General features: G+C 45.0%; 1 protein-coding gene across 1 annotated transcript; it reads left to right on the top strand.

The window, feature by feature from the left end:
* Nucleotides 1-297: 297 nt before the first annotated feature.
* Nucleotides 298-32688, top strand: ADGRG5 (adhesion G protein-coupled receptor G5). Its single transcript, XM_083370732.1, has 13 exons — nucleotides 298-324; nucleotides 9147-9236; nucleotides 10474-10570; nucleotides 13193-13340; nucleotides 14329-14457; nucleotides 15444-15560; nucleotides 16635-16677; nucleotides 20891-21003; nucleotides 23008-23129; nucleotides 24792-25054; nucleotides 27477-27576; nucleotides 31032-31309; nucleotides 31840-32688. The coding sequence occupies exons 2-13, from the start codon at nucleotides 9176-9178 to the stop codon at nucleotides 31938-31940; spliced, it is 1572 nt and encodes a 523-aa protein (XP_083226858.1). The 5' UTR covers nucleotides 298-324; nucleotides 9147-9175; the 3' UTR covers nucleotides 31941-32688.
* The last annotated feature ends 39401 nt before the right edge of the window (nucleotides 32689-72089 follow it).

The following is a 72089-nucleotide window of genomic DNA, read 5'->3' on the forward strand; positions in this document are numbered from 1 at the left end:
GTTGCACCCTGAATACAATTAGGGGGCCTGGGGGAGCGGGAAAGGTGTTACCCACAAAGAGGAGAGTTAAGTGGTACAGCTTATAATTTTGTCCTAATTTTGATTCATTGCACTTCCTTTTCTTCATTCTTTGCAAATCCGGAAATGATCTGATGCTTACAGTGAGAGAGAAAATACTTGAAGCCGATTACTGTAAAACGAACGGGGGAGAGTCAGCATGTATCTGAAGACTTTCTGACCAAGGCTTACCAGATCAGGATTGACTCCAAATCCTTGCTGATAACCAGGTCCTGATAAATAAATCTCCTTCACTTTGGCGTGAGGGTAAGTTGAGTGTTGACTAATACCAACAGGAATGCAAGTATCAATTTGGATTCTAATATACGAAAAACAGAATAGCGAAGGGGTCTTGAATAGGATGACCGATGATAATGCAATGGGAAACGCAGCGATCAGTTTAATGTTTCTCCACGTGCAAAGGACTAGGGTTTTTCAATCTAGGCAACTTCTATGGTGGGTGGGGGTTAGCAACTCTCCTCCGTTCCATGGCTGGGCTCCTTCACTTGACTTGATTGAAGGTTGCTTGTGATTATTAATTCTAATTTTTAACATAGTTTTTTTTGTGAAGATGTTTTAATAGGAATATTAAATGTTTTTAATACAAATATTAGAAAAGAAGCAATGAGAGTAAGAACAAATAGGGAAGTAAGAAAGAAAAAAAATGAAAAAAAAGGAAGGGAGGGAAGGGAAGTAGGAAGGAAGGAAGGTAGGAAGAAAGGAAGGAGGGGGGGAGGGAAGGAAAAAGTAAGGTTATAAAGAAGCTGCCTCTAAATCTTTTTGGCACAGTTAATTATGCATTTATAATTTACCATCTACCTTGCAGAGATGAAAGAAACCATATACAATAGTTGATTGCCTGGTGTTGCTGCTAAGATATAAATGACCTCTAAAGTTCCAAAGGTTAAAATTTGAGATATTCTATGTTGTTCTGGCCCTTTGAAATTAACGTCTCTTGTTGGTCTCAAATGTTTGTATATTTGTTGTATGTTGCTACGGTCTTATCTGGCCTTGGGATATTTATCTCCAGCTTTGCAGTTCTCTACCCCTGCAATGCCCTGATTTCAAGTGAGGGGTAACTAACAGTTATTATACACCTTGACCCCTTTGGATAGTATTGAATTAAAATATTCTGTTATAAGCCAGAAGTGTGCAACAGTTGCCAAGAAAGCTAATACAATCCTTGGTTGTATAAACAGAGGTGTAGAGTCAAAAATCATGTGAAGTATAGTACCGCCACTTGTCTGCAATGTGTAGGGTCTCCTGCTTGAGCAGAGAGTTGGACTAGAAGACCCCCAAGGTCCCTTCCATCTCTATTCTGAATTAAATTAATCTTGGTTCTGTTAAGGATCACAACCCTGCCTCGCTCATGGACAAGATGGAGACATCTTTAGGAAAAAGTATATTGCCACAGCATGTTTGTGCCAGGATTAGCTGGAAGGGGCGTAGGTCCCTTGCAAGTCAACAAAGCAGCTTTGTGTATTGGTGTCAATGCACTGCATATACTTCTAGTTAGTTGATTGCATGCAACCGTACATTGCTTTGCAAGTATTCATCGCCCAGGCTAGAAACCCTGAGTTGTAAATCAATGACTTGTGAGCATGCATGAGTTCATTACTGTTAGCAAGAAATGGTGTGTCACACAGATACAACTAAAGTTGGTCCCTTAGTGTAAACATCTCCCTGTTCCTAGAAATCTTGATTGAGCAAACCATGATAAGAAGTAGAGACCTCTATCTAGTGGCTCATCTAGTCACAGGCATGCCACAGGCATGGAGGGCAGCAGCTTAGAATAAAAGAGGAACCGGAAAGTTCAAAAAAGTTAATTTAAAGTTCAGTATGAAACGAATGCAGGAAAAAACAGTTAAGTTGCATGCTTACAAAATAGGAAAGGGAAGGAAATAAGAAATATAAACAAAAATGGTTGGATCTAACAGACCAGAGTTGCTTAATGCAAGCAGGAAATTTAAGATATAGATTAAATTATGTCTAAAAGAGCTGAACGTAAGGGGAAAAAACCGGTCAACTGGATTATTATTATAATTAACTTAGCCATTACAATTTCTAAAAATTCTTTATGGGCCAAGTGTGATTTTACACACAAGGCCCCAAACGAGCTAAGATTGGCAACTAATTCATTCCAATTTAATTCTAGTTGTAGTTCTAGTTCTAATTCATAGTTTCTTTCAATATGAAAGGAACAAGAAGGAACTCAAGGAAATGATGCTCACTAAGGAAGTAGAAGCAGAGAAGGTGGCATTAGGCTTAAATGGGCTTAGATGATTTGTGTCTCGCTGTGTTGTGGGAGTCTAGCTATTGCTTTTGGGTTAAACGATAAAATTAAGCAGAACTACTTAATTCCTTCTTAGCTTCTGTTTTTACGAAAAAGGAAGAAAAGGCCCAACCCACAAAAAGCCATACTGAGGGACTTAGAAGAGCGATACAAGTCAAAATAGACAAAGTGTTAGTAAAAGAATACCTGTCCATTCTGGACAAGCACAAATCACCTGGGCCAGATGGTTTACATCCCCAGGGTTCCGAAGGATCTGGCAGATGTAATCTCAAAGCCACTGAATGTGGGGAACTCACACTATCATAGAATAATAAGTTGGAAGGGACCTTGGAGGTCATCTAGTCCAACCCCCTGCTCAGGCAGGAAACCTTATACTATTTCAGGCAAATGGCTGTCCAGTCTCTTCTTAAAAACTTCCAGTGTTGGAGCATTCACCGCTTCTGGAGGCAGGTTGTTCCACTGGTTAATTGTTCTAACTGTCAGGAAGTTTCTCCTTCGTTCTAGTACAGATATGTCAAACACAAGGCCCGGGGGCCGGATCCAGCCCATGAAGTGGTTTCATGCGGCCCGCGAAGCCATCCTGGAAACAGTGAGGAAACGGCCCCCACTGCCTTGGCCCCGGCCCAGAGACCCTCCTTCTGCCAGAGACCCTCAGACCTGTCCCACTCCTGCCCAGGCCCCCATAGGCACCCTTGATGCGAACGATGTAGAGCTGGCCACGCCCACCCAGTAGGCCATACGCACTCTGGCCACGCCCACCCAGTAGGCCATGCCCACCCAGGCCACACCCACCCAGCCCCTTGAGGGCAACCACAATGCTGATGTGGCCCTCAATGAAATTGAGTTTGACACCCCTTCTCTAGTAGTATAGTATTTGACTGTCAGTTGGGGGATTATCTAAAGAGTCACAATCCCAAGCCAGGTTCAGTGCAGATCTAAGGCACTTTCAACCAAGTACTGGCAATGGACAAGGCCTGACTGGAAGGCTAGTAGAGCAAAGTTATAAGTACTAACCGAGATGAAACTTACAGATCAGTTCAATGTCATCCTGAAAAATATTCCTAGCTATTTATTTAACTGGAAAAAGAAGCCAAGCAAGAAAGTTTGTACGGTAATGCAGTACAGATAATAGTGTTCCAATATTTGAGGGGCTTCCACAGAGAAGAGGGGGGTCAACCTATTCTCCAAGGCACCTGAAGGCAGGAGAAGAAGCAACGGATGGAAACTCATCAAGGAGAGAAGCAACCTAAACCTAAGGAGAAATTTCCTGACAGTGAGAACAATTAACCCGTTTAATAACTTGCCTCCGAAACTTTGACTTTGGGTTTTGCTATTAGATATGCTTGTTGTTATAGAAATTGCTATTACATACTAAGTACGTAAAAGTAAAAAATTGAGACTGTAAAAAGTTGCTATTTTATGCCACCATGCTAAAAAAAGTCAGTTTTCTTTCTTTCCCCGCCCCCCTTCATCTACATTTCTTTCTTGTGTCCGTTTTCCCAGTATTTTAATTTTCTTTTCCATTTTATATCTTGATAAGCTTAATAATAACCCTCTCACACACACACAGTAGTCATAAAATCAGGTCAGTCACGTGACCAGCCAGTTTTACAACTACAGGTGGTCCTTGACTTAAGGCCACAATTGAGCGCAAAATTTCTGTTGCTAAGCAAGACACTTGACAAATGAGTTTTGCCCCATTTTATGAATTTTCTTGCCCAAGTTGTTAAGTGAATCACTGCAGCTGTTAAATTAGTAACATGGTTGTTAAGTGTATCTGGCATCCCCATTGACTTGACTTGTCAGAAAGTCACAAAATGGGATCACGTGACCCCGGAAGACTGCAACCGTCATAAATATGGGTCAGTTGCCAAGCGCCTTGAATTTTGATCACGTGACCCTGGGGGTGCTGCAACGGTCATAAGAGGGGGGGGGGAAACGGTCATAAGTCACTTTTTTCACCGCTGTTGTAACTTTGAACAGTCACTAAATGAACTGTTGTTGAGGATTACTTGATGACTTACAACATCACCCAGCTTTTCATCTCAACCCCAAACCACATCAGTGATGCCCTCGACGTGACGTCCCGTTGCCTGGAAGCGGTCCAGGAATGGATGGGGAGGAACAGGCTTCAACTCAACCCGGACAAGACTGAATGGCTGTACATACCGGCATGCCAGGATACTCAGAGTATTCCATCCCTTAATATCGGGGGTGAGTTATTGCCCCCCGTTGATAGGGCCCGCAACCTGGGTGTCCTCCTAGATTCACAGCTCTCCTTAGAAGATCACATAGGAGCTGTGACCAGGGGGGCCTTCTCCCGGGTTCGACTGGTGCGCCAACTACGACCCTATCTGGACCTGGATGCCTTGCGTACAGTCACTCATGCACTTGTGACCTCTCGCCTTGACTACTGCAACGCTCTTTACATGGGGCTGCCCTTGAGGGCCACTCGGAAGCGTCAGCTGGTACAGAGTGCAGCTGCACGAACACTTTTGGGGGCTTCCCGATACTCCCATATTACACCTCTCCTCCGTGAGCTGCACTGGCTTCCAGTTGCCTTCCGAGTGAAATTCAAGGTGCTAGTGATGACATACAAAGCCCTACATGGCATGGGTCCGGATTACCTACGGGAGCACCTACTGCCAGCATCTACACCCCTCCGTCCTGTGCGCTCCCACAGAGAGGGCCTCCTCAGGGTGCCACCGGTCAGAGAATGCCGGCTGGTGGCCCCCAGGGGGAGAGCATTCTCAGTGGGTGCACCAACCCTTTGGAACTGCTTGCCTCCCGAAGTCCAGATGGCCCCCGACCTCCACACCTTCCGGCGTGACTTAAAAACCTACCTATTCCAGCAAGCCGGCCTGGCCTGATAGATTTTGGGGTTTTATTTGTTTTCTATTGTTGTACTGTATACTTATCTTGCTCTGTACACCGCCCCGAGTCCTTCGGGAGAAGGGCGGTATATAAAAACAAACAAATAAATAAAATAAATAAATAAATCATGGGCTCCATTATAGTCATACGTCAAGGACTACCAGCAGATGCTCTGTTGCATTGCCTGCTCTTCCACAAGTTAAAATCAGTTTCTTGGGAAAGGGAAACCATCCACGCCGTGGTTGGAAAGCCTAGGAATTGTAATCCCCAAATATTTCAAAGGCATCAAGGTGAAACTGGCTGTTCTCTGGATTGGTTTTAGGAGCTCCAGTTGGGGAGGAGGGTTGTCAATGTCTGAATTTGCAAGATTGCATAGGAAAGAAAAAGGGGAAGGACTTCAGATTTAGAGCAAAAACCCTTTGTGGTATCATTAAAACAGGAAACCGCAAAATTCTCCTTTAGTGTGTTTATGCTGCATCTCGAAGAAAGTTGGGGAACTCAAAAAATGTCTTTCTCCGTCTCAGTGTGAAATTAAGTTTGAAACATCAATCTAAAATCATTGCAAGAGGACAAACTGACCTCCATTAACTCACCGAACAAACCATATTGGGCTCAACCCCATTAAGCGTGTGGACTACAAACCCCATCGTTGTACAGAGAAGGGCAACAAAGATGATTGGGGGACTGGAGGCTAAAACATATAGGGAACGGTTGCTGGAATTGGGTATGTGTAGTTTAACAAAGAGAAGGGTGAGGGGGGACATAATAGCAGTCTTCCAATATCTCAGGGGCTGCCCCAAAGAAGAGGGAGTCAAGCTATTCTCCAGAGCATCTGAAAGCAGGACAAGAAGCAACGGATGGAAACTAGTCAAGGAGAGAAGCAACCTGGAACTAAGGAGAAACTTCCTGACAGTTAGAACAATTAACCAGTGGAACAACCTGCCTCCAGGAGTGGTGAATGCTCCAACACTGGGAGTTTTTAAGAGGAGACTGGACAGCCATTTGCCTGAAATGGTCTAGGGTTTCCTGCCTGAGCAGGGGGTTGGACTAGATGACCTCCAAGGTCCCTTCCAACTTACTTATTGTTGTCTTCCAGTAGGGGCCTGGATGCTGGGTATTGTAGTCTAGCATGTCTGCATGGCACTGTCATAGATGGTCTCAAGAGTCCTCCTCAAACTGATAAAGAGACAGAACAAGGCATCCAAGAAGCAAAGCTACTTGTGAGGCCGCAGAAGTCTTATAGAATCAGAGCTTCAGGAAGTATTATTTCTCATTCTTTTAAATGTAATTCTTTTTATTATTACAAATAATGAATCAACAAGCAGAATGTAGGTGGTGCTCAACTTAAAACCATTCCTTTAGCAATCCTTCAAAGTTAAAACGGCTTACTGGAAAAAAAAGTGACTTGCAATCAGTCCTCACACTTATGACCATTGTAGCATTCCCCACAGTCACATGATCAAAATATGGGTGCTTGGCAACCTTCCCAGCTGGTTTCCTACAAGCAAAGTCAATGGGGGAAGCCCGATTCACATAACAACTGCACGATTGCATTGCTTCTCTTAACAACTATGGCAAAATAGGTCGTAAAATTGGGCACAACTCGGTTTAACAGCTGCCTTGTTTAGCAACGGAAGTTCTGGTCCCAATTGTGATCATAAGTTGAGGATTAACTGTGTGGTTTTTTTTTTTTTAGCCTTGGGTGTCTAAAATGCATGTCCAAAAAGTACGGGGGTCTCAGTGGCACGGTTGCTGGCGCCATCTTGACTTTTTGACCTACCCTGTAGTTGCATTTGGGCTAAACGTTCTTTCCCGACTGATTCACCAACTGAATTTACATCCCAAGCAGCAGGGCCAACCCGTTAATGTGAACACAGCACTTGTGGTTTGCCACGCTGAGCTGAAGTGGAGTATAGGCAGTTCACCTCTCAAGATCTCTTTGAACAAGTGAAGGTGTTCAGAGCATTTGACGTCAGCCTCCTTCTGCATTCAGAAAGAAGTTTAGTTTTGCGCATCTGCCACATCCTGGCAGAGTGGGTGGACTGCAGCTCCTTTCTGGGCGGGCATCCTGTGGAACCAAGCAAAGGGGACTTTCCTGCCCACCCTGGAGAACAGCCTCCCAGCAGAGATGCACATGGCACCTACTTCTCTGGGGAACTAAGAAATTCTTAAAACCTGGCTAGGGTCCCAGGACACGCCTGGGGTTAATGCATGAGTGTATTATTTTGCCTCCCACAAAGGAGTTAAAACAGGATTGTCCAACCTTGCCAGCTTTAAGACCTATGGGCTTCAAATCCCAGAACTGGTCCACAGGTCCTAAAAGTCGCCAAGGTTGGGCAATCCTGAGCTAAAATGTGGTTTTGTGGCCCTGTGGAGAGCGGTCTGGGCTGTCAGAGCAGTTTTAAGTTACATTTGTTTTTATGGATTTGGGGGTGTACTCATGGCAAACGACGGCTTATTTCTTGGGTTCCATTTTGGAAGTCTAGAATGTAAGTAAAAAAGGGTGAAGCTTTGATGGCATAGTTACGGATGCCATCTTGAATTTCTTGACCTCTCTTATGGATGTACATTCCCTACTGATTCTTCCACTGAATTTATATATTGAATCACAGGGACAATGTGTTAAGTAAACATGTTTTGACCACCACCCAGAGTCTATTGGAGTTGGGCAGCTATAATAAATTCAGATCAGTTGGTTGCAGAAATTGGGCATGTCTAGTCTAACCAAGAGAAGGACTAGTGTCAACATGATAGCAGTCTTCCAATATATGGGGGGCTGCCACAAAGAAGAGGGCGGTCAACCTATTCTCCCTTTCCAAAGTGACTCTGGGTGGCTGTTTGCCACTGGGGTGTCAAGAATAAACTCTTGTTAAAAATCATGGAATCATAGTGCTGGAAGGGATCTTGGAGGTCATCTAGTCCAGGGGTGTCAAACTCAATTTCATTGAGGGCCACATCAGCATTGTGGTTGCCCTCGGGGGGCCGGGTGGGTATGGCCAGGGTGGGCGCGGCCTAATGGGTGGGCGCAGCTGGAGTGCGTATGGCCTGCTGGGTGGGCGTGGCCAGCTCTACATCATTGGCATCAAGGGTGCCTATGGGGGCCTGGGCAGGAGTGGGACAGATCTGGGGGTCTCTGGCAGAAGGAGGGTCTCTGGGCCAGGGCCAAGACAGTGGGGGCCATTCTCTCACTGTTTCCAGGATGGCTTCGGGGGCCACATGAAACCACTTCGTGGACTGGATCTGGTCCCCGGGCCTTGTGTTTGACATGTCTGATCTAGTCCAACCCCCTACCCAAGGCAGGAGACCTTACATCATGCCAGAAAAATGGTTGTCCAATCTTTTCTTGAAAACCTCCAGCATGACAGATAGCAAAGCTCAAGTTTGCAGCCAAATTAGAGGAACTGTGCAGATGAATTCTAGTATTTGAGAGGCTGCCACAAAGAAGAGGGGGTTAACTCATTTTCCAAAGGACCTGAAGGCAGGACAAGAAACAACGGATGGAAACTGATCAAAGAGAGAAGCCACCTGGAATTAAGGAGAAACTTCCTGACAGTGAGGACAATTAACCAGTGGAACTGCTTGCCTCCAGAAGCTGTGGGTGCTCCATCACTGGAGGCTTTTAAGAAGAGACTGGACAGCCAGTTGTCTCAAATTGTATAGGTTCTGGAGGTTGGACTAGAAGACCTCCAAGGTCCCTTCCATCTCTGTTATTATCAAGGTATAAATCACCTTAGTAGAGGGCGAAGGACCGTGCTTCAGAGGATGCATGATGTGCATGAAGGAAGGAAATAAAACACGACACATAATCTTACTAAATACATTTTAATTCTGTTATTCTGTTAATCAATCAATCCATGCTCTATCAACTTTCAGAGCCAGAAACATGTCCCAAACCTAACTTTATCTTGGTTGTTTTTCACAGCTGTTTTGAGCGTGCTGCGTGATGTAGCTATGGATTCCCGAATATGCCTTTGTTTTCTTGCCTGCTTGGTTTTTGTGAATGCAACATCAGGTAAAGACCTTTGGTGGGCTAAGGAGAAAGAGACAAGATTCTGATTTCTTTGCAAGGGTCGTGCCTGAGAACTGCAGTGGGTTGTTGAGGATGCTTCCATGCTAGCTAATTAATTCATGGTTTTATTTATTTATTTATTTATTTATTGAACTTATACGCAGACCACCTCACTGCAACAGTGATTTTTTTTTTAGTCTGGCAACTGTTTTTAGACACTTTTATATGCAATTTACCCAGGTTTTCGTGTGTTTTTGTTTTGTTATGCCAATTCTTTACAGAATTACAAAAATTGTTTTGTTCTGCTAATCCTTTTATTTTTTTAAAATCTTCTAGGATACTTCTGAATTTCTATATCACTTTTTTTTGTGGTAGCAGGTGGTAATGTCCCATTAGTCTGGCCTAATATCAGAGACATTATGTAGGGTCATTTAGGACTTGGATGTCAGAAAATCCCAGGATTATGAGTTAGACCAGTATTTCTAAACTTTAGCAATTTTTAAGTTGTGGGACTTCAACTCCCAGAATTTCCTAATTCAGTACTCCGCTCTCAAATGTTTAGAAGTCTCAATATTTGGTAAACTTTGGGCATATTGGATTTATTGAATTTATTTATCAGGGTTTCTTGTTCAGCTCCCAAAATAATCCATAAATCAGACTAGACTTTTAGCGAGTCGTTGAGGAGGTTTACCTGTGTCTTCTCTAAAAGAAGGCAAATGACCAGCGGTCTGCAAGGAGTAGAAATCCTTCTATTCCCCACCGTCCAGTCAGAGCGGAAGAAGCTTCTTGGATGAGAAGTGAAACATCTTTAAAGAAAAACAAGAAAGCCCAGTTGCCTCCTGAAAAAAAAGCATCTTTGGGACAGCCAGGACGACTGGATGACTGAGAAGTTCCATAGAGAACTGTATCCCTTAGCGATGGAAGTTTGCATCCCAGTTGTGATCATAAGTCAAGGACTACCTGTGATCTCCAACCAAGCAAGCCTTTCTGCAAATTGCAGGCCCAACATATCTGGTAGACGTCCTCTACTAGAAGAAGCTTCACATAGAGGGTGAACTCAGCTCTGAAGGTCTTTAATCTCACTTGAAGGTCACAACCACCATTTCTGTTCCTGCCCATTTCTGTTCTTCATGCTGATGTTGTGATACTAATGGGGACTCTTTCTTTCTCCTGTCTGTCACTTCTTCTTTCCCACATTCCATGCTGGCCCTGGGACCCAACATGGAACCAACCATCAAAGACCCACATGGCATTCAGCAGACAGAAAGAGTGGAAGCAGATATGGAGATCTATGCAGATTACGTACACTCGGGGTGCCCTCCTGACGGGAGAAGGAAGTAGGTTCTTATTATTTGCATTTTAATGTTATAAAAGTGGGAGGAGAAAGTTTACCTTTTGGCTAGTCCAGGGGTAGGCAACCTTGCCTCTTTTACGACTCGTGGACTTCAACTCCCAGAATTTCTGAGCCAGCATGGAGGAAACTTTAACCCCTTCATGACTTGTGGACTTCAACTCCCAGAATTCCTGAGCCAGCATGGCTCAGCTTGGAAGCCTCTCCCTTTTCCCTCAGCATGGCTGGCTCAGGAATTCTGGGAGTTGAAGTCCACGAGTCATAAAAGAGCCAAGGTTGCCTACCCCTGGACTAGTCTATATACAGTAGCTTCAAGGAAGCCATCTGAAAAACCCAGAGTTTGTACAATTTTGGTTGGGGAACATGGGATGCCGAAAAAGAGGACTTTTATTTCCACGGTTCCCAGAGCAGGGAAAACACTGGCCCTTGAAATCATGATCCTCTGTACTATTTTATATCTCAGAGTACAAGTAGTCCTTGACTTACAACTGTTTAACAAGGCTTCAAAGTTACAGCGTCTCAGAAAAAGTGATTTACGACCTGTCCTCACAATTATGACCATTGCACCACCGGGGCAATCATGTAATTGCAATTTGGGCGCTTCACAACTGGCTGTCATTTACAACTGGTTGCAGCGTCCTGTGGGTCACATGACTACCATTTATTATCTTCCCTGCTGGTTTTCGGGGAAAAAAAATCAATTTCAGAAGCTGGATTTGCTTAACCACCACGATGCCTTGCTTTACGACCACTGTAAAAATGGTCATAAAATTGGGCTCAGTTATGTAATGACTTGACTTACAACTGTATGAATTTACGACCTGAATTCTGGTCAAAGTTGTGATCAGGATGATTTGCAGTGAATATATTCAAGTCTTTAATTTCACCACTGAGTAACTGGTAGCTGAATGCCTTGCTGATGAAGACATTTGAAATGATCTTTCTTGCTTTTGTTTATTTTAGAGCCGAGGCGCACATGCTCCTCTGCATAGTTGCAGATCTTTGTTGCTGGAAAAAAGGGTTGTAGCACTGCTTTGCAAGTAGTCGGAAATTGTATAGGGCAGTGATGGCGAACCTTTTAGAGACCGAGTGCCCAAACTGCAACCCCAAACCCACTTATGTATCATCAGGTGCCGGGTGGTGTGGCCCATTGGGTGGCGTGGCTGCAGTGGTAACGGCAGACTGGGTGGGACTAAAAAGTCCAATCAATCAATTCCAACTTTGCGAGATCTTTTTTTTCCCCGCGAGAAGTTGAAATTGATGGATTGATTGAACCTTTATTTTTTTTGCACACAGCGGCAGAGGCCTAAAGTGAAAACCCAGCTGAAGGCCTAGGACTGGGGCGACGGTGCGCGTGGCCACAGAGAGGGCTCTGCGTGCCACCTGTGGCACGCGTGCCATAGGTTTGCCACCACGGGTAAAGGGTCTCCTGTTTGAGCAGGGGGTTGGATAGAAGACCTCCAAGGTCCCTTTCAGCTCTATTCTGATTGATTGAAATAATAGGTACTGAATTGCTGGCAATATCCAGGTGGAGCTGACACAAACTCTGGTGACTTGCAGTCTGATATTGTAGAAGGAAGGCAGCATTTTATTGCAGGATCCAATCTGGGTCGGTCACCGGGGCGAGAGGTTTTGCCTTCTGAGCTTGCAGACTTGTCCTGGAGCCCACCTTCAAGGAACCTCTCTCTAGCAGGGGTTGTGTGCTGTTCTTTATGTGGTATTTATAGTCCCTATTGTAAGTGGCTTTTTAGACATTGATTGGGGTATGTTGATGGCTGGCTTTGTAGTCGTTAGCTGTCCTTTGCTTGTGCTGCCCAGCCCTCACCTTCTAAGTACATGATAGGCTGGGAGTAAATTAGCACTCCTGTTGACTGAGGAGGGGCCTGTTTCCCAGGCTTCAGTCAGTTCCCTGGCTGTTTTGTGCCTGCTCGGCCAACAATCTTAGTAGTTGCAAAATTGAATGGCTGTCCTTGTTTATTGCAGTGTGAGGCGACAAAATGAGTCAGGGTCTCTTCATCTGACTGCTCGCTTGTGTTCTTGTAACAGCATTTTATGTCTATCCCTATATTTAATTTCACCTTAAGCTCAAGGCAGCATTTCCTACCATGCTTTCCAAATATATCAAGATTTCTAGTTTCTTTTAAAGTCTGAATGCATGAATAAATCTGAATGTATGCATGTGTAATTTCTGACTACTTTATCAGAGGAAAAGGAGGACTTTTGGGGATATATGTGATGGAATTAAAATGTTATAGAAAACATTTGTTAATGGAAACCATAGAAGAAATTTATCCCATACAGAGAAAACAACTATCTAGTCCGGTGCCTTTCAACCTTAGTGACTTTAAGAAGTTTGGATTTCAACTCCCAGCCAGCAGGAATTCTGGGAGTTGAAATTCATCCATCTTCCTTGCCAAGTTTGAGAAACACTGCGGTAGAGGAATGAAATAAAAGAGATGCTTATGCTTATGATTACCAGTTGGATCGCCGAGGTCTATGTTGTTCTACCAACTCTACAAATTATTTAATCTGAAAATTGACCACTGAATTACACCAGAATATATTCCTCTCATAAGGCCTGTGGTTTCTTTCTTTCTTGCTCTTATAGCGTGACAAAGAAATTGGAGGAGACCTTGATGAAAGTCCATTTCCAGAATGAACGTCACATTACTGCTCACTCTGATATTCAAACATTAATATACAGGTTAAACTCCGCTGAATTCAAAGGGTTAACTATCAACAGCAGTGATTTACTAGTAAGTATTTTTCCTTTTCCACACTCTTTAATTTTGTGTTTCTCAAGTTGGACAACTTGGAAGATCTGTGGATTTCAACTCCCAGAATTCCCCAGGCAGCATATTTCCTAGGGAATTCTAGGGATTGAAGTCCACCCAGCTTAAAAGTTGTCAAGATTGAGAAACGGTGGTTTAGTTATTTGATCCATCTGAATAGAGAAGAGGGGAGGAGGAAGGATATTCAGTGCTAGCCCATTAACTTCTCCTCTGAATCACTCTGTTCTTGGTTCACACACACACACACACACACACACACACAGCCTGGATTCACAGCAAATCCTAAATCCTGCACTGAAAACCCACTACTGCTGTGTTCAAATAGCATGCTGCTGCATCCATATACAGAATATTATCATTAATGTGATTAACATGAGCATGTGATTAATTATTATTAAAGACAAGGTCTCCCATTGCATCCTAAGATATTGGCTACCTTCCTAGGCTGATCCACAGCCAGCCAACCTCACTTCAGTCTTATCCAGACATGATAACAGGATAGGATAGGATAGGATTCTTTATTGGCCAAGTGTGTGATTGGACACACAAGGAATTTGTCTTCGGTGCAGAAGCTCTCAGTGTATATAAAGCTATAAGTGATAAATCATGGTCATAGTCATCGTAAAAATACATTCATCATAAATCACAAGGTACAACACTAAGGGATAGTCATAGGATACTAAATAAATAACATAAATCATACTAGGAAACTAAATAAAACAATATAAATCTTAAGACACAAGCAACAAAGTCGTAAGTAAATAAGGAGATAGGTAATAGGAAAGATGAGAAGAGTAGTAGTAATATTAAATAGTAAATCACTTACTAAATGATGGGAGTTCCAACACAGGGTTTTAAATCTTGAGAATTGGGCATGTAAAGGGGAAAGTCTAATATACTGAAAGCGGCGTTGTTGATACTAATTTGCATAAATGTCTTTCATGCCGCACAGAACGATGCTTCAAGCACATATCGGCATTCCATGCATTTTCCAAAAACGCTCATGGACAAGGCCCAAAGGACCCCTGCAAAGGAGATGAGGCTTATCTGCATTTACCTGAAAGCTTCTTGCCTCTTTCAGGTAGGCCCTTGCTACAACTTTTAGGAGGTGACAGAGGTGGAAATTTGCCATAGGATGTCCATTCGTCAGTGATTTGAAGTTCCCCGGCGTTTGGAGACAAAAGATACCCAAGTGGCAGCTTCCTAACCCCATTTTGGCCTTAGAGCAGAAGTTGAGGATACTCTTGAGTATTTACAATTCTGTTGGTTTATGACCATAGTAAAGATCTGATTGATACACGCTTAGCTTTGGAAGGGAGGAGCAGGTAAGAAAGAAGCTCAAGGTTGCCCTGTCTTGATTTTCTTGAGTATACGAAATGGGTATAGAACCTGGGGAAATCCGGAGATCCAGGCAGTTCAAATGTGTATAAGGATTTATTACAAGCTTAAGCTCTGCACAAGAATCTGAACTACTAACTGTCAAGGGAAATTAGCGGGAGTTAAGGATCGAAAGGAACTCAGATCTGGATTTAGATCTCTTGTGGGCACTCAGGGACTCATGACTGATGACTTGTTTGACCCCTCCTTCAGGTTCAGCCTGGTCATCTCGTACGGAATCCTGACAGCTGTTCAAGATTTTGCTGTTGTAAATCGTAACCATACATAAAAGACAGGAGAAGGAGAAAGACAGTATAGATGTGATCCTGCCTGCTGGGAAGTGTGGTCAGCAGCATCTTGTTTAGAATTCATCTGGCCCTGTGACCAAAACAGGTTCTCTACTCTTAATTTGAGTATCAGACTAGGATAAGAGATTTCAGGCCCTCACTCAGCCATAAACTTTCAGGTTGAGCTTATTATACAGTACTCTAAAACCATATACATATGTTAACCAAATCCAATTGTCCTGTTTACATAGCACGCTCGGCCCAAACAAACCATGGCTTAAGCAGATGGCCTGGTTCATTCAACGCGCTAAGTCAAAGCTCAGAACCTCGAATACTCGGAACCCTGAATTACCCCCATTCCATTCTAATGTAGCCTAGCACGTTTCTTTTCCTTGTATTTCAGGATAGACAAAACAGCTCCTTGCTGAATGGTGTGATCTTAGGGGCCAGCCTTGGGAACATGAGTGTGGCCAACCTCGTTGAACCTGTGGAAATCAGGTTTTGGCATAAGCATTCATTGGTGAGTAGTGACACTGCCACGGGCATCGTCCTTAATAGGTTCTTAGCGCTCTGGCGGAATGAAAGCCAACTGTCCCCAAAACAGAGTTGAAGTCCACAAGTCATAAAAGAGCCAAGGTTGCCTACCCCTGGACTAGGGTAATCTTCTTGGAAGAAGTTATTCTGTGGTGTTGCAAACATTGCTCTAGGGCAGGGGTCGGCAACCTCGGCTCTTTTATGACTCGTGGCTGTGCTGGCTCAGGAATTCTGGGAGTTGAAGTCCACGAGTCATAAAAGAGCCGAGGTTGCCGACCCCTGCTCTAGGGTCAGACTAGGAGAATCCTTGGTAAAAGAGCCATGTTGCAGTATCAGTAATGGGAAGTGAAAAGTTATGAGATGAAACCAAGAAGAAGGCTTGTCTGGAAAGTAAAGCTGTGGCGGATAGCAGAAAGAAATAAGAGTGCCAAAGTCATATAACTCCACCAGAAAATTCCCACCAGAAGCAGAACAGTGTTAATGTCATTTTTCCTGGGGTCTTTTCCCCCCCTAGTTTCAGACCCTAGATCAGGGGTCTCCTACCTTGACAATTTTAAGACTTATGGACTTCAACTCCCAGAATCCTGCTGGCTGGGGAATTCTGGGAGTTGGTCCACAAGTCTTAAAGCTGCCAAAGTTGAACACCCCTGATTTACGTTCTTTTTTTTTCCCCTCAGAAAGGACTTAGGTCACCACAGTCTCCTGAGCTCTGAAGTTTGGAAATAGTCAAAATATTCCAGATATTTCAGAAGGCTGCTCCCAAAAGTCAGTTTTCATTAACTGCAGTGTTGGATCAACAATATTCTGCAAAACCTTCACAGTCCCTTTTGAGGAGTTGTGTAAAAAGTGCCGAGAATGGAATACCTTTTAAAAAATATCTGTTTCAGTAAAAACCCACAGGAAACAGGTGTCACAAGCCTAGTTGAAATATCCCAGGCTAGACCTTGAATGATGATGGGGAAGAATGTACAGTAGCTACAGGTCATTGTCCATTTGAATGAGTCCTGCAAAATTGCCATAGCATCAACGTTTCTCTTGTTTTCTCTCTCAACCATTCTAGGTTAATTTCAGCATGACCTGTGTATTTTGGGTGGAAGGAACAGGTAATGTCAAAATGCAAGCCAACAGCTAAGCTCAGAGAGCATGTAGGAATCCACAGTGCAATTATTTTTGTCTATCTCAGGGCTTTTCAACCAGTGGTATGGGTACCACCTGTGGTACATTGGCACCTGGCAGCTGGTATGTAACCATCCCAGAAAAGTGGTAGTGGGGGAGGGGAATGAGCTGAATCGGTGGCAGCACCGCACAAGCCTGAGCGAGAGACGGCTGGAGCTGCAGGGCTGTCAGGGCTCAGCGTAAGTGCCAAGATCAGCGCCAGGCTCCAGCTGGAGCTCAATGCTGATCCTGTCACTTCTGAGCCCAGAAGAAGCGCCGATCAGCTGGAATGTTGCAGCATCTCCAGGGTCTTGTGATTGATATTCAGATGCGTGGCAACTGATTCATGTTTATGACGGTCACAGTGTCCCAGGCTCATGTGAAGTGACCAAAACCTGCTGCAACCACCCAGCAGGAGTAAAAAACAAACACCCCCCCACCCCACCCCCACTGCCAATCCTAAACAGAAATGTTCACAACAATGAAAACCTCGGACAGGAGGAAGAGCGCCGCCGGGCGGGCAGGCAGGCGTCTTGCTCGGCTGTGGCTTGGGGGGCACTTTTTTCAGTGCCGTTGTAACTTCGAACAGTCACTAAGCAAACTGTTGTAAGTCGAGGACTACCTGTACTTCATCACTTTTTTCCTTTTTTTGTTTTTGTCATCAATTTTTGACCCCTTGCTAGGCGACTGGTGGTACTCGGATGTTGCCCTATCCTAAAAGTGGTACAATGGGTGAAAAGGTTGAAAAGTCCTGATCTATCTTTCCCACCTTCTTGTAGGTGACACCATACCATCTCCCCTGTCCCTATTTCTATCCTGATTTGGCATAATGGTCAGTCGGACAACCTGGAAGCCTAGGGCCTCCTTCTTGAGCAGGGGGTTGGACTAGAAGATCTCCAAGGCCCCTTCCAACTGTCTTATTCTGTAATTCTGTACCCCCAATCCATAGTTTGGTGATGCCTTTATTAGGATGACCTGAGGTGAAAGAGTTTGATTACACCTTTTACAACTAACATATTTTATTAAAAGGCATACATTTTTGTAAGGCGTAGCTTAGTTAGCCAGATGCATGGAATAAGCTTTCGTAACGCCTGTAACTTGCAAACATTTATGCCTGTTTATGACATACTTACATTATTAAATAAAGTGTGTGCAGATTCCTCCTGATTTTAGGCTACTAAAATGGGTCATACCCTATCATGTCAGATTAATATCTGTGGCGTATGTCTGAGAAAGGCAGGAGAAAACACACAGAGCTCTTTTTCAGGTAGATACATAGCTCTATCTCCTGTTTGGTGATCCTTCTAATTTTATTGTTAATACTGCTGATTTTCAAGACATTTTGCATTGCATCTTTTAGACAGTAAACCTGCAGATGGAATTTGTGCTTTAAAACTTTTGGTCAATGTAACTTGGTTTGTTTGTGTATGTGTGTGTGTGTGTATACTCATGTACATGCACCTACAAACACTTTTTGAGTATAATTGATGATGATGATAAATAATTGAGGAATTTACTGGACTCCTGACAGAGTGGTGTCGAAGATGCTTGTCTCCTACTCAGAAGGTTGAGAGTACAATCCCAATTTTAGGAGATGTTTCTCTCCTAAAATTACAAGAAACAGCAAAGGAAAAAAAACATATCTGCTGCAAACTCTGTATGGTGTCAGGAAGGGCATCCAGCTAGCAAACTCTCAGCTCCATCCAGTCACCACAACTCTACCCCAAATTAAGGGATTACAGGGTCATAAAAAGTATTTTTTATTTATTTATTTATTTAGTTACATTTATATACCTCCCTTTCCCTGAGGACTCAGGGCGGTTTACAGGGAATTAAAAAATCCACCATACAAAAGTTAAAAAAAAAACCAAATTAAAAAATATTAAATTGACCCTGTACACTTAAAACCCCAATTAAAAATTTCTCCTCAGCCTGGGCCCGAGAGCTCAAAGAGCCAGGTCTTCAGGCCCCGGCGGAATGATCGGAGGTCGGGGGAAGTTCTCAGCTCCACCGGCAGCTGGTTCCAGAGGGCAGGCGCTCCCACTGAGAAGGCCCTATCCCTGGGTGTCACCCGCTGGCAATCTCTTACCGGCGGAACCCTGAGCAGACCCTCCCTGTGGGAGCGCACTGGGCGAAGGGCGTTTGATGCCGGCAGCAGGTGTTCCCTCAAATAGCCCGGACCCAGGCCATGTAGGGCTTTATAGGTAATAACCAGCACCTTGAATTTCACCCGGAGGGCAACCGGAAGCCAATGCAACTCACGGAGTAGAGGTGTTACATGGGAGTATCGGGAGACCCCCATTACAACTCGCGCGGCCGCATTCTGCACCAGTTGAAGCCTCCGAGTGGTCTTCAAGGGCAGCCCCATGTAGAGAGCGTTACAGTAGTCCAAACGGGAGGTCACAAGCGCATGAGTAACTGTGCGTAGGGCGTCTCGGTCCAGATAGGGACGCAACTGGCGCACCAGGCGAACCTGTGCAAAAGCCCCCCTGGTCACGGCTCCTATGTGGTCTTCAAAAGTGAGCCGTGAGTCCAGGAGGACGCCCAAGTTGCGAGCCCTATCAACGGGTGGTAACACCTCACCCCCCATCGTTAGAGGTGGAATAACTTGGTTAACCCGAGATGCCGATATGCACAGCCACTCAGTCTTGGCGGGATTGAGACGAAGCCTGTTTCTCCCCATCCAGACCTGAACCGCCTCCAGGCACTGGGACATCACGGAGAGGGCATCACTGGGTTGGTTCGGGGTGGAAAGAAAAAGTTGGGTATCATCAGCGTACTGGTGATACCCCACCCCAAAACCACGAATGATCTCGCCCAGCGGCTTCATATAGATGTTGAACAGGAGAGGCGAGAGGACCGACCCCTGAGGAACTCCACAAATGAGAGACCTCGGGGCGGATCTCTGCCCTCCTGTCAACACCGACTGTGAGTGGCCCTGGAGGTAGGAGGAGAACCACCGTAGAACGGTGCCTCCCACTCCCAACCCCCTGAGACGCCGCAGCAGGATACCATGGTCGATGGTATCGAAAGCCGCTGAGAGATCTAATAGGACCAGGACAGAGGAGCAACCCCTGTCCCTTGCCCTCCAGAGATCATTCACCAGCGCGACCAATGCCGTCTCCGTGCTGTGTCCGGGCCTGAAACCCGATTGGTACGGGTCCAGATAATCAGTTTCCTCCAGGAACAGAGGGAGCTGATGCGCCACCACACTCTCAACAACCTTCGCCAGAAAGCGAAGGTTGGAGACTGGACGGTAGTTGTCTAAAGCAGCCGGGTCCAAAGCAGGCTTCTTGAGAAGGGGTCTCACCACCGCCTCCTTCAAGGCGGCAGGGAAGACACCCTCCTTCAGAGAAGCAGTTATTACTGCATGGAACCAGCCTCGTGTTCCCTCCCGAGCCGCATAAGCTAGCCAGGAGGGGCACGGATCCAACAAACAGGTGGTGGTGCTCAGTCTCCCCATGATCCTGTCCACATTATTAACCTCCTGAGAACTGTTGTGTATTGCTATATAAAAGGAAATCAAAATCTCCTGCCTGTGACTTATTAATGAACAAGCCAGTGGATCAACTAGACTCAGGTCCCTTTATTTTGGAAAACTTGGCCAGGTTTGGGAAACACTGCTATGGATAGTGAAGATGAACGCAGCCTGTCCATAAAATATTTTCTTCCTGGATCAAGATGGCAAGGAAGTAACAAGCAATAGGGAGAAAGCAGAGCTGCTTAATTCATTCTTTCCATCAGCCTTCACACAAAAAGAAATTATAGCACAACATACCAAAAAAACACACACAAAAACGGCAAAAGACAAACTAGAAACAAACATTAAAATAAGCAAGAAAATGGTAAGAGAACACCTATCTGACCTTGATGAATATAAATCACCAGGACCCGACAGATTACATCCCTTGAGTTAAGAAAACAGAATGGCTGGCTTTATCAAGACCACCTTGATCTGAGGACCTGGTTCATTGCTAAAAGTATGTGCTAAAATAATGCTCTATGCTAAAATTATGAATCTCGGGGCAAGTTGAACCACAAATACCCAATTCACCATGTTAGTTGAGCCTATATTGCGCGTTCTTTAAAAAAAACACACACCAAAACCAAAAAGAGCCAGCTAGAACTGTTTTTCTGAGCAGGGTGGTTGTTTTTCCGCAGGAGAAGACAACCTGGGGGAATGGAGTCCAAAAGGCTGTGAAACCAACACCAGCCAGGAGGAGGATGTCATTCTCTGCAAATGCGACCATCTCACCTATTTTGCTGTTCTTCTGGTAAGCCTGTTGCTCTTTAGGTCTCTGGTGCACCGACTCCTTCTTGAGAAGGTGTTCTGGGAAGTTGGGATGCTTGGGATGCAACCTTTTGCTCTGTTGAAGGCTCCTGCGTGGAAATGAAGTTCTCCTGACCAGAGAACCTCAATCTCATTCCGTAGGGCAGTGATGGCGAACCTTTTGGAGACCGAGTGCCCAAACTGCAACTCAAAACCCACTTATGTATCCGTGGGTGCTGGGTGGGCGTGGCCCATTGGGTGGATGTGGCCCATTGGGTAGGTGTGGCCCATTGGGTGGGCGTGGCTGTGGTGGTAATGGCAGACTGGGTGGGACTAAAAAGTTCAATCAATCAATTCCAACTTTGCGAGATCTTTTATTTTCCCCGTGAGAAGTTGAAATTGATTGATTGGTTGAACCCTTTTTTTGCACACGGCAGTGGAGGCCTAAAGTGAAAAGGTTTTATAAAACCCAGCTGAAGGCCTGGGACTGGGGGGGACGGCGCACGTACCCACAGAGAGGGCTCAGCATGTCACCTTTGGCACACGTGCCATAGGTTTGCCATCACGGCCATAGAGTCTTTTGGCAGCTATCTTCTAGTCTCACCTAAAACACTGCACAAAGTATGCCCCGTTTAATTTAACTTTACTTACTTAGCATAAAACTGAATCCCAAGGGAAGGCAACAGAGAAGTTATTTCTGCCTGCTGTTTGCACACTCAAGTCATTTCACTTGCTGGAGAGTAACGGTCTAAGGTAGGAAGGGGTAATTTTGGAGGATAGAGCAACTCTAGAATTTGGGAAGCATGTGATGAGTGCATACCAGGCATAGCCACTCATGAAGCACCCATTGCCTAGAAGGGGCACCAACTGTTAGGGTGTTCTTTGCCATCCCAGAGAGAACTTTGTGGACTCTTGGACAATCCTAGAACTCATGAAGATGAGTTGCTCGAGCAGGGTGGTGGTGGATTATAACAGGCTTTTCAACCAGTGGTACGGGTACCACCTGTGGTACATTGGCACCTGGCAGGTGGTACGCAACCATCCTAGAAAAGTGGTAGCGGGGGAGGTGAATGAGCTGAACCAGTGGCAGCACCGCACAAGCCTGAGTGAGAGACAGCTGGAGCTGCAGGGCTGTCAGGGCTCAGCGGAAGCGCCAGGATCAGTGCCAGGCCCCAGCTGGAGCTTGGCGCTGATTCCGGCGCTTCTGCTGAGCCTAGAAGAAGCGCCGATCAGCTGTAATGTTGCAGCATCTCCAGGATCTTGTGATTGACATTCAGATGCTTGGCAACTGATTCACATTTATGATGGTCACAGTGTCCCAGGCTCATGTGAAGTGACCAAAACCTGCTGCAACCACCCAGCAGACAGGAGGGGAGGGAATAAAAAACGAACACCCCCCACCCCACCCCCGCTGCTGATCCTCAACAGAAATGCTCACAACAGTGAAAACCTCGGACAGGAGGAAGAGCGCTGCCAGGCAGGCAGGCAGGTGTCTTGCTCGGCTGTGGCTTGGGGGGCACTTTGTTCACTGCCATTGTAACTTCGAACAGTCACTAAGCGAACTGTTGTAAGTCGAGGACTACCTGTACTTCATCACTTTATTCCTTTTTTTATCAAGTTTTTGACCCCTTGCTAGGCGACTGGTGGTACTCGGATGTTGCCCTATCCTAAAAGTGGTACAGTGGGTGAAAAGGTTGAAAAGCCCTGGATTATAAGACCTCCAAGGTCCCTTCCAACTCTTATTATTCTATGTTCTATGTTCTAACACATTGTTAAAGGTAGTGAATCCTTCTCTGTTGGCCATGCTCCTCAATTGGATACTATCTAAAAGATGTGTAAGTCCAGGTCACGTTCCATCCATCTCGGATAGTGTGGTGTGTGCTGATGGGGGATCATGGAGGTTGCCATGCAGGACATCCAGTTGGTAGGAGTTAATTACCTGCGCAAGAAATACGCATCCATTTCCTTGTAATTGGCTGTGCCATTTCTTCTTTCTCCCCTTATTCAGCAACTGTCTTCAGAGTCTCCGGATGAAGAGTTACTGGCCCCTTTAGAGTATCTGAGTGACATCGGCTGTGGAGTCTCAGCGTTGGCTTGTTTGATCACCATCTTCTTATACCTCTTCACCAGGTAACCCCAGAACTCTTTCAGGGTCAGAGAAAGAGGCTATCCCAGGGCACAAGAACAAGGAGAGGTCATTTCTGCCCTTAATTTCTCGGTTGCTGCGCGGGGTCATCTTACTGAGATGGCATATCACTGTTTAAATAATTTAAAGTAATTTAATTTAGAAAAGTAAAGCAAATGAAAATACGTAACAGATAAAGTACAATAAAGCAAACTACATAAAGCAAAATAAAATAAAAATGATCAAACAAAACAGAAATATGTAAAATTAAAGTAAGATGAAATGGAAAAAATAAAGAGTACATGACAGTTGCAGCACCCCAGGGTCACACAAATGTCACTTGTGACCTTCCCAGCTGGCTTCCCAGGAGCAAAGTCAGTGAGAGAAGACAGAATCACTTAACGACTATGTGATTCACTTTACAACTGCATTGATTCGCTTAACAACTGCAGTGTTATAGAACCTCTTGCTTGAGCTGGGGGCTGCACTAGAAGACCTCTAAGGTCCCTTCCAGCTCTATTCTGTTCTGTTCTGTTCTGTTCTGTTCTGTTCTGTTCTGTTCTGTTCTGTTCTACTCTACTCTACTCTATTCCATTCCGTTCTGTTCTGATCCATTCTATTCTATTCTATTCTATTCTATTCTATTCTATTCTATTCTATTCTATTCTATTCTATTCTATTCTATTCTATTCTATTCTATTCTATTTTCCATTCCATTCCATTCCATTCCCCAATTCTATTCTATTCCATTCCGTTCCATTCCATTCCATTCCATTCCATTCCATTCCATTCCATTCCATTCCATTCCATTCCATTCCATTCCATTCTATTCTATTCTATTCTATTCTATTCTATTCTATTCTATTCTATTCTATTCTATTCTATTTTAACTTCTCTTCTCTTCTCTTCTCTTCTCTTCTCTTCTCTTCTCTTCTCTTCTCTTCTCTTCTCTTCTCTTCTCTTCTCTTCTCTTCTCTTCTCTTCTCTATTCCATTCCATTCCATTCCATTCCATTCCATTCCATTCTATATTCCATTCCATTCCATTCCATTCCATTCCCTATTCTATTCTATTCTATTCTATTCTATTCTATTCTATTCTATTCTATTCTATTCTATTCTATTCTATTCTATTCTATTCTATTCTATTCTATTCTATTCTATTCTATTCTATTCTATTCTATTCTATTCTACAACATCTACAGACTATGCAAAAGAGACGATCAAACAGCCCAAAAGAGAACAAGACCCTTGCCCCTCTCCACCAGTAGTCAGCACTCAGATCAGCATAGATGAACTCCAAAGTCACCTTCAGGCCAACAATCAAGTAAGCAACACCCCAATCAAGAAACTGCCACAGAGCCATTAGTAAACAGCCCAACCGAAGAATCCCTAAGACCCGCCCCCCCCCGTCACCCAGACAGGCAAGACACCAGAACATATAAACTGACAGCAAACAGCATTCCATAATAATAATAATAATAATAATAATAATAATAATAATAATAATAATAATAATAATAATAATAATAATAATAATAATAATAGCACTATGATGTTACCTAGTTAAGGTAATGAAATGCTGGCAAGAAAACGCTTCTCTCTCTCCTTTCTGGATCTTACCGCCTCCAACTCTCCAGTTGATCTCCTTCCCCTTTCTCCTTGTAGGAAGCTCTGTCACGATTCCACAACCAAGATCCACATCAATCTTCTGGGGGCCCTTTTCTTTCTCAACATGTCATTCTTGATCAGCGAGACTTTGGATAAGCGCTCGTGGGGGTGCAGGGTCCTGGCTGCCTTCCTCCACTACTCCTTGCTGGGAAGTTTGACCTGGATGGCCATTGAGGGCTTCCACCTCTACATGCTGGTGATCAAAGTCTACAACACCTACATAAACCGCTACCTGCTCAAGATGTGCGCTGCAGGGTGGGGTAAGGATTCATATTCTGACTGTATCGGAAAACACATCGTAGTGAAGTCTCCTTCTGAATTCCCTGGTCTCTTGATTGCTTTCCAAAACAAGAAACGTAGCTTGTGCATCTCGCTGAAAAATTACTTGCACTGAACTTCTCCAGTGGGAGAAAAGAAGTAGTATCTGAGTAGTAGAAAGAAGGCATTAACAAGGAAAATACTTTGGCTTCTATCTTTCCTATTCCTGAGGCACCAAGGTAGTGTCCATAGCACACTCTCCTCCAGTTTTTACATAACACCAACCATGTAGGGTAGCTGAGTCGTCTTGATGTTAGTTGCAAAATTGTGTCCGACCCATAGTGACCCTATGGACAACGTTCCTCCAGGCCTTCCTGTCCTCTACCATCTTCTGGAGTCCATTTCAGCTCATGCCTACTGCTTCAGTAACTCCATCCAGCCACCTCATTCTCTGTCGTCCCCTTCTTCTCTTGCCCTCAACCTTTCCCAGCATTAGGCTCTTCTCCAGTGAGTCCTTCCTTCTCATGAGGTAGCCAAAGTGTTTGAGTTTCAGCTTCAGGATCTGGCCTTCTAAAGAGCAGTCAGGGTTGATCTCCTCTAGGACTGCAGTTTGATCGCCTTGCAGTCTGAGGGACTCGCAGGAGTCTTGTCCAGCACCATAGTTCAAAGGCCTCAATTCTTTGGCGCTCAGCCTTTTTTATGGTCCAACTTTCACTGCCATACATTGCAACTGGGAAGACCATAGCCTTGACTATACAGACTTTTGTTGACAGAGTGATATCTCTGCTTTTTAGTGTGCTGTCTAGATTTGCCATGGCTTTCCTTCCCAGGAGCAAGCGTCTTTTAATTTCTTGGCTGCAGTCCCCATCTGCAGTGATCTTGGAGCCCAAGAAAATAAAATCTGTCACTACCTCCATTTCTTCACCATCTATTTGCCAGGAATTGAGAGGGCCGGATGCCATGATCTTGGTTTTCTTAATGTTGAGTTTCAAGCCAACTTTTGCACTCTCCTTCTTCACCCGCAACAAGAGGCTCTTTCGTTCCTCTTCACTTTCTGCCATTAGGTGAGTCTAAAAGATGGCAACTGAAGCAGCTTCTCATTCTCCAAAGCAGGGATCTTCAAACTTAGTAACTTTAAGACTGGTGGACTTCAAATCCCAGAATTCCCCAGCCAGTTCTGGGAGTTGAAGTCCATTAGTCTGAAAGTTCTAAAGTACAGGTAGTCCTTGACTTACAACAGTTCATTGAGTGAACGTTCAAAGTTACAACGGCACTGAAAAATGTGACTTATGACCATTTTTCACACTTTCACACTTAACGACCATTGTAGTATCACCACGGTCACATGATCAAAATTCAGATGCTTGGCAATTGACTCATAGTGTCCCAGGGTCAGGTGATCCCCTTTTGTGACTTTCTGAACAGCAAAGTCAATGGGGAAGCCAGATTCACTTAAGAACCGTCTTACTAACTTAACCACTGTTGGATTCACTTAAGAACTGTGGCCAGAAAGGTCGTAAAATGGGGCAAAACTCACTTAACAAATGTCTCACTTAACAACATAAATTTCAGGCTCAGTTGTGGTCGTAATTGTTTCCCAATTCTGTCAAGTTTAAGATTTGTGGATTTCAGCTCCCAGAATCCCCTTGGCAGCATGCCTTTGCTCGTCAGTCGTCCCCATCTCACTCAAAATTAAATTCTACACCAATGTAGTCGCTCCGTTACATCTGACAGGGAAATGTAGCTCATGAAAGTTGCTGCCTTTGAATCAAGTCTCTTCACTGGAAAAGGTGCAAGCAGATTTCTTTCTGATTAGAGAGAGAGGGGAAGTTTCAAGCCAGGTGAAAGATAGACACAGGACAACTGGGAACAACTTGCCTTTCATCTGGACCAGGGGTAGGCAAACTGGGCTCTTTTATGACTCGTGGACTTCAACTCCCAGAATTCCTGAGCCAGCATGGCTCAGCTCGGAAACCTCTCCCTTTCCCCTCAGCGTGGCTGGCTCAGGAATTCTGGGAGTTGAAGTCCACGAGTCATAAAAGAGCCAAGGTTGCCTACCCCTGATCTGGACACTCACCATTTGTCCTTGTGGATCAAAGACTGGAGCCAAAGATGGAGCCACCTTCGTTCAGGGTGGCGGTTGAATCTTCTAAATCAGAGGGGGGCCCCCAACCTTTTGGGCACCAGGGACTGGTTGCGTGGAGAGATTTTTCCATGGATCGGAGGGTGTGTGGTTTTGCATGCTGCCTGCATCCTGCGGATGGGGTTTTCCTTGTTTGTGCGGACCGGCTGCTGGCATGCCATGGACCGGTACTGGTCCATGGACCGGGGATTGGGGGCCCCTGTTTCTAAATGTAATTGCTTTGGAGAAACATTGCCTTTTATTTCGGAGTCTATCGCGATTTTCCTTCTCTCCTTCTGCAGGTTTGCCTGGAGTCATAATCCTGATCAGCTTCCTTAGCAGGCAGACGGTTTATGGTGAGCATATCCTCACAACTGGCTCTTCGTACAAGAACGTTTCAATGTGAGTAACGGGGAAGCAGCTGCCTCAGCAGTGCAGTTTTAACTGGTGTACACAGGCAGCCCTTGGCTTAGGACCACAATTGAGCCTAAAATTTCTGTTGTTAAGTGAAATATTTGTTAAGTGAGTTTTGCCCCATTTTTTCTTGCCACAGTTATTTCAGCGAATCACTGCAGCTGTTCACTTAGTAACCTGGTTGTTAAGTGAATCTGGCTTCCCCCATTGACTTGGCTTGTCGGAAGGTTGCAAAAGGGGATCACGTGTCCCCAGGATACAGCAACCGTCGTAAATATGAGCCAGTTGCCAAGCGTCTGAATTCTGTTCACGTGACCCAGGGGAGGCTGCAATGGTCATAAGTGGTGAAAAACGATCATAAGTCACTTTTTTCAGTGCCGATGTAACTTTGAACGGTCACTAAACAAATTGTTGTAAGTCGAGGACTACCTGTACAGTTCCTTCCCACTCTGTTATCCTGTTCTGTTAACTTCTTGTGGCCTCATTTCCTACCATCTTGGCAGGAAGACTTTGCCAAATTTTGAATTCTCAGAATATAGGTAGTCCTCGACTTACAAACATTCATTTAGTGGTCGTTCCAAGTCGTAACAACACTAGAAAAAGTGACTTAGGACTGATTTTCACACTTAACAACTGTTGTAGCATCCCCATGGTCACATGATCAAAATTCAGACACTTGGCAACTGGCATGTACATATGACATTTGCAGTGTCCTGGGGTCTCGTGATCCCCTTTTGCGACCCTCTGACCAGCAAAGTCAGTGGGGAAAGCAGATTCACTTAACAACCGGGTGACTAACTTATCAACTGCAGTGATTCCCTTAACAACTGTGGCAAGAAAGGTCATAAAACGGGGCAAACCTCACTTAGCAAATGTCTAACTCGGGGGTAGGCAACCTTGGCTCTTTTATGACTCGTGGACCTCAACTCCCAGAATTCCTGAGCCAGCATGGGGGAACTATGGCCCCTTCATGACTCATGGACTTCAACTCCCAGAATTCCTGAGCCAGCATGGCTCAGCTTGGAAACCTCTCCCTTTCCCCTCAGCGTGGCTGGCTAAGGAATTCTGGGAGTTGAAGTCCACGAGTCATGAAAGAGCCAAGGTTGCCTATCCCTAACTTAACAACAGAAATTTTGGGTTCAGTTGTGGTCATAAGCCGAGGACTGCCTGTATTTTGCCTGACAAGCTTTTTCACATAACACTTCTGGCCCGGACTCCCATTTCTTTTATGTCACCATTCTCTCGGTTGAGCTCTTCTTCCTGTTCCTCAAAATTATTCAGCCTGCCCATTACAGTGCCTGATCCTCCACTTCTCTTTTGGGGAGAAGACAATTTAAAGAGAAGAGAAGAAGGGGACGACAGAGAAGGAGGTGGCTGGATAGAGTCACTGAAGCAGTAGGCGTGAGCCTAAATGGACTCCAGAAGATGATAGAGGACAGGAAGGCCTGGAGGAACATTGTCCGTGGGGTCACGATGGGTCGCACACGACTTCGCAACTAATAACAACAATGACAAGTGTGTTTTAGAACTTGGTTATCTGTCTGTTTTGTAAGCTACGATTAATAACAATTGCAATATATAGCAGTGAAAGTTGGACCATAAGAAAGGCTGAGCGCCAAAGAATTGAGGCCTTTGAACTATGGTGCTGGAGAAGACTCCTGCGAGTCTCTTGGACTGCAAGGCGATCAAACCGGTCAGTCCTAGAGGAGATCAACCCTGACTGCTCTTTAGAAGGCCAGATCCTGAAGCTGAAACTCAAATACTTTGGCCACCTAATGAGAAGGAAGGACTCACTGGAGAAGAGCCTAATGCTGGGAAAGGTTGAAGGCAAGAGAAGAAGGGGACGACAGAGAAGGAGGTGGCTGGATGGAGTCACTGAAGCAGTAGGTGTGAGCTTAAAGGGACCCCAGAAGATGGTAGAGGACAGGAAGGCCTGGAGGAACGTTGTCCATGGGGTCGCGATGGGTCTGACACGACTTTGCAACTAACAACAACAACAACAATTTAAATTTAAAAACAGAACCTACAATTTCTACAAGCTCCCCATGAACACAGGAAGTAGTGCAGAACAATGGGGGGGGTTGTAGTTCGGTAATCTTACACTTGTCATAACTAAATACCTGGTTGTGCATTGTGGAAGCTGCATGCTACATCAAAACGTTCTTCCGTATGACCTACCAGAACTCTCTTTATCTTATTTATTTAATTTATTTATTTAATTTAATTTGTATACCGCCCTTCTCCCGAAGGACTCAGGGCGGTGAACAGGGCAATAAATACCAAAATACAAAAATTAAAAACAGATTAAACCATAGTGCCCAAATACAATAAATAAATTACTTAAAAACAATAATTAAAACCCAAACCCATCAGACCAGGCCGGCTTGTTCAAACAAATAGGTTTTTAGATCACGTCGGAAGGAGCGAAGGTCGGGAGGTCTTCACATCTTCCTGCTATTATCCTGCAATGAACAGATTACACAAAAGAATAATTGTTGCTGATTTTTATAGCTTTATCAGAAGTTTAAAATTAGATTGCATTCACACAATGTGCTTAGCCAACTCAACTAAAAATGTAGGAGCTGCATTCACACATGGTAAACTTGGCTGGCGTTACTCTTTGTTGGATTTTTGTTTTGTTTTATACATGTGTGATTTAATGCATGGTTCAAACTTGGCCTCTTTGGTGTACGAACTCTGGGTTAATGCAAAAAGCAAATTAAAAACGTGTGACCACGACTGCTCTCATCCTGTGGAAAGGATTGATGCTGGACAATGATAATGATAATAATAATAATAATAATAATAATAATAATAATAATAATAATAATAATAATAATAATAATATACCTGGTTGATACCTAGGATGCTGGCAGCAGCCCGTGTCAACCATTAGTGCCAGTCAATTTGAGTGTTCAGTTGACTGAGTTTCATGTTTTATGAATAAAAGTTTTATAATAATGATGATGATGATTATGATGATGATGTTGGAAGGGACCTTGGAGGTCATCTAGTCCAACCCCCTGCTGAGACAAGAAACCCTATACCATTTCGGGCAAATGGCTGTTCAGTCTCTTCTTAAAAACTTCCAGTGTTGGAGCATTCACCGCCTCTGGAGGCAGGTTGTTCCACTGGTTAATTGTTCTAACTGTCAGGAAGTTTCTCCTTAGTTCTAGGTTGCTTCCCTCCTTGGTTAGTTTCCATCCGTTGCTTCTTGTCCTGCCTTTGGGCGCTTTGGAGAATAGCTTGGCTCCCTCTTCTTTGTGGCAGCCCCTGAGATGTTGGAAGACTGCTATCATGTCCCCCCTCATCCTTCTCGTCATTAAACTAGACACACCCAATTCCAGCAACCGTTCCCTGTATGTTTTAGCCTCCAGTCCCCTGATCATCTTCTTTGTCTCTCATAAAGGAGCATCTGATCACTGGGTTTTCTTCTCCTCCAGATGCTGGATCACCTCTCCCATCTTGCACCGTATCACCTTTGCGTATGCTGGTGGCACCGTGTTCTTCAACATGGTTGTCTTGGCAATGGTGGTGCACAAGCTGAGACAGCTCAGAGCTCGCCCTCTTCATCAGCCTAAGGAACACACCTGCAAAGACGTGGGAACCGTTCTCGGGATGACCTTCCTCCTGGGGACAACCTGGGCGTTGGCCTTCGTGACCTTTGGTGTCTTCTCAGTTCCACAGATCTTCCTCTTCACGATCTTCAACTCTCTGCAAGGTTTGCAAGAACTGCAGACTGCTGATCCAAGAAGCTTCTTCAGCTCTGACTAGATGGTGAGGAATGGACTATTCCATGTTCCAGAAAACACTGCAGACTCCAGGAACCATCTGCGCTTCAGTTTGAGAGGCAGACAACCCAGACCCATCCCTAGCAGCCTTGCGCCCGTCTTCAACGGTGAAGGGACCCAGGGCAGAAAACATCCTGCATCCAAGAAGACTCCACACCCATTTGCACCACTCAGGTGACCCTGAGGACACAGAGGAACCTCCAAGTGGCCTCAACGACTCTCTGAAAGGAGGCAAATGAGCAGCCGTCTGCAAGGAGTATAAATCCTTCCATTCCCCACCATCCAGTCAGAGCTGAGGAAGCTTCTTGGAGGAGAAGTGAAACCCCTTCAAAGGAAAAATAAGGAAGTCCAGTTGCCTCCTGAAAAAGCACCTTTGATGCAGATTGCTGAGATCCTACATTCCCCAGCCCAGTATATTCCAGTATGCAAATGTTCTGATTCCTTTTTCCTTTTCTTGCAGGAGCCATCATCTGTCTCTGGTACTGCTTTTTACGGTGTCGTTCGGCATCAAAACGTTCAAGTGGATTCTCTCAATCATCGGCAATGTCGCCGGGTTTGTGAAGCCCCTGGACCAAAGAAGGTCTTGGGGATTGTACCCAGACTCAGGAAAGACATCTGGGCACTGCAGCCCCCTACCATGCATTGGGGACATTATTGTTTCCCCTAAGTTGGGCCTGGAAGGAAGGAATATTTTGTCTTCGTGGCAGTCGAAAGAACAGGGAAGTCACGTGCAAGGACAGATCCCAATCCAGGTAGTCCTTGACTGACAAACATTTGTTTAGCGACCGTTCAAAGTTACAACGGCACTGGAAAAAAAAGATTTACGACCGTTTTTCACACTTTACAACCTTTGCAGCATCCCCAGGGTGACGTGATTTACATTCGGGTGCTTGGCAACTGATTCATATTTATGATGGTCACAGTGTCCCCTTTTGCAACCTTCTGACAAGCAAAGTCAGTGAAGAAGCCAGATTCACTTAACAGCCACGTTCTCATTTAACAACTGAACCAGTTCACTTAACAACTATGGCAAGAAAGGTTGTAAAATGGAGCAAAACTCACTTAACAGCTGTTTTGCTTAGCATGGAAATTTTCGGCTCAGTGATGGTCATAAGTTGAGGACTGCCTATAACAGATACTGAAGGAAGAGTGTTGGGACATTAGGCATGACTAATACTGAAGGTATTTTATTTTATTTTATTTTATTTTATTTTATTTTATTTATTTTAATTTAATTTAATTTAATTTAATTTAATTTAATTTAATTTAATTTAATAATTTAATTTAATTTAATTTAATTTAATTTAATTATTTTATTATTTTATTTTATTATTTTATTTTATTTTATTATTTTATTATTTAATTTAATTTAATTTAATTTAATTTTATTATTTTAATTATTTTATTTTATTTTATTATTTTATTTTATTTTATTATTTTATTTTATTTTATTATTTTATTTTATTTTATTTTATTATTTTATTTTATTATTATTTTATTTTATTTTATTATTTTATTTTATTTTATTATTTTATTATTTTATTTTATTATTATTTTATTTTATTTTATTTTATTTTATTTTATTTTAATTAATTTAATTTAATTTAATTTAATTTAATTTAATTTAATTTAATTTAATTTTATTATTTTATTTTATTTTATTATTTTATTTTCACCAACAACAGTCAGGCAGAATCAGGCCCAGGGCTCCTGTCCTCGTTCCCAGCCCCAGCCTTGGAGACCCAGCTGGTGTTTGCTCAGCTGTCATCTGGTAAACCAGAAAGCAGATGAGAAATACTCGGTTGCTTTTTTTTATTTTTGTACTTTACATGCCAACTCTTTCCACAAATTCAAATTTTATTTTGCTTTGTTTGCATAAGTCATTTTTGTTTCCATTTCTCTTGTGGTTAACTCAGAAAACGGTTGCTATAAATGGCTGGCTTCTTGCAAAATATTTTTCTTTCCTCCTCTTTATCTCATCTAGAGTCACTTCTTGTTTTCTTTTGCTTCTGCTTTTTAGGTTTGGTATTAGGTTGAATAAAAGATTCTCTCAAAAAAGCTTTACCCACATCCTACATTAGCCTAATATTTGTACCTTTATTCTGTTTGTCCCAAAGGTGCTTTTTTTCAGAAGGCAACTGGATTTTCTTGTTTTTCCTTTGAAGACGTTTCGCTTCTCCTCGAAGAAGCTTCTTCAGCTCTGACTGGATGGTGGGGAACGGAAAGATTTATACACCTTGCGGACAGCTGGTCGTTTGCATGCTTTGAGAGAGGACAACCTCCAAGTGGCCTCAAGTACTCTCTAAAAAGGATGCAAACGACCAGCTGTCTGCAAGGAGTATAAATCCTTCCGTTCACCACCATCCAGTCAGAGCTGAAGAAGCTTCTTGGATGAGAAGCGAAATGTCTTCAAAGAAAACCAAGAAAGCCCAGTTGCCTCCTGAAAAAAAAAACATCTTTGGGACAACCGTGACCTGGATGATTGAGAGGTCCCATAGACTTTATTTTGTTTGTTTTATTATCTTTATTTTTATTCTGAATAAATTCTTTCAGTCTTTTTTGCACTCCTCTATTATTAGTTGTTTGTTTTTTTTAAAAAAAATAATAATGTCTCATTCAATCTCCATCTGAAGGAACTGATCTTCCTTTTAAAAGTGAAAGTCATTATATGGTATTACGATCTGAAAACGTCTTTTGGCAATATCCATTTTGTTGACACTGGTAGCTAAATTCATAGAACCCCAGAACGTAGAAGTAATCCTTGAGTTGCAACCACAATTGACCCTGGCAATAAAGTGGATCACCCTGTGACTGGACCCAATTTTACAACTTTTTCCATAGCAGTTGTTTAAATGAACCTGGCAGTTATTAAGCGAACCCGTCGTTCCCTACGCAGCGGGGTTTGCCAGACATAGCAAGTAAATGCCTCTTTCTGGCAAAATTATCATGAATTGCAGTCCCGTGACCCTGGGGCGTGGCAAAAACAGCTGACTGCCCCACATGCAAGCATGTGACAGTGAAGGGTGTGTGTGTGTGTGTGTGTGTGTGCGTGTGTGTGCGGGGGAGACTTCGGAACTTGGAAACCATTTAGCTTTGGGGGGGTGAGTTCCCTTGTAACTTCAAATGGTGTTTAAGTGACTGTATCACTTCTTGGAAAAGATCTGTATCTTTCAGACAAATAAATATATTTTCTCAAATCCCCCTTTTCACGTCTCTATACTTCCACACTAGAAACACTAAACTGCCTATTGTATGCAAATATTTTTATACTTTGCCTTGTGTTCTGTTAATGCCTTTCTTACAGATTCAAGAGCAGCCTAATCAAGACCAAGAACCAAGAAAACTCCTACTAACAGACACTTCTTATAAATAGACAGCCAACCCAACTCCCTGCTAACACTGATAATGTAACCTAGTTGGGCAATGAAATGTCTACAAGAAAACATCCAAGCTCAGAGACTACCAAGGACCCACAGTCCTCCTCCTCCTCCTCCTCCTCCTCCTCCTCCTCCTCCTCCTCGCTTTTAGCACTGATGATGTTACCTAGTTGGTCAATGAAATGTCTGCAAGGAAACATTCAAGCTCAGAGACTACCAAGGACCCAGTCCTCCTCCTCCTCCTCCTCCTCCTCCTCCTCCTCCTCCTCCTCCTCCTCCTCCTCCTCCTCGCTTCTAGCACTGATGATGTTACCTAGTTGGTCAATGAGATGTCTGCAAGAAAACATTCAAGCTCAGAGAGCACCAGGGACTCCACAGAGTCCAATTCCCTAACCCAAGTCAACACAGCCATTTGCATTGTAGGGGAAAAAGGACACAACAACTTGTCCACAGTGAGCCAGGGAGAAAGTGGATTTTGAAAAAAACATTTCTGCCTGGATTTTTTTTTATAAAAAAGGTATATGTATAAATGTTGCCCCCTCTCCCTCCCCACAAACCCCCTGCTCAAGCAGAAGACCCTGGTACCATTTCAGACAAGTGACCGTCCAGTCTCTTCTTAAAAATCTCCAGTGATGGAGTACCCACGATGTCTGAAGGCAAGCCGTTCCACTAGTTAATTGTCCTCACTGTTAGGAAGTTTCTCCTTAATTCCAGGTTGCTTCTTTCCTTGATTAGTTTCCAACTGTAGTCTGTTGATCTGCCCTCTGGTGCTTTGGAGAATAGGTTGACCCACCCACCCCTCTTCTTTGTGGCAACCCCTCAAACAGAAAGGGTGCAGAGAAAGAGCAACCAAACTCTCCAGGGGATTGGAGGCAAAATCGTATGAAAAGTGACTAAAGTAACTGGGTTTCCTTGACCTTGAGAGGCCCAAAACACAAGGTAAAAGGTTGCAGGGGCATTTTAACGCTCATCTCCGTATCTCATCCCAGGGAGCCGGCGTTGTGTAAAGACGTTTTTTGTGGTCCTGTCCAGCATGATTACGCTGAGCGCACAGAACACTGTTACTTCCCACTGAAGTGGCATCTCTCTATCCATTGGCATCTGCATGCTTTTGAACTGCCAGATGGGCAGGAGCTGGGGCAAGGAATGGTAGCTCACCCCATCGCGTCTTGGACTGCCGACATCCCGGATGACAAGCCCGCTGTCTTAACCACTAGGCCACCGTGCCCCCCCCAGTAAAGAAAGTGTTAGCTTCTCTTGATGAAGCCTCAGGAGGAGCCAAATGGGAGAAAAGCACCGCTAGATGGCAGCAGAAGACCAGCCACACATGACACCTTGGGCTGAAAATGTCTCCGAAGCATCTTTCCCCCCCCCCCCAGCCCTGCTGTAAATGTCAGGCTATAATACGGAAGAACATCTGTAGGAACTCCTGGAGGAAACGTGACCGCCGATGGAGAACATGGCTGTATTCAACTTCCCTAGTATAGTGAAATTTACTCTACTGGTAAAAGTAAAAAAATAAAGTCTTCTTCCAGTTCAACTCCTAATGACATCCCTGCTGCGTCCATCTCATTTTCTTGTGAGATTATAAAAGTGGTTCACCAGTGGGATCCTCTGAGATCTTCCATTTGTCTTTCGCTGTCCCAGTCTAGTGGACCGCCACTCTTCCACGCAGGTCCAGGCAGTCCTCAGCCGATGACCGCAATCGAGTCCAAAGTTTATCTCGCTAAGTGAGAAATTTGTTCAGTGAGTTTGGGCCCACTTGATGAACTTTCTTGCCACCGTTGTTAAGTGAATCACTGCAGTTGTTCAGTTAGTCACAGGGTCATTAAGCGAATCTGGCTTCCCCCATTGACTTTGCTTGTCAGAAGGTGGCAAAAGGGGATCACCTGACCCCCCTGGGACGCTGCAACCGTCGTAAATACGAGTCTGAATTTTGATCAGGTGACTGGGGATGCTGCAACGATCGTTAAATGTGAAAAGCAGTCATAAATCCCTTTTTAAGGGCCTTTGTGACTTCAAACTGTCGTTAAATGAACTGGTGTAAGACAAGGACTACTTTGCCATTTTTTTTATAACTATAGGCAACCTTGGCTCTTTTATGACTCGTGGACTTCAACTCCCAGAATTCCTGAGCCAGGAATTCTGGGAGTTGAAGTCCACGAGTCATAAAACAGCCAAGGTTACCTACCCCTGCGGCCTGATGCTTTCCAGATATTTTGGATGTCAACTCTCATAAGGAGCGTAAGATTGGAGGAATTGATCCAACACTTTGAATGCACCAAACTGGAGAAAACTAAAATGGACGACTTGACTTACCACAGTTCATTTCGTGACCATTCACTGTTGCAGCGTCATTGAAAAAAAAGCGACCTACGACCGTTTTTCACATTTATGACCGCTGCAGCGTCCCCATGATCACGTGATCAAAATTCAGACGCTTGGTACCTGGCTCACATTTATGACGGTCGCAGTGTCCCAGGGTCACATGATCCCTTTTTTGCAACTCTCTGACCAGCAAAATCAATCGGGGGAAGCCAGATTCCCTGAACAACCGTGTTGCTCACTTAACAACTCCAGCGATCCACTTAACAATGGTGGCAAGAAAGGTCGTAAAACGGGGCAAAGCTCACTTAGCAAATGGCTCACTTAGTGAGATATATTTTGGGCTCCGTTGTGGTCATAAGTCGAGGACTAACTGTGTTAGAATAAGGCTTGAAAAGAGTCCAGCTTCTTGAGAGCACTTGCTGAGGAAAAGGCCCCATGGAATTCTTGCCTTTTCCTCTGAAAATCTTGGAGAAAGAAGAAAAGATTCAATGAGCAGTCAGAAGATGCCGGGGGTGGGTGGGTGGGATGGGGGGGGGTGTTTCACATACACAAGACCCTGGGTTTTGTTGATTTTTCTACAACTTTGTCACTTTTTCTCCGGCTTTCATCTACTCTGCAGGGTGGCTGTGAGAAAAAACAACAACCAGAAAACAAAAAACATGGGACAGGATCACGTGCGGCACCCTGAGCTTTGTGGAACAGAAAGTATGAAAAGAGAAATTTATGTACAGCGCTTGGATAACCTAGTGGGTCTTAAAAAGGTTGTTTGCAAATGTGAGCTCTGTTTACGTTTGATTCAAACCAGATCGAAAGAGATACGAAGCAGGAAAGGAGAGAGAAAAAAAGGAATGGAAGAGGAATGAAAGTCAGAGTGGTGGGTGGAAAGCAGATTGGAAGGAAACTGTGGAGGGCTGAGAAGATCAGAAAGCAGACATTCGGGCCACAAGGAGATAGAAATCTGGAGGTTTTACAAGATCAGAGGTAGGATACCACGTGGAGGAGGATTAAGAAAAGGAGGAACGTAAAAATCAGCCTGTGGGTGAACAGGTGTGAACTGTCAGTTGGGTTGTCTCATTTGATTGATACTGCATGGCTCTGCCTGCACTAAACTCAAACCCTCACGGTAGCATCACAACAACACCAGAGGGAATCCTTGGAAACTGATCCAGGAGAGAAGCAACCTGGAATTAAGGAGAAACTTCCTGACAGGGAGGACAATCAACCAGTGGAACAGAAGTTGCCTCCAGAAATCGTGGGTCTTCCATCATTGGAGGTTTTTCAAGAAGAGACTAGACCAGGGGTCGGCAACCTCGGCTCTTTTATGACTCGTGGACTTCAACTCCCAGAATTCCTGAGCCAGCTATGCTGGCTCAGGAATTCTGGGAGTTGAAGTCCACGAGTCATAAAAGAGCCGAGGTTGCCGACCCCTGGACTAGACAGTCACTTTTTCTGAGATGGTATAAGATCTCCTGCTTGAGCAGGGGGCTGGACTAGAAGACCTCCAAGGTCCCTTCCAGCTCTGTTCTATTCTAAATCCCCTCACCACATTTGGGGCAGTTGTGACTCCCAGTTCCTATAGGGCACTGTGCAACTCCAACCTATGAGGAAAGGTTTATGTTTCAAACCTAGCCCATGGGTCAATTCATAGCTTTAAGGCTGTGTGCAAAGTAACTGCATTACATGGGTTTACAGTTGGTGGAAATTAACCTTTGCATTGGAATAAAATCTTTGTGCAATTGATCGGAGTCGCTGAAATCCACGGAAGCTTAGAATGAAAATGCAAACTTTTAAGGAAGTGTCGCACTGTTAGTTGTTCAAGGAAAAGAATATCTTAAATGCAATAGGGACATAAAAGGAGAGAATCAGGCATCTACCTGCAGGGTTATTGATTTAATTCAGATGAATTAAGTCAGTAACTTTTTGAATCTCTCCTTCTCCTATTATCAGATGGCATGGGAATATCACCTTATTTCCATGGGATATCGTTTGGGAAAAGGAAGGAACGAGAGATGAAGGGAGGGGAGGGAGAAGGGAAGGAAGGAAAGAAGGAAGGAAGGAAAGAAGGAGGGAGGAGGGGACGGAGGCTCAGAACTGTATTGCTTTCATGCATTGCTTTCTGAAGATGGCGGACGTGTCGGGCTGAGCTCCGTGAGCTCCGGTTGTTGGGCGTCCCTTCGGAGTCCCTCAGGGGTCTTTTTGGGCCCGCTGGGTAGGGGATGTGGATTGTTAAATCCACGAAGCTGAATTTATGAGGCAAATAAGGAGGCAGTTTTGCTATTTGCCTGTTCCATCTGCGTGTTGCCTTTTCCTTCGCCTGTTCGTCTCCCGCGGTGTTGCTGGGTTCGGCTTCTTCGGCCCGCCGGTTTCTGCTGCCCTGGTGTCTCCGGGCCTCTCCTAGGAGGCTGCGGTCGGCAGCGGGGGTGTTTCCAGCTGTTTTGGGCTGCCATGGGCCGTCGGGTCGGCGCTGCTGTTTTGGATGGTTTTCGGCCGTTTTCGGCAGTGTTCTCGGCGTCCCTGGAGTTTTCGGCGTCCTCAGAGCCCCAGCTGATCGGCGCTTCCGTGAGAGGGGAGGAGAGCCTGTGCGAGATGCCTGCAGACCATTCTGGCGGCAGCGGCAGCGGCAATGGCGGCAGCGGCGGCGGAGACACTTTGTTGTTGGACCTGCCTGTGCTGTTTCTTTGGCGGCTGCGGCGTCTTCGGGCCGTTTGGCAGCGGAGAAGACGGCCGCTTGTTACTTTATTGACAAGGCTGCCCTTTGTGCTGGTTTTGAGCTGCTGCCGGCGATAGAGGTGGTTATGGCGACGGCGTCCTCGGGCTGCTCTGGGCGGTGGAGAGGACGACCATGGCGACAGCGACTCGTTGGGTTCCGGCTGCTTGAGGTGATGGCGGCGACGGTGATGGCGATGGTGGCATCTTCTAGGCCCACTGGCCTGTTTTACCGGCAGCGACGATGTCTGTGGCAACGGCGGCGACATAGTGGACTACCAACTTATTTATTAACTTATTTATTAACTTATTTATTAATTTTCCATCTGCCTCCTTTTTTCCCCTTTGGACTGGGACGGACCTGGGCACAGGCCACAGTGGGAGAGTGGCTTGTTTTACATCGGCAGCCCCATAGAGGTGGGAGCTCTGTGGGTGCTGCCCCACCCAGGGTGGGCATTTTGGACCATCCCCGGGAGCAGACTCGCGCCCCGTTGTGAGAGGACGGGTTGTGGTATGCCCCTGGGAGCATCCAACCGAGTGGCAGTAGGTTGGTGGATGGCCCAAATGTCCCACTCCTTACCTTCGAACTTCCTGTTGGTTTTTTTTTAATCATTGGACTGCCCTCTCCGGACTTGCTCGGACTGTATGCATCGATATTCTGATACGGACTTGCTCGCCCTCAGGGGTGCCCCCCTCTCCTGGGTGCGTCCCGCCTTCTTTTCTATCCCCAGTCTCGATGAGGGGCCCAATTATTGGGACCCTGAGAGTTGGCCGGGTAAGGCCAGGGGCTCTCGATATAAATTTAATAAGAGGCCCCTGGTTAATTTTTTAGTCAAATTTTTTAGGGGGTTGGGGAGGGGGGTGGGGGGTAGTGGTTGTCTGGCTGTGGGGGGTAGCCAAAGAACTGTGTTGCAGGCCAGGCCTGGGTCTGACGGCGTTCGGGGGGAGCGGGTTGTGGTTACATCTGGGGCTCATGAGCGGGTCGTGGGATTACCAATTCCCACGACGGGGAATGGCAGCAGGCGGATAGACAGGGGGCCATATCGTTACCGGGAGGGCCGTCTCCGCTGTTTACAAGCGGTGAGGTGCTCCGACCCTCTGGTTCTTCCCCGAGGTGCCGGGAGCGAGGATGTGCAGCCTCCTGAGCTCCGGCTGGTGTACCTGAATGCCAGGTCCGTGGTTAATAAAGCTCCCCTCGTTAGGGATTTAGTTGAGGGTGAGCATGCGGACCTGGCTTGCATCACGGAGACTTGGTTGGGCCCAGAGGGTGGGGTCCCTTTGGTTGACCTCTGCCCACCAGGCTTCCGGGTGCTACACCGGCCACGAGCTCAGGGCAGGGGTGGGGGAGTGGCGGTTACCATTAGGGAGACCTTATGTCCGCGGGAGACCACCGTTTCTCAGATAGTCGGGTGTGAGTCTCTCTTTATGAGATTTGGTCCTGGGGCGCAGTTGGGCTTGCTGCTGGTGTACATTTCGCCTAGTCGCACAGCGGCAGCCCTGCCCGAGCTGCTCGATATCCTCTCGGGTTTGGTGGTTGAGTTTCCCAAACTTATAGTTTTGGGAGACTTCAATCTACCATCCCTGGGAGGTTCATCTGAGCTAGCTCGGGAGTTCATGGCTTCCATGGCGGCCATGGACCTGACGCAAGTAATTTCAGAGCCAACTCATGAGGGAGGCCACACCCTTGACCTGATTTTTTTATCTAGACGGTGGTTGGATGATCTTGGTGGGGGCTCTCCATTTATTATGCCCCTGTCATGGACCGATCATCATCTCCTGCGGCTGGTCTTCCGTTTTGCCACCCCCCGCCGTGGGGGTACGGAGCCAACTAGATGGTACCGCCCCAGACGCTTAATGGATCCTGATAGATTCCAAGCGGCGCTGGGGTCCCCACCTGCCTCCACTGCTCACAGCTCGGCGGATGCCTTAGTGGAAGCCTGGGAAAGGGCAGCCACTGAGGCACTTGACCGGGTTGTACCCTTGCGGCCCCTGACCCGGCGCAGATCCTAGCGAGCTCCATGGTTTTCCGCGGAGCTCCGGGAGATGAAGCGTCGGAAACGGGGCCTAGAGAGCTGCTGGAGGTCTAGCCGATCCGAACCCGACCGGTTGCGGTTAAGAACCTATATTAGGTCTTATCTCGCAGCGATGAGGGTGGCGAGGTGCAATTACTTCTCCACCCTCATCGCGTCCGCAGATAATCGCCCGGCCGCCTTGTTTAGGGTGACTCGCTCACTTCTTAATCAGGAGGTGAGGGAGGATCCCTTGCAGGGTCGTGCCGAGGAATTTAGTCAACATCTGTCGGATAAAATCGCTCGGATTCGGACCGGTTTGGACTCCAGCTGGGCAGAGTCAGGCGATCAGGACACGGGCGGTCTTGTCAATGTTATCTGGGAAGAGTTTGATTCTGTGACCCCTGATGAAGTGGACAGGATTATGGGGAGGCTGAGCTCCTCCACATGTTTGTTGGACCCGTGCCCTTCCTGGCTGGTTTATGCAGCTAGGGAGAGGACACGAGGCTGGCTCCAGGCGGTTATATCTGCTTCTTTGAGTGAGGGTTATTTCCCCACCGTCTTGAAGGAGGCGGTGGTGAGACCTCTCCTCAAGAAGCCTGCCTTGGACCCAGCTGTATTGAACAACTTTCGTCCAGTCTCCAACCTTCGCTTTCTTGCGAAGGTTGTTGAGAGTGTGGTGGCGCATCAGCTCCCTCTGGTCCTGGATGAAGCGGATTATCTGGACCCCTACCAATCGGGTTTCAGGCCCGGGTACAGCACGGAGACGGCATTGGTCACTCTGGTGAATGATCTCTGGAGGGCTCGGGATAGGGGATATTCCTCTGTCCTAGTCCTATTAGACCTCTCGGCGGCTTTCGATACCATCGACCATGGTATCTTGCTGCGGCGTCTCAGGGGATTGGGAGTGGGAGGCACAGTTCTTCAGTGGTTCTCCTCCTATCTCCTGGGACGCTCGCAGTCGGTGTTGGCAGGGGGGCAGAGATCGGCCCCTAGGTCTCTCGTTTGTGGAGTTCCTCAGGGGTCGGTTCTCTCGCCTCTCCTGTTCAACATCTATATGAAACCGCTGGGTGAGATCATTCGTGGTTTTGGAGTTGGGTATCATCAGTATGCCGATGATACCCAACTTTTCTTTTCGACCCCAAACCACCCCAGTGATGCCCTCGCTGTGATGTCCCGTTGCCTGGAGGCGGTTCGGGTCTGGATGGGGAGGAACAGACTTCAACTCAACCCTGACAAGACTGAGTGGCTGTACATTCCGTCATCCCGGGACATTCAAAATGTTCCATCTCTTTCTATGGGGGGTGAGCTCTTACCCCCCGTGGATAGGGCTCGCAACTTGGGAGTCCTCCTAGATTCACGGCTTACCCTGGAAGATCATATAGTGGCCGTGACTAGGGGGGCTTTCGCCCAGGTTCGCCTGGTGCGCCAGTTGCGGCCCTATCTGAACCGGGATGCCCTGTGTACGGTCACTCATGCGCTCGTGGCCTCTCGCCTTGACTACTGTAATGCTCTCTACATGGGGCTTCCCTTGAAGACCACTCGGAGGCTCCAACTGGTACAGAATGCAGCCGCGAGAGTTGTCTTGGGAGTTTCCCGGTACTCCCATGTTACACCTTTGCTCCGCGAGCTGCATTGGTTACCAGTTGTCTTTCGGGTGAGGTTCAAGGTTTTGGTTACGATCTTTAAGTCCTTACATGGCATGGGTCCGGGATACCTCAGGGACCACCTGCTGCCGGCATCAACTCCCCTCCGTCCTGTGCGTTCCCACAGAGAGGGCCTCCTCAGGGTGCCGCCAGTCAGGGAATGCCGACTGGTGGCCCCCAGGGGGAGGGCCTTCTCTGTGGGCGCTCCGGCATTATGGAACCAACTGCCGGTGGAGCTCCGGATGGCATCAGACCTCCGAACTTTCCGTCGTGGCCTGAAGACCCACCTGTTTGAAATAGCTGGTCTGGCCTGACGGGGGATTATGGGTTTTAATTGCTGTTTTAAATTTGTATTACTGTTTTAACTGGGCATGGGTTTAATCTTTTTTAATTTTTGTATTGTCTTTTTTATATATGCCCTGTGAACCGCCCTGAGTCCCTACCAAGGAGAAGGGCGGTATACAAATTAAATAAAACTAAACTAAACTAAAACTAAACTGTGAGTCTGTGATTCACTTTCTCTCATACTCTCTTAAATCCATTTCTTAGAGATTTAATCATTTGGGGGTTTGCATTGTCTTAGTCCACTGGATGAAACAGACTATCATGACAAGCCTTAATGTGATGGCTTGGGGTCCTCTGTAAAGACAAGGATTCTGTCCTGTGGTCCTGAGGAGAAGAACCCGGAGTCTGACCTCACACAGCAAGGCTTAACTTGCTTAGTGAAATGAGGGACTTTCTGGGCCTGCAGAATACATGGAGAAACTACAAACTAACTCAAGGAGAAGGAGCTGCGTGCGTGCAACACGCTTAGCTGTAAAAAAAAAAAAAATTGACCAAGCATAGCATGTTGTGCCAAAGCAACCACCAGGATTGCAAAGCTTATCTTAAGAGCTTTGTTGGCAGAAGAGTAGAATAAACAGGCTACATATATGGGTCTGGTGCAGCGATGGGCAACGTCTTGTCTTCTGAGCTAAACGGTGCCCTTAAATAGCTCTTTTGAACCATTTGAGAGAAAAACATTGCGATTCTTCTCTGACCATAGTTGCCAAAACTTAATGGCATGGCTCCCTCCTATTTTGAAGTGGTGTGCACATGCGTGCATGCAAACACTCACAGAGAGATAGCGCAAACTAAGAGTACCATCTTTACATACATGCATGTATACATACATACAGTATATATTCTACAATATATACTTTTCTTTCTCTATATATCATCTATCTTCTACAGTATTCCCTCTCTCACATTATCTATCTATCATCTATCTATCAATCTATCTATCTATCTATCTATCTATCTATCTATCTATCTATCTATCTATCTATCTATCTATCTATCTCTATCTATCTATCTATCTATCTATCTATCTATCTATCTATCTATCTATCTATCTCCATCCTCTCTCTCTCTCTCTCTCTCTCTCTCTCTCTCTCTCTCTCTCTCTCTCTCTCTCTCTCTCTCTCCTCAACACCTTCCTTCCTATCTAAGGAAAAAAAACAGCTATTTTTGCCGACATCTAAATAACAGTTTGACCATGCCCCACAATTGCACAAACTAGAGAAGCTTTGACTCCTACCTTATGCCCATTAGTACTAACATGGCAAGGACTGGGGCACAACAGTAAGAAACCTGCATTAAGATTTTGGCTTGCAAATAATCCCCTGCTTTTTATTCCTTTCATCGACTTAAGAAGCTGGAAAACGGGATTTTGTGCATTGAATGCTTTACATATTTTTTTAAATCTTGGAATGTACTTTAGAGACAGATCAAATATAGTATATACAGTTAACGTTCTAGTCTTTCTGCGGCAGCTTCAAACAGCTGTCCTGACATCCCACTGTTGGGAAATAAAATAAGGTTCAGCTCCCCACTTCTTCCAAGGCTGATGTCCCCCCAGGAGGAGCAAAGGTTTCCCTGATACTCCGAAGCAATCACGATGCCCCTGAAGCTTGGAAGATGTTCTTCTGGATTCTTTGAGTCTTACATAATTTTATTTTCATCTCCAGAGGAAAGAGTTATGCTTGTTTAGGACTTCTTGGCTTGCTTAGTTATTTTAAGTTGGTAACACAGAACTTCATGACCAATGTGCTTCATTTAAGTTCAAAGGGAGGCCATCGAAGGAAGAAGGTTTGCCAATGAAGAGATAGTCCTGACAGAAGTATTAAAAAAATATATATAGACAGGATCAGACCCAGAGACTGGATGGGATGGAATGGGACAGGGTGGGATAAGATGGGATGAGGTAGGAAGGAAGGAAGGGAGGGAGGGAGGGAGGGAGGGAAGGGAAGGGAAGGGAAAGAAAGAAGGAAAGAAGAAAAAGGGAGGGAGGGAGAGAAGAAGGAAGGAAAGAAGGAAGGAAGGAAGGAAGGAAGGAAGAAGTCTAGATGAGGTGTGAACCATATTTTGAATACTTCTTTGTCCAATTTGTCTTTTATAAATACCAGATTGTCACCCACAAGGAACAGTCTTTTTTTTTTAAAATAGCCCCGGAATTACAAAGTGCTTATTCATAAGAGTTGAATTCTTGTCTTTTTGAAACCACTAAAAGTACCTTATCCAACCACCTTTGAGAAGATTTCTAAAAACAAACACATCCTGCTCATAAAAATCTTTCTGAGCCTGCTCAGAAGTGTGTGCATGCGTGTGCAATTTTTTTAAAAAAGCGAACCAGTTGTTTTTCTCCACAAACCACTTAGAGAATTCTGGAAAAAGTGTTAAGTATATGCTTCTAAGTATATACACAAAACAAGCAGAACCAATGAAAGGTTTATTTAACTTGGCTTGAGAGTTCCATTGAAAACAGAGACAATAAGAACTATTATTAAAGGTGGAAGGGCTTCTGGCACTGTTCCTTCTCCAACTAGTATATGGAAGGTCTGGCCTGTGGTTGACTCATCTAAAGACGCTGATTCCCTTCATCTTTCCGGCTTTTGTGGTTCAGAGTTTTGCATACTCAGATGATGCTGGCTGATTACTTGGTGGTATTAACCTAATTTTGATCGATAGTAGACTTTGTGGTTTGGGGAATCCAAAGATAAAAATCATCGCAAGTGTAATTCCTGCATTTGACCTGCATCTAATTTTTAGTCATCCGGCAGCAAGCAAATTCAATGAAATAAATTCATGTCCAGAATTTTATTTAAATTCCCGAGGTATCATTTGCCAGTACGATTAGTTATCATTTTATTTAGCTAAAAGCCTCTTCTAGCAGAAGTTGTACACATAGTCCTTGACTTACAGCATTCACTTAGTGACCGTTTGAAGTTACAATGGTGTTAAAAAAAGTGAGATGACTGTTTTTCACACAATTGTTGCAATTGTTGGCCACGTGATCAACATTCAGATGCTTGGCAACTGGCATGTACTATTTATGACAGTTGCAATGGTCCAGGGGTCACGTGATCCCCTTTGGTGACCTTCTGACAAGCAAAGGCAATGGGGAAGATAGATAGATAGATAGATAGATAGATAGATAGATAGATAGATAGATAGATAGATAGATAGATAGACAGACAGACAGACAGACAGACAGATAGATAGACACAGATGAAATAGGTAGGTAGGTAGATACATAGATGAGAGAGAGAGACAGACAGACAGGTAGGTAGGTAGGTAGGTAGGCAGGAAGGCAGGCAGGCAGGCAGGCAGACAATGATAGATAGATAGATAGATAGATAGATAGATAGATAGATAGATAGATAGATAGATAGATAGATATTTAATTTATTTATTTAATTTAATTTGTATACCGCCCTTCTCCCGAAGGACTCAGGGCGGTGAACAGGGCAATAAATACTAAAATACAAAAGTACAAAAATTAAGAAGAAATTAAACCATAATGCCCAATAAATACAGATAAATACATAAAAACATAATAAAATCCCAAAACCCATCAGACCAGGCCGGCTTATTCAAACAAATAGGTTTTTAGATCACGTCGGAAGGAGCGAAGGTCAGGGGCCATCCGGAGCTCTACCGGTAAACGGTTCCACAGATCAGGTGCACCCACAGAGAATGCCCTCCCCCTGGGGGCCGCCAGTCGACATTCTTTGATCGGAGGCACCCTGAGGAGGCCCTCTCTGTGGGAGCAGACTGGGTGGAGGGAAGTTGACGCCGGCCGCATGTGCTCCCTAAGGTACTCCGGACCCATGCCATGTAGGGCTTTAAAGGTCATTACTAGCACCTTGAATCTCACTCAGAAGGCAACTGGCAGCCAATGCAGCTCGCGGAGCAGAGGTGTAACATGGGAGTATCGGGAAACCCCCAACACAACTCTCGCGGCTGCATTCTGCACCAGTTGGAGCCTCCGAGTGGTCCTCAAGGGCAGCCCCATGTAGAGAGCGTTGCAGTAGTCTAACCGAGAGGTCACGAGCGCATGAGCGCATGCTCACAAAATGTACACATACACAACACACCGGGATACTAACTTAACCGCTGCAGTGATTCATTTTTACAACTGTCCGTAAGAAAGATCATAAAATGGGACAAAATGCACTTAACAACTGTCTCACTTAGTAACAGAAATTTGAGGACTGAATGACAGAAAGTCGAGGACTAGCTGTATTGTTGTCGTATTGTTTAATGTTCTCACAATGACTTTTTTCCCCCTTTAAATATTTTCTCCCATTAAATCAGCGTTTCCCAACCTTAGGAACTTGAAGATGCGTGGACTTCAACTGGCTGGGGAATTCTGGGAGTTGAAGTCCACGCATCTTCAAGTTCCTAAGGTTGGGAAACGCTGCATTAAATAACATGCATGCACATGTCACAGGATTCCTTTCCCAAATGTTGGCATGTTTTTGTTTGCTACAGCTCGCATAATACAAAGGCAGGCAGACCTCATTTTCAAGGAATGTTGTTTAACACCTATAAAAACCTGCCAAGGGATACTCTTCTGTTTGCATCTGTGTAGGTTAAGGAACATCTTTTCTTTCTCTTATTCCAAGTAATGAGAGATGGAAAGAAGAGAATTCAGCTTCAATTTGCAGTACATTGGTGCACATGTCTAATTTTGAAATTAAGTGTCAGTTAAAGGAAATATTTCTGGCATTCGAACTATAGCCCAAATGCAAACCAGACAGGAAACAGAACTCGATGAATTTTTTTTGTGTGAGCCTGTATTAACAGAATCCTGCAAGTCTAAAGGCACAAACTTCCCACCACTCATTTTATTTAATTGATCCATTAGGACACGTCCTTCCTAAGAGCAACAAAAATGATTAAGATCCGGAGGCTATATCGTATGACCAACAATTGAGCCTATCAAAGAGAAGGAGTGGAGGAGTGGAGACACGATAGCAGTTTTCCAGCACTTGATGGCTGTCATAGAGAAAAGGGGCTCAACCAACCAATTATTCTCCAAAGCACCAGAGGGAAGGGCAAGAAACAATGGTTGGAAACTGATTAAAGAGAAAAGCAACCTGGAATTAAGGAGAAACTTCCTGACAGTGAGGACAATCAACCAGTGGAACACCTTGCGCTCCATCACTGGAGGTTTTTAAGAAGAGACTGGACAGTCAGTAGTCTGAGATGGTATAGGTTCTCCTGCTTGAGCAGGGGGCTGGACTAGAAGACCTCCAAGGTCCCTTCCAGCTTCTATTCTATTCTATTCTATTCTATTCTATTCTATTCTATTCTATTCTATTCTATTCTATTCTATTCTATTCTATTCTATTCTATTCTATTCTATTCTTTCCTTATTCTATTCATTCCTTATTCTATTCTATTCTATTCTATTCTATTCTATTCTATTCTATTCTATTCTATTCTATTCTATTCTATTCTATTCTATTCTATTCTATTCTATTCTATTCTATTCTACTCTATTCTATTCTATTCTCTAGACCACCTGTGGGCAGGACAAGAAGTATCAGGTGGAAGATCATTAAAGAGAGATCCAACCTAGGAGAAATTTCCTGACAGTGAGAACAATTAATCAGTGGAATAGCTTGCCTCTCAGAGTTGTGGGTGCTCCATTACTGGAGGTTTTTTTTTAAAAAAAAGATCAGACAATCCTTTGACTAGGATGGTACGAGACTCCTGCCATGAGCACAAGGTTGGGCTAGAAGACACCTGAGGTCTCTTCCAAGCCTTGTGATTCTACGATTCCTCTTTCTTTCTCCAACAATCAAGCCACCAAGAACTGGGTCTAGGACAGCTCGCCATGGCCAGCTTGCTGTGCCAACTCGCCATGGCCAACTTGTGTGGCCAACTTGCCATGGCCAACTCATCAAAGGACAAGAGAGTTACCCTAAAGTTGAGGGAACGGTAGAACAGAATCCTTTCAGAAAGGGTGCCAAAAGAAGGGCCAAATGAAATGTGAATGACAACAATTTAAATAATTTAAAAATGAAGTTAAATACTTAAATTGGATTGTTGCAAGGTCCTACTACAGTGAGATATCCCATGGCAACTTGGCCACAGCGAGTTGGCTGGGTGAGTTGGCTGTGGTGAATTCTGATGAGGGCGCCTGTGTCTCTTATCTAATTGCTGCCTCAGCAGCGTCTCTTCCCCTCTTTCCTCAAATCATCCACACAGTCCATGACATCATCTGAAATGGGTGCCATTTTAGAGCATTCTTTGCTGTAAATCCCCAACAGATCCCAAAACCGAGGAATGCTGTCTCAGCTTTGAACATTTTAATCTTTCTTGCCTTCGGGCACTAGGCTGAAAGGGAGGCATAGGATGCAGCCTTCCATTAAAGATTCCCTACATGAAAGGAAAGCTTTATGATGCATTCCTGACACTACTTTATAAGTAATTTGAGTGAGATTTTTCAAATAACGAGTCTGCACCCTTGTTTTAAATATTACTTCTTTAGAAATCTCTGCCTGCCACCTGGTTGCATGACTTCGGGCAGCTTACTATCCATGCATTAAAATGTCCTTAAACTCACTCTATTAGCCTAAAATCAATTCTCACGGCTGCCCTGCTACGAAGGGTTTCCTCACCAAATGTTTTTACCGATTTCTTAAAACGTGAAAGGGTTGGGGGCCAGTCTGGGTTCTGGGGCAAGTAGTTTCACTGAGAAGGCCATTCTCCAACCTTGATCTCTCTACATCAGGGTTTCTCTGTCTTGGCAACTTTAAGATGTGTGGACCTCAACTCCCAGAATTCCCCAGCCAGCAAAGCTCCATAGTGAGGACAGCAAAGTAGACTTTTAAGCCTCCTGAAGGATGGGTGAACGAAATCCTGAGCAACCATATAGCATCAATCTTGTGAATTCTCAAGTTTCCTCTTTCTGCTATGTATTCGAAATGTACACACACACACACACACACACACACAGAGAGAGAGAGAGAGAGAGAGAGAGAGAGAGAGAGAGAGAGAGAGCACATGTGTTATGTATGTGTATGGGTAGCTATATACTTTCTTTGGAGAGCAGGCAACAGAATTTCATTTTTATTGTGTAAAAAATGACAATAATGTTTTCCCTTCCCTTCCCTTCCCTTCCCTTCCCTTCCCTTCCCTTCCCTTCCCTTCCCTTCCCTTCCCTTCCCTTCCCTTCCCTTCCCTTCCCTTCCCTTCCCTTCCCTTCCCTTCTCTTCTCTTCTCTTCTCTTCTCTTCTCTTCTCTTCTCTTCTCTTCTCTTCTCTTCTCTTCTTTCCTGCCATCCCATCCCATCCCATCCCATCCCATCCCATCCCATCCCATCCCATCCCATCCCATCCCATCCCATCCCATCCCATCCCATCCCATCCTATCCTATCCTATCCTATCCTATCCCATCCCATCCCATCCCATCCTATCCTATCCTATCCTAAACATCTCCAATAGGAAAATAATGGGTCTGAATCCTTTCCAAGAGTTTCATCTGTGATTGACCTTAAAAAGGCTGGAGATTTTTTTAATCTAGTATTTCATATATTTTCATTCTCCTAAGTAAGTTTGCATGTTTTTATGTGTCTGCACATCTGCTGGCATTCGTGCTCCTGTGACTGGTTTTAATTATGATTTTAATGTGTTTCATTTTAAAATTCATCAAGAACTTTTGGTCAGAAACTGCTATTCAAACTGAAGCTTGTAAATGATTGTATTATGATGAAGAATTTTAACTGCTGCAGGGTCTAGAGAGATATTTTGGAGAAATATGAATTTAATTGCAGCCTAAAATAACTTTTCTGCCTCCATCTTTTCGTATACTAATAATGTTGATGGATTGATGGACATGGTGATGCTGGCTCTCGGGACTCCCTTCCTTCCTTCCTTCTTTCCTTCCTTCCTTCCTTCCTTCCTTCCTTCCTTCCTTCCTTCCTTCCTTCCTTCCTTCCTTCCTTCCTTCCTTCCTTCCAACAATTTTAAGTATATTCAGATTTCGTGCCTATTTAAGGATGCACCATACCTCTGCACCAGATTAGCAAATGTACTTAAGGCTCCTCAAGCACACCATCATGAGAACATCAGTCTAGCTCCACAAGTTTGATTAAGCATCTGCTACAATCTCTGGGCAGCAAGAGTCATCCCAGCATCATCCTTTGCATGGGGTTCCCAGAACTTCAGGGTTGGACCAAGGAATTCTTAGCTGAAATCTCCCACTTGGTTCAGGCCATCAATCAAAATAGAAAAGAGCTGGGAAGGGACCTTGGAGGTCTTCTAGTCCAACCCTATGCTCAAGCAGGATACCTTAGACCATTGCAAACAAGTGGCTCTCCAGTCTCTTTTTAAAAACCTCCAGAGTTGGAGGAACTTCACAACTTCTGGAGGCAGGTAGTTCCACTGATTAATTGTTCTCACTGTCAGGAAGTTTCTCCTTAGTTCTAGGTTGCTTCTCTCTTTGGTTAGTTTCCATCCGTTGCTTCTTGTCCTGCCTTCGGGCGCTTTGGAGAGTAGCTTGACTCCCTCTTCTTCACAGCATCTTTGGGACTCCAGTGATGAAGCACCCACAACTTCTGGAGGAAGGCTGTTCCACTGGTTAATTGTTCGCACAATTAGGAAGTTTCTCTTTAATTCCAGGTTGGATCTTTCCTTGATTAATTTCCATCCATAGCTTCTTGTCCTGCCTTCAGATGCTTTGGAAAATAGGTTGACCCCCCCTCTTCTTTGTAGCAGCCCCTCAAATACTGCTATCCTGTCCCCTCCTGGTCCTCCTTTTCTCTAGACTGGCCATACCCAAGTCCCGCAACCGTTCTTCGTATGTTTTTGTCTCCAGGTCTTTAATCATCTTAGTTGCTCTTCTCGGCACTTTTTCCAAAGTCTCAACATCTTTTTTGCAACGTGGCGACCAAAACTGGATGCCCTATTCTGAATGTCCTCATACTAAGGTTTTACAAAGTGGTACTAACTACTTCACGTGATTTTGATTCACTCAACAGTGTTTTAAGGGGATTCACCCAATTTTGTGCCTGCAGCAGCAGCAGCAGCAAAGATGCCATCCACCACTAATGGTGTTCCTTTGCCCAGTTGGGCCCCTTGATCTGTTGCACGTGAGGGTGACTCCCTCGAGCATCGGAGTCAGAGGCACAAAGATCCAATTGTGCACAGAGCAGACATGAAAAGCCATCTCATGCTGCCTTCGTCACACTGTTTTCGTCTGTTCAAAGGAAGCCGAATTAGCCACGCTCATGCTCCATCGCAAGTGTGCCTGGGAGTAAGGGCCCGCGGTTGCGACCTATCAGCTCTCCCAGTCTCTCGGTGGGTGTGGCGTGTCCAACGTTGCCCCAGGAAATCCAGTCAGAGCTGGCTTTGTTTCCCTTGGGGACAGAAATAATTGTCCAGTCTTCTCCAACCATTCGGCAGAGAAACAGGAGAAGTGCCAGGAGCTGTGATGCCGCCAGGGCTCCCAACTGCAGGATGGCATTCACAGCTATTCACGCTGCCTCTTGGTTAGCCAGGAACTGACTTTCCTGCCTAAGGACAGTGAAGATGTTTGGGGTTTTTTTTTATTTGCCAAATACCATTTGCATGACCATGATGACAAAGCAGCCGAGAGAAACTTACAACACTCTCGGAGGCATATTTACTTAGGAAGAAGTCAAGCTGTGTTGAGTGAGATATTTTGGAGAAGTATGAATTTAATTGCAGTCTAAAATAACTTTTCTGCCTCCATCTTTTCGCCTAGTGGTATTGTTGAGGGATTGATTAATGGTGGTCAAGGTGGTGTTGACTCTTGGGATTTTCTTTCTTTCTTTCTTTCTTTCTTTCTTTCTTTCTTTCTTTCTTTCTTTTTTCTTCCTTCCTTCCTTTTCTTTCTTCTTTCTCTTTCTCTTTCTCTTTCTCTCCCTTTCTTTCCCTTCCTTCCTTCCTTCCTTCCTTCCTTCCTTCCTTCCTTCCTTCCTTCCTTCCTTTTCCTTCCTTCCTTCTTCTTTTTCTCTCTTTCTTTCTTTCTTTCTTTCTTTCTTTCTTTCTTTCTTTCTTTCTTTCTTTCTCTCTCTCTCTCTCCTTTCCTTTCCTTTCCTTTCCTTTCCTTTCCTTTCCTTTCCTTTCCTTTCCTTTCCTTTCCTTTCCTTTCCTTTCCTTTCCTTTCCTTTCCTTTCCTTTCCTTTCCTTTCCTCCCTCTCCACTTCAATCTGTCAGTCTTCTAAGGCACACCAGACTATAAATACTGAAACTACTCTTAATATAGTTTTACAGTAGTCAAAACTTGCAGGTTTAATGTGCCTTTATCCTAAAGAGATATTTTTTTCAAATTACATTTCTGCTTTGGACTTAGGTTTCTCTCATCTGACCATTATCTTGGCTGCAGTTCTTCCTCCTTTTCCCCAAGTTTATTCTCACAGTGTATTACTCTCTCTCTTATTCACTCTCTCTCTGTGCATCTCTCTCTCCCGACCCCTTCAATTGGTTTGATCATGAAGTGACTCTAGATAGATGAATTCTTTCTGGAATGATCTGTCTTCTAGTTTACATTTTCACTTACTCAGTGATGCATTCATCACGTTTGTTACCAAGTTCAACAAAGTTCTACTTCCCCCTCCTCTTCCTCCTCCAGCATGCTAGATTTCCGGAAGGAATTAGACTACATGATTTCTCCAAAATACGATGGCCAGTGCTATCATTAGCTGTAAGTGCTTTGAGTGAGAATTCCCACTTAATTTGTTATCTGATCAACTTGTTTGTTTTCCTGGCAATCCACTGTATCCTCAATATCTTCTCCGGCCTCAGATTTGAAATACATTGATGTTCTTCCTATCCTGCTTTTTTCTAAAGCCAGTTTAGAAGGTTGCAGGAACAACTCTAATCACACAAACAGTTCTAAGCTCCATACTGCTAAAACTCCCGTGTCTGTTTATAACTTTCAATGGGGCAAAATCGGAGGGTCTGGGGCCCCAGTTTTTGAACCAAGGTGACTCAAATGGAGAATGCTGGGACCCATGCCTCCCCTGGCAATGAAATTTGGACAGCCAGTGCCACCACATCTTCCAAATACACTTCCTAGAATTCCGTAGATTGCGTGGCACAAGGGAGGAGGAAATGGCGGTACCCACACTCTCTTCCCCGCCTCCCTCTGGCCCCTGCACCCAATCAGCTGGCAGCAAGACCCATCAGGCAAGCAGTGATTGGCTACTTTGGAACCCAGGGAGAAGTTTGAGGGACTCTTAATGGTGGTGGGCAGTGCGGGGAGGACTAGGAAGGGACTTGGATGACTGCTGGCAAAGTAGGGCTGGTGGGTGGGGGGAGGCTGGCAGTTGACAGGTGAGCCCTCTTCCTCCATGGAGGGAGGGGTCCTAATGGGAAGAGGATGGGAAGGAGAGCGAGGGTGCATTTTTCTTGTAGTCCCTTTATCCTCCCTCCTCTCAGCAAAGTGGCAAGTAGTTCTGCAGGTCAGCTAAGGTAGAGGAGGAAGAGTGTTTTCTGAGTTCCCGGCCAGCTTCCCACAAACAGTGTCAATGGGGAAGCAGGCAGGAAGTCAGAAGTTGCTCCTCCACTGGTTGAGAAATGATGACCCAAGAGGTCACAGGTGGTTTACTCCTTGATCACATCAGGACATGGGAAGATTCTTTCCAAGATCTTCATTGCCACAGCCCTGCCAAAAACCCTTTGATAGTTTGTACACAGGTAGTCCTTGACTTACGACCACAGTGGAGCCCAACATTTCTGCTGCTAAGTGAGACATTTGTTGAGTTGAATTTTTTTCCGTTTTACGACCTTCCTTGTCACGCTTGTTAAAGGAATCATTGCTGTCATTAAGTTAGTAACACAGTTGTTAAGTGAGCCTGGCTTGCCTATTGACTTTGCTTGTCAGAGGATCGCAAAAAGTGATCACATGATCCCGGGACACGGCAGTCGTCATAAATACATGCCATTTGACCACACAGGGATGCCACAACAGTCATGTGAAAAACGGTCACAAGTCACTTTTTTCAGTGCCATTGTAACTTTGAAAGGTCATTAAACAGACTGTTGTAAGTTGAGGACTTCCTGTATTTTGATCCTTTGTCTCCTTAACTTCCTTCGCTTACCTAAGGAAACAAAATCCATCCCACCATCAATCACTTGATGGTTACTCAGCATTATGTGTGCACAATTGTTACACCCCTCAGTTCGGAATCAGGTAGTGCCTAAACAGAAAAAAAAATGAAATTAAACAAAATAACAAAATATCCTTGCAGGGCATGAAAAGAATTTTAGGGAATGTGGATCAAGAGGGGGGTTATTGAGGGGAAGGAAAATGAAAACGTGTTGATTCTGCCTTTGCTACATCCTCTTATTTTGGCTCACGATGATATTTTCCCAGGCAGAGCTAGATAAATATTATCTTTATGTTTAGCCTTGGTTGCAAATTGTGATTTCATTTCAAGAAGAAGTGGAAGAAAGAAGACGACAGGCAACATCAACATGCATTGTACTTACAGGGACTAGAAGTTGTTTTTCTAAAAATGAAACCAGAAGCTGTACAGTTCTACAGTTTATTATGGTTACCGAGATTGAATGATGGTCAAAACCTGATGGGTTGTCCAGCATGAAGTGATATCTCATTTGTTCCATTTTTTTCTTTCTTGAGAAAGGAAACTCTAAGTTTCTGGAAGTCAAAATTGCTTAGATGAGAAACTCCCATCATTGGAGAATAGATTGTCCCCTACATGATGGACAGATAGTCCTTGATTTACAAGAGTTCATTTAGTGACCATTTAAAGTTACAATGACATGAAAAAAGTGACTTATGACCATTTATCACACTTACAAGTCATGACCATTGCAGCATCCCCATGGTCATGTGATCAAAATCCAGAGGCTTCACAACTGATTCATATTTGTGACATTTGCAATATCCCGGGGTCAGGTGATCCATTTTTGCAAACTTCTGATAAGTAAAGTTAATGGGGAAGCCAGATTCTATTCTATTCTATTCTATTCTATTCTATTCTATTCTATTCTATTCTATTCTATTCTATTCTATTCTATTCTATTCTATTCTATTCTATTCTATTCTATTCTATTCTATTCCATTCCATTCCATTCCATTCCATTCCTGTGCTGTGCTGTGCTGTGCTGTGCTGTTCTGTTCTGTTATGTTCTGTTCCACCCAGCCCCACCCCACCCCACCCCACCCTACTCTACTCTACTCTACGCTACGCTACGCTACGCTATGCTATTATATTCTGTTCTGTTCTGTTCCACCCCGCCCCACCCCACCCCACCCCACTCTATTCTATTCTATTCTATTCTATTCTATTCTATTCTATTCTATTCTATTCTATTCTATTCTATTCTATTCTATTCTATGCTATGCTATGCTATGCTATGCTATGCTATGCTATGCTATGCTATGCTATGCTATGCTATGCTATGCTATTATATTCTGTTCTGTTCTGTTCCACCCCGCCCCACCCCACCCACCCCACCCCACTCTATTCTATTCTATTCTATTCTATTCTATTCTATTCTATTCTATTCTATTCTATTCTATTCTATTCTATTCTATTCTATTCTATTCTATTCTATTCTATTCTATTCTAATTCTATGCTATGTTATGCTATGCTATGCTATTATATTCTGTTCTGTTCTGTTCTGTTCCACCCCTCCCCACCCCAGCCCACCCTATTATATTCTGGACTAGAAGACCTCCAAGGTTCTATTCTATTCTATTCTATTCTATTCTATTCTATTCTATTCTATTCTATTCTATTCTATTCTATTCTATTCTATTCTATTCTATTTTCCAGATTCTATTCTATTCTATTCTATTCTATTCTATTCTATTCTATTCTATTCTATTCTATTCTATTCTATTCTATTCTATTCTATTCTATTCTATTCTATTCTATTCTATTTTCCAGATTCTATTCTATTCTATTCTATTCTATTCTATTCTATTCTATTCTATTCTATTCTATTCTATTCTATTTTCCAGATTCTATTCTATTCTATTCTATTCTATTCTATTCTATTCTATTCTATTCTATTCTATTCTATTCTATTCTATTCTATTCTATTCTATTCTATTCTATTCTATTCTATTCTATTCCCTGTATAAAGCAGGAGATAACATGATAGATTTGTTAATGAAGGTGACAACACTTGCTGAATTTACACCATTCTGTTTTGGGAGTTGAACAATCATGTGATAGATTTCGCAGCATTGGAAACTTGGCTGTCTGGCTCTGCAGGGGAAATCTCGCTGCCTACAAAAAAAAAGATGGTCAGGGGCTGTGGGGGTTCTTGAAAAGATGAGGCTCTGCAGGTGTCGCTGAGGAGGCCTGCAAGCCATCTAGCCCAGATGTCAATGCAACAATGCAAACAGCTTTATACCAGGTGTGAAGCCAATTTGCCAAGAATCACCACCATTCCCATTCAACCAGAGCTGTGACGTGTGGGGAATTGAGGGCAACTGGGATTCCCCCCCCCCTTTTCTTTTCTTTTCTTTTTTCTTTTTTCTGGGCTTGGGGAATTTTTACCAGTCTGCGCTGACAATGTTACCACAACAAACCTTTTTTAAAGATTGGAGTTTTCATGTGTTTTTCATGTTAAAAAAAAAATAAGTGGCAGGAAACCAATGTGAGCAACTGCAGCTCAGTACGAACGGTGCAGTTTGGAAGGCCTGCCAAAAAAGTGGATTCGGGGCTTTATTTGCCAATTGCTCCCGCCTGTGATTTCTTCTTAATCCTTGCCTTAGTTTTCAGGGTTTTCGTGGCTCGATTCCAGCCCCCAGTTGCAAACTGGCTTCATCTGGGAGCGCCCCAAACATTCTCGAACTGTAACGGAGCCAGACGTTTCCCCTTCCTTTCATTTTTAGCATTTTGCAGACCGTATTTAGCGGCTCGGCTGGCAAAAATCTGGGAAATGCTACGCACACAATCGTTGGGCAGAAGTGAGCATCTGGGGACGGTGGCATTCAGTCCCCCCACCTCCCGTTAAGGTTGTCCTGTTGGGGTGATGCCTTTCGTGCTCTCGTTCTGTTACAGGACTTTTTTTGTGCTATGTTACAGAGCCTGTTCTGAATTTGCTAAACCAGGAGTGTCCAAGTTTGGCAACTTTAGGACGTGGACTTCGACTCCCAGAATTCCCCAGTCCATGGGTTTTAAAGTTGCCAAAATTGGACACTCCTGCGCTAAAGGTATTCTTTCTAGCGGTGTCATTGCCAATTTCAAATGATGGGGGCATACAAAGAAAACCCTGAGTGGGGTTTTGGTTTTCATCTCAGTGGATGACTTTCCTAGGTCTCCCAGCCCAGGGGTTTTCCACCCAGAAGTACTGACCATATGGTACACCATTCATTACAAAGGAGAGTCCTTTATTTCAGCTGTGGTTTAGGTTTTTTTTCTTCAAAATCTCACTTTTGTCCTTTTATTTTGCTTCTTTTTTGTGTGCATGTGGTGCAGGGCAGGGGTCCCCAAACCCTCAGTTGTGGGCCGCGGCATGCCAGCAACCGGTCGGTACAAACGAGCAAAGCCCCATCCGTGGGATGCAGGCAGCCCACAAAACCACGCACTTTCCGGTCCGTGGAAAAACCTCTCTCCACGCTACTGGTCCCTGGTGCCCAAAAGGTTGGGGACCTCTGGTGTGCTGCTTTGCCAGGGGGCTGGACTAGAAAACCTCCAGGGTCTCTTCCAACTTTTGATATTCTGTTCTTTTGATCATATGACCTTTACCACAACTAGGGTACCACTGAATGCACAGTCTGTGTGCATTCATGTGAAAAAAAATATAGAAGCTGAATTGTCTTTTTAAAACACATTTGCACCCACTGTCTGATTTTTAGATTTTTTAAAAAACTAGAGTATGCATTTCATCAAGTTTTTCTAAGTTTTGCTCTTGAACCTTCTTTCCTAAAGATATAATCATCATCATCATCATCATCACCACCACCACCACCACCACCACCACCACCACCATCATTATTATTATTATTATTATTATTATTATTATTATTATTATTATTATTATTATTATTATCCTTATGAACCTCTTTCAGATTTGTCCCTTTTCTGGGATAATAATAATAATAATAATAATAATAATAATAATAATAATAATAATAATAATAATAATAATAATAATAATGTTGGAAGGGACCTTGGAGGTCATCTAGTCCAACCCCCTGCTCAGGCAGGAAACCCTATACCATTTCGGACAAATGGCTGTCCAGTGTCTTCTTAAAAACTTCCAGTGTTGGAGCATTCACCACTTCTGGAGGCAGGTTGTTCCACTGGTTAATTGTTCTAACTGTCAGGAAGTTTCTCCTTAGTTCTAGGTTGCTTCTCTCCTTGACTAGTTTCCATCCGTTGCTTCTTGTCCTGCTTTCAGGTGCTTTGGAGAATAGCTTGACTCCCTCTTCTTTGGGGTAGCCCCTGAGATACTTTGAAGACTGCTATCATGTCACCCCTCACCCTTCTCTTCGTTAAACTACACATACCCAATTCCAGCAACCGTTCCCTATATGTTTTAGTCTCCAGTCCTCTAATCATCTTTGTTGCTCTTCTCTGTACTTTTTCTAGAGTCTCAACATCTTTTTTACATCGTGGTGACCAAAACTGGATGCAGTATTCCAAGTGTGGCCTTACCAAGGCATTATAAAGTGGTATTAACACTTCACGTGATCTTGATTCTATCCCTCTGTTAATGCAGCCTAGCACTGTGTTGGCTTTTTTGGTAGCTGCAGCACACTGCTGGCTCATATTCTTTATTTTTGTCTCCATGAAAAGATGGTCACCGTACCCACAGGACACAAAACAGAACAGAGCAAAGGGCGAAGGGCAACTTGGGAGACAGCCCAGAGACGTACGCTACTGGGTCAGCAAAACACCGAAAGAGCTGACAAAGCCATTGGTAGAGCTTGGCTGGAATACTCATTAATTAATTGTAATAATAATTAACCTTAACCAGACTTGTTTCTCATCATTAAGCACCTTGTGTTTTCTTTTATCCGCTTGCCTGATTCGCACAGCATACACACACAGGATGGGAAAACACAAAAGGACTGGAATTTGTTTTCCTTCCAATCTGCCAGATGTGTTAGCCAGGGCAGGGTGAGGAGGGCTGCCTTCCCGCAGCACATCTGGAGGACCCAGCTGGGGAGGGCGTGGTTTGACTCAGTGGCCAAACCACCTCTTGGCTTCTTTCTGTATTCTCCCTGCAGGGTAGGTGAGTGGGTCCTGCGGAGCCCGGCTGGAGGCGGCCTTATCCGTGCTGGTGGCAGGTGGATCCGGTGAGAAAATGCCGTTGGCAATGCTTCAGGCAAGAAATTTGAGCTCAGGAAGGCTCCCCAACCTTCCTAATATAATCCCTTCTGTCCTCCTGGAGAAGCACACTCTGCACATGGCCAGAAACACCATGAAGTCACCCGCCTGGCCTTGGGCGAATGTTGCACCCCGTGCTCCTTCCAGTTCTCCCAGAAACCTCTCCGCAGGGGCTACAGAGTTCCCACCCTGGCTCATCCCAGGCAGAGAAGAGACCTTGACCCTGGCACTCTGCACAAACTCAGGTCCGGCTCTCTCTTGCAGTCAGTGCGCCCAATACAGGTAATCCTTGACTTACAACAGTTCATTTAGTGACCATTCAAAGTTACTACGGCACTGAGAAAAGGGACTTATAACCATTTTTGCAGGACCGTTGCAGCATCCCTTTAGCCATGTGATGAAAATAATTCAGATGCTGGGCAACTGATTCATATTTCTGACGGTGGCAAAGTCCCAGGTCAGGTGATCCCCTTTTGCAACCTTCTCACAAGGAATGGGGAAGCCCCTTTCCCTGAACAACCCTGTTGCTAACTTACCAACTGCAGTGATTCACTTAACAACAGACCAGACCAGACCAGAATAGAATAGAATAAATATTGTAAAATTAGAATGGAGTGTGTGGAATAAGATAGGATAGGATAGGATAGAATTAGAATTAGAATTAGAATTAGAATTAGAATTAGAATAAAATAGAATGGAACGGAACGGAACGGAACAGAATAGAATGGAGTGTGTAGAATAGGATAGGATAGGATAGGATAGGATAGGATAGAATTAGAATTAGAATTAGGAATAGAATAGAATAGAATAGAATAGAATAGAATAGAATAGAATGGAACGGAACAGAATAGAATGGAGTATGTGGAATAGGATAGGATAGAATTAGAATTAGAATTAGAATTAGAATTAGAATAGAATAGAATGGAACGGAACGGAATAGAATAGAATGGAGTGTGTGGAATAGGATAGGATAGGATAGGATAGGATAGAATTAGAATTAGAATTAATAGAATAGAATAGAATAGAATAGAATAGAATAGAATAGAATAGAATAGAATGGAGTGTGTGGAATAGGATAGGATAGGATAGGATAGGATAGAATTAGAATTAGAATTAGAATAGAATAGAATAGAATAGAATAGAATAGAATAGAATAGAATAGAATAGAATACAATAGAATAGAATAGAATAGAACAGAACGGAACAGAATAGAATGGAGTGTGTGGAATAGGATAGGATAGGATAGAATTAGAATTAGAATTAGAATTAGAATTAGAATTAGAATAGAATAGAATAGAATAGAATAGAATAGAATAAATATTGGAAAACAGAATAGAATAAATATTGGAAAATTAGAATAGAATAGAACAGAATAGAATAAATATTGGGAAATAGAATAGAATAGAATAGAATAGAATAGAATAGAATAGAATAGAATAGAATAGAATAGAATAGAATAGAATAGAATAGAATAGAATGGAATGGAACGGAACAGAATAGAATGGAGTGTGTGGAATAGGATAGGATAGGATAGAATTAGAATTAGAAATAGAATAGAATAGAATAGAATAGAATAGAATAGAATAGAATAGAATAGAATAGAATAGAATAGAATAGAATAGAATAGAATAGAACAGAACGGAACAGAACGGAACAGAATAGAATGGAGTGTGTGGAATAGGATAGGATAGGATAGAATTAGAATTAGAATTAGAATTAGAATTAGAATTAGAATAGAATAGAATAGAATAGAATAGAATAGAATAGAATAGAATAGAATAAATATTGGAAAACAGAATAGAATAAATATTGGAAAATTAGAATAGAATAGAACAGAATAGAATAAATATTGGGAAATAGAATAGAATAGAATAAATATTGGGAAATAGAATAGAATAGTATAGAATAGAATAGAACGAGTTGGAAGCGTTCTTGGAGGTCATCTCGTCCAATCCTCCCCCCCTCCCCGCCCAACTGTGACAAGGAAGGTCGTAAAACGGGGCAAAACGCATCGCACGCGCCTCACTTAGCAACCGAAACGTTGAGGCTCGATTGCGGACGTAGGGCGAGGACTACCTGCCCCCAGCGGGTCAGAAGCCGACCCCCCCTCCTCCCCTCCCGCCGGTCCGCCTAAGCCAGCGTTTCCCAACCTTAGGAACTTGAAGATGCGTGGACTTCAACTCCCAGAATTCCCCAGCCAGCTATGCTGGCTGGGGAATTCTGGGAGTTGAAGTCCACGCATCTTCAAGTTCCTAAGGTTGGGAAACGCTGGCCTAAGCCGCCGCAATGAAGAAGCGGGCGGTGGGTGGGTGAAGCCGCCGCCCGCCCGCCCCCCGACTCCGCCCCCGCCTCGCCTGCCCAGCCGGACCGGGCGAGAAGCCAGCAGCGCCGCCGCCGCCGCCCCTGCAGAGCCAGCCGAGCGAAAGAGCGAGCGGAGCCTCCGTGCGAGCGAGCGGGGCGCTTCTCCAGCCCAGGTAAGGCCGCCTGGGGGCGGGGGTCTTCGGAGCCCAGGGCGGGGGGCTTCGAAAAGACCGGGAGCTGATTGATTCGCAAGCCCCGCTCTGTGTGTGTGTGTGTGTGTGTGTGTGTGTGGGGTGGGGTGGGGACTCGCTCCTCCCGCCGCCGCCCCCTCCCGCCTCCCTCCCTTGGACTACAAAACCCCTCAGCCGGCCCCGCCTGGGGCGTGGAGCGCTCTCGCAGGCACCTGCCGGACGGGCTGAGCCGCCGCCGCCGCCGCCGCCGTCCCCGTCTCGAGTTCGGGCACCTTCCCGGCTTTGCCCGCTTCTGCTGCGGACCTCGCCGCTCGCCCGGGCTGCTAGTCCAACCGGTGAAGCGGGGAGCGACGGCTAGGTAGATCCGAGCCACACACACACACACACACACACACACACACACACACACACACACACACACACACACACATCCCATCCCTCCGCGCTGGGCTGCTTGGAAAGGGGAGAAGAAAAAGCGGTCGAAGCAAACCCGTTGGCTGTCTGAAGAGGGATGCCCTGGAAACCCCCCCCTAGTCTTTTTTTTTTGTTTTCCCCTGGGGTTTCTTGCTGTTGTGCTCCGGGTGGGTTTGGGGGTGCAGCCCTAGGATTGCCAGCCTCCCCCCCCCCCCCCGCCGCCTTGACGGTTTCCCCCTTACCCACCCACCCCGTTCCGGGTTTGAAAAATGCACAAGGGCTGGCAAGGACTAGAATTCCCACTTGACTCATGAAAGGCCTGTTCTGCAGCTGAGGTCTGAGGTGTCTGTGTGTCTGTCTGTGTGTGTGTGTGTGTGTGTGTGTGTGTGTGTGTGTGTGTGTGTGGAGGGGGGGGGTCTTCAGCCAGATCCTGATGGCGACTCAGCCTTTTGCCCCTTTGTGACGCTTTGGAAGAAGAGGGTGGAGATTCTGAGGTACCTGCGGGGATGTTTCTCTCCTGGTTTCCTCCAGATGTGCTAGAATTACCAATTCCCACACTTTTCCACCCTGCTTGGAGAGCCTTTGCAAGCACACCTGGCAGCTGCCCTCGGTGCATCTGGAGAAAAAACACACACACACACACAAAACCGGTCCATCCAGTTCTTTTAACGTCTCTCATCCTCAGCATTAAATGCAGGTTGTGTGCATCCAGGAGATTTCGGGCATGTTTTCACGGCCACACGCACATATGCATAACGTTAGGGAAGGAAATGTTAAAATCCAAATTAGATGTGGAGATATCTGACCTTGACCGAGAATTAGTTACTGCCAATTTCATGAAGTAACTTAATAATAGTTTAGATAGGTAAAAGTGGGGGGGGGGCATTTCCTCTATGTCCTATCGCAGTTCTCCGTTTATTATCCTAGTGAAGCTTCATAACTGGAAATAGAGCAAAGAAAATGGAATGACAAGGTTGGAAGGGATCTTGGAGGTCTTCTAGTCCAACCCCCTGCTCAAGCAGTAAACCCTATACCAGGGGTAGGCAACCTCGGCTCTTTTATGACTCATGGACTTCAACTCCCAGAATTCCTGAGCCAGCTTGGCTGGCTCAGGAATTCTGGGAGTTGAAGTCCATGAGTCATAAAAGAGCCGAGGTTGCCTACCCCTGCTCTATACCATGACGGAGAAATGGTTACTCAATCTCTTCTGGAAAACCTCCGGTGATAGAATACCCAAAACTTCTTGAAGAAAGCCATTCCACTGATTAATCCTTCTCACTGTCAATAAATTTCTTCTTTAGTTCTAGGCTGCTTAAAGATCTTCTATCTGTTGCTTCTTGTCCTGCCCTCATGTGCTTTGGAGAATAATTTGATCCCTTCTTCCCTACGACAGCCACTCAAATACTGGAAGACAACTATCATGTCACCCCTAGTCCTTCTCTTCGTTAGGCTAAATCGCCCTAAGGTAAAGGTAAAGGTTCCCCCGCACATGCGTGCTAGTCGTTTCCGACGCTAGGGGCCGGTGCTCATCTCCGTTTCAAAGCCAAAGAGCCAGCGCTTGTCCGAGGACATCTCTGTGGTCATGTGGCCGGCATGACTAGACACCAAAAGCACACGGAACGCTGTTACATTCCCACCGTAGTGGTCCCTATTTTTCTACTTGCATTTTTACGTGCTTTCGAACTGCTAGGTTGGCAGAAGCTGGGACGAGTAACAGGCGCTCACTCTGCTACGCGGCACTCGGGATTCGACCCGCCAAACTGCCGACCTTCTGATCGACAAGCTCAGCGTCCTAACCCACTGAGCCACCGCGTCCCAAATCGACCTAGTCCCCCTTAATTGTTTATTGTATGGTTTAGCCTCCATACTCCTTATTCTCTTTGTGGCTTTTCTCTGCACCTGTCTAGGCCTAGGGTCTCGCTGATCATACTTACTGAGTCCTTCGGGAGAAGGGCGGTATAGAAATATTATTAAATTAAATTAATTAAATTAAAAAGCATTTTTTTGCGGGGGCAAAAAGTGTGTTTTTGCAGCCTCTCCTGTCCTTTTTATTGGGGCTAATCACAGCCAAATTGAATTCCTCCACTCTCAGATCTAGATGTTTACGTAAAAGCTGTTTTATGGAAGTGTGGGCTGCAGACCTCTGAGGGTTCACAGAGATCGTGTTGCATGTGAAATACGGGCCATAAGTTACAACAAACTTTGCACAGGCTTTCCAGCTAACCCACCTGTGGAGTGTGAATCTCTTGAGTCACCCAGAATCACCGTGAATCAAGCAGCCTACAAGTTTAATAAATTATCACAATTAAATTAGGATTCAATCTTTAAGTTGCCAAAGGGACATTGTCAGCCCCACAAGCCAGGGCTATTCGCAGGTATAAAGGAAAGTAAACTAAGGTGAGGGACCACTGAGGAGGTGAGCACGTTCAGTGGTTAGAGATGTAGGTTTGCACAAGGGAATGGAGAATCCCAGGACAGGGCAGATTGCCTAGAACTCAGAACCTTATGCTAATGAAGCAGCACTAGAACCTTGATTGCCATTTGGGGAAGGACATTCTAAAAACTCACTTTGGGTGGGTTTGCAGCTCTGAAAAGTTTTGGTCCAAGTCTGTGACGCTTGGAGTTGGGGGTGTCTTGAGTTGGAAGAAGCCAGTCTAGCAAGGGAGAAACTGGTCTGGGACACGAGAGGACAAATTAAGAGATTGGGGGCTCTTTGGGTAAGTGACCCCCCTCCCCGTGTGTCCTTTCTTGGGTTCACAGCAAAGATCCTTAATCTGGATTTCTCATTTATCAATATTTTTCGAATCAAATCTCGTATGGTCTTTGACCAGGCTTTATAATAAAAGTGAAAAAGAAGCCAGGAGACCACGAATTCAAGTTCTGCCATGGCCGTGAAAGCCAACAGGGCCAGTCCCTCTCTCTCGGCCCGACCCAACCCACCTCACAGGGCTGTTGTGGTGGGGGAAACAGGAGGAGGAAATTGAGTTGGATCTGTTCTCTAACCTGAGTTAAGCGTAAGAAGTAATACAAGTGGGAAACAAATAACTAACGGATAGCTAAGAAGGGACGTAATTTAGCAGATCAGCTTGTTATTGGGGAGCGGAAGAAAACAGCAGTACAGTAAAAGCACCTAATTGAAAGCTTTGTGCAGCTGTATATGCGTATTCGGCGTCCCATGTTATTCCAAAGTGGCCTTCAAGTGGCCACCCCAGAACTCCAGTTGTGCTTCTGATCAAGCTTTCTTTCCAAGAACTCGGCTCGTCATCCGGCAAGGAAGGGCAAAGGTGAGCAGACAGCTGGATCGCACAGCGAGCAAGCCAGAGAGATGCCCCAGAAGCCGTTTGCACGTCCTTCGTTCTGGCGAGGAAGCGGTTAAGCCGCCCTCCATCTGTGTGCCTTGCTTGGCTTCAATTCAGCCACTTTTTCATTCAAAGCACACAACACCCGAGAGAGCATAAAAGGCTCCTGGGCTAATCGGGAGTGTCTGATCTCTGTTGTTGGTTGCGCCAGTTGGCAGAGTGGAGAAATCCTGCTTATTTTATTTTATTTTATTTTTTCTCTCCTACCAGATCTTCATTCACGTTTAGATGAGAAACAATTTGCTTTAGCGACATCTTTTGAAGGCAAAGGCGGTTTTCCCGCCCAGGTGGCCCTCGACATACAACGGAGCCCCAAATTTACGTCGCTAAGCGCGACGACACTTTGTTAAGTGAAGTTTGTCCCATTTTACGACCTCCCTTCCCAAAGTTGTTAAGTGAATCGCTGCAACTGTTAAGTCAGGAACGGTCGTTAAGGGAGTCCGGCTTCCCCCATTGACTTGGCTGGTCAGAAAGTCGCAAAAGGGGATCACGAGACACATACACACACACCTGGGATGCGGCAACCGTCATCAATATGAGTCCGTTTGCCAAGCGTCTAAATTTTGCACATGTGATTATGGGGGAATGCTGCTGCAATCAGAAGTGTGAAAAATGGTCCCTTGTTTTTCAGTGCTGTTGTGATTTCGAACGGTCGCTAAACAGACTGCTGCAAGTCGAGGACAGAGTTGAGTTAAGAATAAGGTGAACCAGCCCATCTCTGCAGCCTTCTTGGTTTCTGTTCAAGGGGGGGGGGCAGGAAGGGGGCGTTCTTCGGGGGCGGACTTTTTTGATCATAATGTTGCTGTGATGGGGATGGGGAGTCCTCCTTATGAAACTGCAGAAGAATTTCTTGTCCCCCCCCCTTGGAGAAAGTCAGAGGAATTGTCCAGGCCCTTCTCTGGAAATTCCTCTAGGGCTGGTGTGGGGGGGGGGCGAGAAACCACTGGAGGCCAATCCAACTTCGTTTAATTAAGAGAAGGGTGTTGGCAAAAGATGCTGAAATGCAGGATTGTAGGAAGATGGTTGCAAGATCAGATTAGAAGCCAGCCTCGTCTCAGTGCCTGTGGGAAACCTACTTCTTGTGCAGCTGCCCACCTCTGGGTTGTGTGTATGTATTTGTGTGAAGGTGGTGGCATCCACGTCCAACCAAAGCCCTGGAAGCTGGTGCCAAACGTTTGACCTTCTGAATGTAGAAACCAAGAGTTGGCCTGGCCTGCAGCAGTACACAGCCATAAATTTTTCCTCATAGGTTGGAGTTGCACAGTGCCCTGTAGGAACTGAGGTCATAACTGCCCCAAATGTGGTGGGGGGATTTAGAATAAAACAGAGCTGGAAGGAACCTTGGAGGTCTTCTAGTCCAACCCCCTGCTCAAGCAGGAGAGCCTATACCATCTCAGACAAGTGACTGTTTAGTGTCTTCTTGAAAAACCTCCAGTGATGATTTCTGGTGGCAAGCTGGTTAATTGTCCTCGCTGTTAGGAACTTTCTCCTTAATTCCAGGTTGCTTCTCTTCTTGATAAGTTTCCACCCATTGTTTCTTTTCTTGCCTTCTGGTGCTTTGGAAAATAATTTGAGCCCCTCTTCCAGGTGTGGCCTTACTCAGGTTTATAAAGCGGTACTAATAGTTCACATAAAGCGGTACTAATAGTTCACTACTGCTAAGCTTGTAAGCCGCCCTGAGTCTTCGGAGAAGGGCGGGATATAAATGGAATTAAAATAAATAAAAAATAAACATGATCTTGATTCTGTGCCTCTGTTTATACAACTCAGGATTTCTACTCTCTTTTTTGGCTGCGGCCACAGAAATGAGACTGCATCAGAAATGAAAGTCCAACTTTCATATTAAGATGATTCATCTGAATCAGTTAGATTGATGGAAGGTTTACCAATGATGGGCAAACAGGAATGGTCCTTACCAGCCTCTGAGAAGAATGAGTAATGACTGGTGGAGCTATGCCACGTACAAAAGTGTTGAAATTTAAGAGCACCTCTATGGTCTGTTGAACACTTTCATTCCCAATCTCCCTTTTAAGCTGTGCTAAATTTAATGTAAGGGTTTAGGCCTGGGGTAGGCAACCTTGGCTCTTTTATGACTCATGGACGTCAACTCCCAGAATTCCTGAGCCAGCTGGCTCAGGAATTCTGGGAGTTGACGTCCATGAGTCATAAAAGAGCCAAGGTTACCTACACCTGGCTTAGACTACTGTTTCTGTGTGTTTCTGGTGGGATACTAGATTTTCACCCATTGCAGCCAGAAGGTCTTGCCGAAGAAAGAGGCACTACCGAGGCAAGAACATGAAACGTTCACAAGTGTGTGTGTGTTTGATGTTTGAGCCATATCTGCCCTACTGCAGTTTTAGATTGGAATATGGGAATTGGCAGAGCTACATAGCTGCTTTTAGGAGGATCCTGGACGCTGCCTTTTGAAGGAACCTGAACCTCTTTACCTCTTGAGAGATCACTCTACTTCAACTCTTGAGGGACCTCAGTAGCACTTAAGGGACTCTCTCTACTCCAGGTCTCAAGGGACACCCTCTACTCCAGGTCTTGAGGGACACCCTCTACTCCAGGTCTTGAGGGACCTCTCTACTCCACTCTTGAGGGACCACTCTACTTCAACTCTTGAGGGACCTCAGTAGCACTTAAGGGACTCTCTCTACTCCAGGTCTCAAGGGACACCCTCTACTCCAGGTCTTGAGGGACACCCTCTACTCCAGGTCTTGAGGGACCTCTCTACTCTACTCTTGAGGGGCCACTCTACTTCAGCTCTTGAGGGATCTCAGTAGCACTTAAGGGACCCTCTCTACTCCAGGTCTTGAGGGACACCCTCTACTCCAGGTCTTGAGGGACACCCTCTACTCCAGGTCTTGAGGGACCTCTCTACTCCACTCTTGAGGGACCACTCTACTTCAGCTCTTGAGGGCCTCTCTAAGCACTTGAGGGACCCTCTCTACTCCACTCTTGAGGGACTTCCTCTGCTGGTGTGCCTTAGCCCAGCCTGGTTTTTCACTAGAAAGGTGATCAGGAAGGCAATACACTAATCTTCTCCATAGCAACTCTTCTGGTCTCTCATTCAGTGCCGTCCCCAGCCCATACAGTAGTGTTTCTGGCCGATTGGAGATCCTTGCTTGGTTCGAACAGCTGACTCGGGTCAGGAAAGCGCCAGCTGCTTTGCCTGGTTGAAACCAAGACATGAGATCATCCCTGCTCTCACACAACACCCTAAAAAAAGCTCTCGAAATTCTGGTTTAGTAAGTAAACTTTGCTTAAGGGAGAGGCACCTTCTCCCCCACAAAATCAAGAATCTGGTTTTGGAAAAAGTGCTACCAGCTTCCTAATTTTTCAACAAACATTGGGTAAGAAGGCTCCTTCTTTTAGGCTATTTAACAGAGAGCAGAGACTGATTACCTCTTTTTCCTCCTGCCCTGTCAAGAAAATCAGTCAGTCAGTCAGTCAATCAATCAATCAATCAATCAATCAGTCAATCAATCATAATAGAGCTGGAAGGGACCTTGGGTAGTCCAACCCCTGCTTAAGCAGGAGACCCTATATTATTTCAGACAAATGGCTGTCCAGTCTCTTCTTAAAAACCTCCAGGGATGAAGCACCCACAACTTCTGGTGGCAAGCTGTCCACTGGTCGAGTGTTCTCACTGTTAGTAAATTCCTCCTTAGTTCCAGGTTGCTACTCTCCTTGATTAGTTTCCATCTGTTGCTTCTTCTCCTGCTTTGGTGCTTTGGAAAATAGGTTGACCCCTTCCTCTTCTTTGGGTCAGCCCCTCAAACATTGGTACACTGCTATCATGTCCCCCCCTTCTTTTCTCTAGACTAGGTAAAGGTAAGGTAAAGGTTCCCCCACACATGCGTGCTAGTCGTTTCTGACTCTAGGGGCCGGTGCTCATCTCCGTTTCAAAGCCGAAGAGCCAGCGCTTGTCCGAGGACGTCTCCGTGGTCATGTGGCCGGCGTGACTAGACACCAAAGGCGCACGGAACGCTGTTACCTTCCCACCGTAGTGGTCCCTATTTTTCTACTTGCCTTTTTACGTGCTTTCAAACTGCTAGGTTGGCAGAAGCTGGGACGAGTAACAGGCGCTCACTCTGTTATGCGGCACTCGGGATTCGACCCGCCAAACTGCCGACCTTCTGATCGACAAGCTCAGAGTCCTAATCCACTGAACCACCGTGTCCCTTCTCTAGACTAGCCATCCCCAAATAAAGATGATCTGATTTCATTTTAAAGGCAAGTCTTCCTCCTCTTCTTTCTCAGACGCAAGGGCCGTCTCCTTATTTGGGCTCAGCGTTCAGTTTTCTGCTTTTCCTCTGCCCTTTCAACCTCCTGGTTGGAGTTTTATTGCCCCTCTTTTGGAGGTCAATATGTTTCACTTCTGCCCTTGTTAGTCACTGAAGCTGGCTGGGCAGAATTGTGAGCCATCGTGGCTGGGGACCCATCCTGTTGCAATTTCAAGGACTTTCTTGAAGTTCGGAAATGCTTTTGAAATATGCTACCGAGCAGGTTGCTCGCTAGGGTATCTCCTTCCCTTGGATTAATTGTGGGTTTCTGATTTGGCATGCCCGCCTTGCCTGATGGCCTTGTCTCCCTCCCTTCCCATTTCATATTCAGCAGCTTTGGACCACCCATGGGCATTCGCCCCCCCCCTCTCCTCCACCAGAATGCAAATGACCTGCCCCCATTTCAGTTTTTAGGGCAAATTGAAAAGAAGGAAAATTAATCTGCCAGAGACGCGCTCGAAGAAGGAGGCT

The sequence above is a fragment of the Vipera ursinii genome (assembly GCF_947247035.1).
Source record: "Vipera ursinii genome assembly, chromosome: 10".
NCBI classification, from domain to species: domain Eukaryota; kingdom Metazoa; phylum Chordata; class Lepidosauria; order Squamata; family Viperidae; genus Vipera; species Vipera ursinii.

What these genes read in the sequence shown, in the direction of transcription:
- ADGRG5 (XM_083370732.1), top strand. Translation starts at nt 9,176, where the DNA reads ATGGATTCCCGAATATGCCTTTGTTTTCTTGCCTGCTTGGTTTTTGTG. An exon ending in TCAACAGCAGTGATTTACTA is followed by an intron (nt 13,341 to 14,328) that starts GTAAGTATTTTT and finishes CATGCCGCACAG; the next exon opens with AACGATGCTTCAAGCACATA. An exon ending in TCGTACAAGAACGTTTCAAT is followed by an intron (nt 27,577 to 31,031) that starts GTGAGTAACGGG and finishes CTTCTCCTCCAG; the next exon opens with ATGCTGGATCACCTCTCCCA.